The following is a 71,493-nucleotide window of genomic DNA, read 5'->3' on the forward strand; positions in this document are numbered from 1 at the left end:
ATGGGGTTAATTTCAGTTTTATAAAGGAGTTATGGATTGAGCTGAAAGATGACATTATGAGGTTTGTTTCTGAGTTTCACCGTAATGGGAAATTGGCCAAAGGTATTGACACTACTTTCATTGTTCTTATTCCGAAAGTGGATAACCCTCAGAGAATTAATGAGTTTCGGCCCATTTCATTGGTGGGGATTATGTATAAATTCATAGCAAAATTGTTAGCCAATAGGTTGAGGTTGGTTATTGGCAGTGTCATTTCCAAGACTCGGTCTGCCTTTATTAAGAATCGACAAATCCTTGATGGTATTCTTATAGCTAATGAAGTGGTTGATGAAGCCAGTAAGTTAAAGAAGAAAATCATGTTGTTTAAGGTGGACTTTGAAAAGGCGTACGACTCCCTTGATTGGGGATACCTAGATTCGATTATGGAGGGCATGCCATTTCCTGTCTTGTGGAGGAAGTCGATTAGAGAATGCGTATGCACTGCTACAACTTCTGTTCTTGTTAACGGTAGTCCTACGGAGGAATTTCCGCTTCAAAGGGGCCTTCATCAGGGGGATCCACTATCCCCTTTTTTGTTCCTTCTGGCAGCTGAGGGACTCCACATTTTGATGAAATCAATGGTTGAAAATCAATTGTTCATGGTGTATTCGATTGGGGCAGTCAATCCGGTGGTTGTTTCACATCTTCAATTTGCAGATGATACTTTATTGTTAGGTAACAAAAGTTGGGCAAATTTTCGGTCACTTCGGGCGACTCTTGTTATTTTTGAGTTGTTGTCAGGATTGAAGGTGAATGTTAATATAAAAGCTCGCTGGTGGGAATTAATATTTCTGATTTGCGGTTGTCTGATGCAGCCTCAGTGTTGAGTTGCAAAGTGGGTAAGGTTCCTTTCATTTATCGTAGGAAAATTACTTGGATAGGTTGGAATACTTTGTGCTCTTCAAAGGAGTCTAGAGGGTTGGAGTTAAGGAAGTGGAAGGAGTTTAATGTTGCATTGTTAGGTAAATGGTGTTGGAGGATGTTAGTGGATAGAGAAGGTTTGTGGTATCATGTTTTAGTCGCCCGTTATGGCAAAGTAGGAGGGAGGATGGAGGTTGGGGGTCGGAGGAGTTCTTCTTGGTGGAGGGAGGTAGGGAGGATTCATGATGGTGATGGCGTTGTAGGTGGTGGTTGATTCGGTGATACGTTGTTTTGGTCCCATAGATGGTGTGGTGGTGCGCCCCTTTGTGAGCGATTTTCGAGGTTGTTTGACTTGGAGGAGAACAAAATAGTTATAGTGGCTGATATGTTCTCCCTTGGTCTGGTGCAAGGTGGGGAGGGTTGGAGTTGGCGCCGTAGGTTGTGGGCGTGGGAGGAGGATTTATTAGAGGAGTGTAGGGCTTTACTGCTTGATGTTTCTCTGTTTCATAATGTTTCAGATACTTGGGTGTGGCTTCCTGACCCTATAGGAGGTTATTTAATTCGAGGTGCTTATGAGTTATTAACAGCTATTGACAATCCATATATGGATAGCACTTTGGACGTAGTTTGGCATCGCCATGTTCCTTTGACGGTCTCGCTTTTTGATTGGCGACTTATGTAACGCCCTCCTTGTTATTTAATTATTTTTTTGAGATAGAGTCGAATCATATGATTTATTTAATTATGTGATATGTTGATATTTTATTGAGTGACTTTATTTTATTATTTATAAGAGTATATTTAGTGGGAGAATATATTTAGTGGAAGAATACATTTAGTAGGAGAATATATTTAGTGGAAGAATATAATTATTTAGAATAATGAGGCTTTGGGGCAGAATTGGAAATAAGGGAAAATAAATAGGTTAAGGATTTATATATAAAGAGGAGAGTCAGAGTTAGAAAATACGGATTACGTGCAAACTGTTTTTGGGAGAAAGAGGAGAAACCTAAAGAAACAGGAGAAACCTAGAGAAGAGAAGTCTGTAAAATCCTTGCAATCAATCAATCTAAGGTAAGGGTGGGACTATCATTTAATAATCTTGAGTCTATGATTCTGAAAATTTCATTTAACATGTTGTAGGTTTAGTTTTTGAGAATTGAGAATTAAGGTTAAGAGTGATAATTGATGATTTATGTTATGTTGTTGTTGATATGTGGTTATTGATGATTGTTGTTGTTAATGTCATATTATGAATTGGGTATGAATTATGTTGAGATGTTGTTGTTGATTGTCATGATTTTGAATGAATGTGAAGTTTGAATAATATAGGTTGCTTTTCCTGATTTTTTTTTATCTCTGCCCCGAATTTTGAAATAGAAACTGGTATTGATCGGTACAGAATTGGTCTTAGGTGTAAACACGAAAGTTGTAGGTATGGATGTTAGTTTTCTAATGTCGTTGGTCTGACGTCAAAACGATTTATAGAACTTGAGTTATGGTCAAATTACTGCACGTAGGTCACAGTGAATTTTCATGGACTTTTTGCACAACTTTTTCGAATTTGAAATGAAAACTGGTATTGATCGGTACATAATTTGTAACATCCCAGACTGCTTTTAGGATTGCCGACTAACCCCACAAACCAACACGAGTCTTTTCAGCATGCTTTGTCCTCACTCACATACTTACCGGGAAACTTCCTAGTAGGTCACCCATCTTAGTACTACTCCAAGCCAAGCACGCTTAACTGTGGAGTTCTTATGGAATGGGCTACCGAAAAGAAGATGCATCTTGTTGATATAGGTAGTACCAAACAATTCTAATAAGCCTTCCTTCAACCATGTAGTCCCATACCTACACGGCCTCCGGATCCCTCTCATTCCGATGTGATTCGGTTCCTCTTATTAACGTGGGGTCATCCTTACGGATAGTGCCCGTTCCAACTGGCGGGAACCTTTCGTATCCAACTGGCGGGATATCGAAAGCCACGTTGTGGGTGTTACATGCCCACCAGCTTCCGCCTGGTTCGTCCCCGAACCACACCGTACTGGGAGAGGTCTGCTCTGATACCATTTTGTAACATCCCAGACTGTTTTTAGGATTGCCGACTAACCCCACAAACCAACACGAGTCTTTTTAGCATGCTTTGTCCTCACTCACATGCTTACCGGGAAACTTCCCGGTAGGTCACCCATCCTAGTACTACTCCAAGCCAAGCACGCTTAACTGTGGAGTTCTTATGGAATGGGCTACCGAAAAGAAGATGCATCTTGTTGATATAGGTAGTACCAAACAATTCTTATAAGCCTTCCCTCAACCATGTAGTCCCATACCTACACCGCCTCTGGATCCCTCTCATTCCGATGTGATTCGGTTCCTCTTATTAACGTGGGGTCATCCTTACGGATAGTGCCCGTTCCAACTGGCGGGAACCTTTCGTATCCAACTGGCGGGATATCGAAAGCCACGTTGTGGGTGTTACAGAATTGGTCATAGGCATAAACACGAAAGTTGTAGGTATGGATGTTAGTTTTCTAATGTCGTTAGTTTGATGTCAAAATGATTTATACAACTTGAGTTATGGTCAAATTACTGCACGTAGGTCATAGTGAATTTTTATGGACATTCTGCACAACTTTTTCGAATTTGAAACGAAAACTGGTATTGATCAGTACAGAATTAATCTTAGGTGTAAACACAAAAGTTGTAGGTATGGATGTTAGTTTTCTAATGTTGTTGGTCTGACGTCAAAACGATTTATAGAACTTGAGTTATGGTCAAATTACTGCACGTAGGTCACAGTGAATTTTTATGGACTTTCTGCACAACTTTTTCGAATTTGAAATGAAAACTGGTATTGATCGGTACAGAAATGAAAACTGGTATTGATCGGTACAGAATTTGTAACATCCCAGACTGCTTTTAGGATTGCCGACTAACCCCAAAAACTAGCACGAGTCTTTTCAGCATGCTTTGTCCTCACTCACATGCTTACCGGGAAACTTCCCGGTAGGTCACCCATCCTAGTACGAACTTGAGTTATGGTCAAATTACTGCACGTAGGTCACAGTGAATTTTTATGGACTTTCTGCACAACTTTTTCGAATTTGAAATGAAAACTGGTATTGATCGGTACAGAAATGAAAACTGGTATTGATCGGTACAGAATTTGTAACATCCCAGACTGCTTTTAGGATTGCCGACTAACCCCAAAAACTAGCACGAGTCTTTTCAGCATGCTTTGTCCTCACTCACATGCTTACCGGGAAACTTCCCGGTAGGTCACCCATCCTAGTACTACTCCAAGCCAAGCACGCTTAACTGTGGAGTTCTTATGAAATGGGCTACCGAAAAGAAGATGCATCTTGTTGATATAGTTAGTACCAAACAATTCTAATAAGCCTTCCTTCAACCATGTAGTCCCATACCTACACGGCCTCCGGATCCCTCTCATTCCGATGTGATTCGGTTCCTCTTATTAACGTGGGGTCATCCTTACGGATAGTGCCCGTTCCAACTGGCGGGAACCTTTCGTATCCAACTGGCGGGATATCGAAAGCCACGTTGTGGGTGTTACATGCCCACCATCTTCCGCCTGGTTCGTCCCCGAACCACACCGTACTGGGAGAGGTCTGCTCTAATACCATTTTGTAACATCCCAGACTGCTTTTAGGATTGCCGATTAACCCCACAAACCAACACGAGTCTTTTCAGCATGCTTTGTCCTCACTCACATGCTTACCGGGAAACTTCCCGGTAGGTCACCCATCCTAGTACTACTCCAAGCCAAGCACGCTTAACTGTGGAGTTCTTATGGAATGGGCTACCGAAAAGAAGATGCATCTTGTTGATATAGGTAGTACCAAACAATTCTTATAAGCCTTCCTTCAACCATGTAGTCCCATACCTACACCGCCTCCGGATCCCTCTCATTCCGATGTGATTCAGTTCCTCTTATTAACGTGGGGTCATCCTTACGGATAGTGCCCATTCCAACTGGCGGGAACCTTTCGTATCCAACTGGCGGGATATCGAAAGCCACGTTGTGGGTGTTACAGAATTGGTCATAGGCATAAACACGAAAGTTGTAGATATGGATGTTAGTTTTCTAATATTGTTAGTTTGATGTCAAAATGATTTTTACAACTTGAGTTATGGTCAAATTACTGCACGTAGGTCTGAATTTTTATGGACATTCTGCACAACTTTTTCGAATTTGAAACTAAAACTGGTATTGATCAGTACAGAATTAGTCTTAGGTGTAAACACAAAAGTTGTAGGTATGGATGTTAGTTTTCTAATGTTGTTGGTCTGACGTCAAAACGATTTATAGAACTTGAATTATGGTCAAATTACTGCACGTAGGTGACGGTGAATTTTTATGGACTTTCTGCACAACTTTTTCGAATTTGAAACGAAAACTGGTATTGATCGGTACAGAATTGGCCTTAGGTGTAAACATGAAAGTTTTAGATAATTTTGTTAGCTTTCCAGTGGCTTTGGTTTGACATCAAAATGACTTTTAGTTTTTGAGTTATGATGAAAATACTCAGAGGAGGTCTTAGCAAAATTGTACAGTGACAGCATTCTCCGTTTCACGTTTTTGCGTCTTTTTCACACGTCTCTGTTTTAAATTGGTCTTTAGTAGAAACATGAAAGTTGTTGATAATTGTGATATCTTTCAAGTATCCTTGGTTTGACATGGAAATATGTTATGATTAATTTATTATGTTTTACAAAATTGCATGATGAATTGTTGATGTTTAATACGATGTTATATGATGAATTGTTGATGTTTGATATAATATTAACGATGATTTGTGAAGTTATTATAAGATGATTTAATGTTGTTACTGATGATATATATAATCGTATATGCATTATGTGAATTATAAGTGATGTTTTGAGACGATGATTACATTTTGATATTGTTATATCTTGACATTATTGATGTGATGCCATGTTGTTGTTTACTATTGATTAAAGCTGCATGTGTCGGTCTAAGATGTGAGATATTGATCCAAATTATTGGAGTCATATAAGACATTCATGTTGTCTAAGTTGTAAGATGTTGAGTCCATGCACACTCATTTAAAGACGAGGGCTCATGCCCTAGGATATTTTGTTCAATAAAGACGAGGGCTCATGCCCTAGGAGCTTTTTCTCAATAGCGACGAGGACTCATGCCCTAGGAGTATATTTATGCTCAAAAAGCGACGAGGGCTTATGCCCTAGAATGGTACCACATGCATGAGTAAAATGATAGAGTTGCATAGACGAGTTAAGTTGCATTGTCGAGTCAAGTTGTTAAGTTGATTTATGAAGTTGATATTGATGTTGATTATGAAGTTGATTATGATGATGATAATGATGCTACATGACCATTGTTATGATATGTTGATGATATTTACGTTGTTAAATATAATTGTTGAATTATATGCTTAACATTATTGTTTGTGAATCTCACCCTTCTGCTTGGAAATGTTACTCTTCGTATGAGTAACTTGCAGGTGATCGAGAATAAGTAGTTGCTGATTGCTGTCGTGAGTGGCTATCTCTCACTGTGTCTTTAGGTGCATTGATACGTAACGAGATGGGAACTTTTGTGGCTATTTTCTATTCCTTACGTACTACTTATGATTTTAGATGACTATGATTTAGTTTTTGGATTATTACGAGATGTTTTGATGAGGCCTTCGTGCCAAGATCAATTATGTTGTTGAATAAAAATCCGCTGCGAAGTTTTTGAATATTTATGTTGACCAATTTATGAAGGATGAATTGTTATTTATTCCATTTATGATTTTTTGAAAAGAAGTATGACATTCTGTTTATGTTGAATGACTCTGATTTATATGTGAAATTTTTATGTTGGGAAAACGGGGTGTTACAATTGGTATCAGAGCAGGTCGGTCCGTCCGGCCAAGTAAATGAGTCATTTTGTCGTGTGACGGTTAAATACTGTCGTTGTGTTTTCTAATTAATGGTTATGTTTTATTATGTGATCATGTTTAACTGACTAACTTTAATGTGGTTTGTGTATTGTTTGAAGTTTCTATTTTGTTATATATAGTTTAAGATATTTAGGAAATAATTAAATTCATTTTCTCCTCTGCATTGAATTTCGAGGAAGAAATTCTTTTAAGTTGGGGAGAGTTGTAACGCCCTCCTTGTTATTTAATTATTTTTCTTGCGATAGAGTCGAATTATATGATTTATTTAATTATGTGATATGTTGATATTTTATTGAGTGGCTTTATTTTATTATTTATTAGATTATATTTAGTGGGAGAATATATTTAGTGGAAGAATACATTTAGTGGTAGAATATATTTAGTGGGAGAATATATTTAGTGGAAGAATATATTTATTTAGAATAATGAGGCTTTGAGACAGAATTGGAAATAAGGGAAAATAAGTAGGTTAAGGATTTATATATAAAGAGGAGAGTCAGAGTTAGAAAATAAGGATTACGTGCAAACTGTTTTTGGGAGAAAGACGAGAAACCTAGAGAAAGAGAAGAAACTTAGAGAAGAGAAGTCTGTAGAATCCTTGCAATCAATCAATCTAAGGTAAGGGTGGGACTATCATTCAATAATCTTGAGTCTATGATTCTGAAAATTTCATTTAACATGTTGTAGGTTTAGTTTTTGAGAATTGGAGAATTAGGGTTAAGAGTGATAATTGATGATTTATGTTATGTTGTTGTTGATTTGTGGTTATTGATGATTGTTGTTGTTAATGTCATATTATGAATTGGGTATGAATTCTGTTGAGTTGTTGTTGATTGTGATGATTTTGAATGAATGTGAAGTTTGAATAATATAAGTTGCTTTTCCTGATTTTTTCTTATCTCTGCCCCAAATTTTGAAATAGAAACTGGTATGGATTGATACAGAATTGGTCTTAGGTGTAAACACGAAAGTTGTAGGTATGGATGTTAGTTTTCTAATATCGTTGGTCTGACGTCAAAACGATTTATAGAACTTGAGTTATGGTCAAATTATTGCACGTAGGTCACAGTGAATTTTTATGGACTTTCTGCACAACTGTTTTGAATTTGAAACGAAAACTGGTATTGATCAGTACAAAATTAGTCTTAGGTGTAAACATAAAAGTTGTAGGTATGAATGTTAGTTTTCTAATGACGTTGGTCTGACGTCAAAACGATTTATAGAACTTGAGTTATGGTCAAATTACTGCACGTAGGTCACAGTGAATTTTTATGGACTTTCTGTACAACTTTTCCGAATTTGAAACGAAAACTGGTATTGATCGGTACAGAATTGGCGTTAGGTGTAAACATGAAAGTTTTAGATAATTTTGTTAGTTTTCCAGTGGCTTGGTTTGACGTGAAAATGGCTTTTAGTTTTTGAGTTATGATGAAAATACTCCGAGGAGGTCTTAGCAGAATTGTACGGTGACAACATTCTTTGTTTCATGTTTTTGCGTCTTTTTCACGCGTCTCTATTTTAAATTGGTCTTTGGTAAAAACATGAAAGTTGTTGATAATTGTGATATCCTTCTAGTATCCTTGGTTTGACATCGAAATATGTTATGTATAATTTATTATGTTTTTACAAAATTGCATGATGAATTGTTGATGTTTGAATACGATGTTATATGATGAATTGTTGATGTTTGAATATAATTTTAACGATGATCTGTGAAGTTGTTATAAGATGATTTAATGTTGTTACTGATGATATATATATAATCGTATATGCAGTATGTGAATTATAAGTGATGTTTTGAGACGATGATTACATTTTGATATTGTTATATCTTGAGATTATTGATGTGCTGCCATGTTGCTGTTTACTATTAATTAAAGCTGCATGTGTCGGTCTAAGATGTGAGATGTTGATCCAAATTATTGGAGTCATATAAGACGTTCATGTTGTCTAAGTTGTAAGATGTTGGGTCCATGCATACTCATTTAAAGACGAGGGCTCATGCCCTATGAGCTTTTGCTCAATAAACACGAGCGCTCATGCCCTAGGAGCTTTTGCTCAATAGCGACGATGGCTCATGCCCTAGGAGTATATTTATGCTCAAAAAGTGACGAGTGCTTATGCCCTAGAATGGTACCACATGCATGAGTAAAATGATAGGGTTGAATAGTCGAGTTAAGTTGCATTGTCGAGTCAAGTTGTTAAGTTGATTTATGAAGTTGATATTGATGTTGATTATGAAGTTGATTATGATGATGATAATGATGCTACATGACCATTGTTATGATATGTTGATGATGTTTACGTTGTTAAATATAATTGTTGAATTATATGCTTAACATTATTGTTTGTGAATCTCACCCCTTCTGCTTGGAAATGTTGCTCTTCGTATGAGTAACTTGCAGGTGATCGAGAATAAGTAGCTGTTGATTGCTGTCGTGAGTGGCTATCTCTCACTGTGTCTTTAGGTGCTCTGATACGTAACGGGATGGGAACGTTTGTGGCTATTTTCTATTCCTTACGTACTGCTTATGATTTTACATGACTATGATTTAGTTTTTGGATTATTACGAGATGTTTTGATGAGGCCTTCGTGCCAAGACTAATTATGTTGTTGAAATAAAATCCGCTGCGAAGTTTTTGAATATTTATGTTGACAAATTTATGAAGGATGAATTGTTATTTATTCCATTTATGATTTTTTGAAAAGAAGTGTGACATTCCGTTTATGTTGAATGACTCTGATTTATATGTGAAATTTTTATGTTGGGAAAACGGGATGTCAACTTATTCGTGATCGTTTACCTACTAAAGCAAATTTGGCAGCTCGTGGTATAATTTAGACAGATGCGACTCTTTGTGTGTCAGGGTGCAGTCATGTTGAAACAGCCGACCATTTGTTTTTATCTTGCACTTCGTTTGCACCGATATGGGAGCAGGTGCGCCTCTGGATTGGGTTTGTGGGGGCGGATTCCAACAACATTGCAGATCACTTGATGCAATTTACTTATATGACAGGTGTTGTCAAAGCTAAGCGTTCGTTTCTACAGTTAATCTGGCTACTTTGTACCTGGGTGTTGTGGAACGAACGTAACAGCTGATTGTTTAATAATGTTGTAACCGATGTTCCTAGGTTACTTGATAAGATTAAATTGTTATCGTTAGCGTGGCTGAAAGCTAAAAAAGCTATATTGGTTTTTGGTACTCATAGGTGGTGGTCAAGTCCTTTGGCTTGTCTGGGCATTGGCTAACCACCGTTGGTTTTTTTCTCCTTTTGACATTGTTCCCTTTTGTATATTTGTAGTGGTCTCCTAGGCACACCTTGTGCTTGGGAACTGCTATCGGTGTGGTAATATAATTTTATTTTGGCTTGTTCAAAAAAAACAAATAAATTAAATTTTGCAAAATGACCATTATGCACATAAAATTAAGGAGATCATGAGTTTTAATAAGGACGATTATGAAATTTTGTTGTACTTCAGTTTTTATATATTGTTAGTAGATGTTCCCTTTTGTATATTTGTAGTGGTCTTCTAGGCACACCTTGTGCTTGGGAACTACTATCGGTGTGGTAATATAATTCTATTTTGGTATGTTTGTTCAAAAAAAAAAAATTAAATTTTGCAAAATGACCATTATGCACATAAAATTAAGGAGATCATAAGTTTTAATAAAGACGATTATGAAATTTTGTTGTACTTCAATTTTTATATATTGTTAGTAGATTTAAGGGAACACTACCAAAAAAAATTAGATTTTAAGGGGAAAAAAAATCTACCCTGACCTTATGAAAAAGACAGTTATTTTTTAAATAATTAGAAACCAGAAGGGTTGGCGCCTTGGAAATTAAGCTCTCTGAGTACGCTTTCAATATTTTATAATTCTTCACATCATTTCTTCTCGCTCTCTCTTTCTCTCTATGGCTTTTCCTCTCACTGAATCATCTCTTATCTCGAAGCTTGAAATCTCTGATTCCGCAGGAATTTACGCCCTAGTGTCCGATTACCTCCGTCCCTTCTCAGATATTAATGCTTCCTCTTCCAACCATGATCATACCCTAATTCGACAATTAGCGAAAAGTTTTATTTCATTCATCAACACCTCCCTATCAATTCTCCCGAAACGTCTTCCAGAAATTTCAAAATCCAATGAGGTTTTAATCCTCGAGTTATTCAAAACTTATTTTCTGTGCTTGGATTGTTTAGAAGCAGTGTTCCCTCATTTGGATTCCAAGCCCTGAGTGATCCATTTCCGAAGACTTTGATTGGTTCGTTGTTTTGAGTTATGTGATCGGTTCCACGAGGCTGAAGCTGAAGGATTAAAGCTTTTGGAGAGGCTGCTCCCGGGAGTGAAAAGGAGGAAGATTCTTCCTGAAATTGGGAAAAATTGTGGAGATGATAGAGATTAATTCATGTTATTAGTTGTTGAGATTGTTGTGACCTTAGTGAGGTGTGCATCAAAGGCTTCTTCTCATAAAGAAGATGACTACTTCAAAAGGGTGCTTCAATTGATGGATGAAGTAAAACCATGGCTTAGGTAGGTTAATGTTTTGTTGCTTCCATTGCCACTTTATTTTATGTGTTGATGCTCGCCGCAATCGTCTCTTTTGTATGCTATGCATTAAAGGTAGGTTATTCAACGACATGCTTATAAAACAAACTTAATGTTTCAGGGGATTGGATTCCAATTTGTATGAAAAGTTTCATAAGTTGTTGGTATATCACTTGGGTAAATGTGCTTTAAATTTACTCGAGAAGAAGACATTATTCTCTGATAAAGATTTGGTGATCACTTTTTGCCGACCGAGATTGATTCAGTATGCAAAGTCTTCAATCAAAGATCAATTGTTCAAGGTAAACTAATTATTATTTACTTTTGGTGATGCGAATCGATAAATATTTCACTAGCGATGTTGATGAAATATTGAATGCAGATTTCCCAAAACATGTGCTCTTTACTTTTCAAGTGGGAGGAGAATAAATTCTTATATTGAAATAAATTCTTATAGCGATGTTGATGAAATATTGAAATATTGAATCGATAAATATTTCACTAGCGATGTCATGGATATATTGGACTGTGTTGCTCCTAAAAGCAAGGTAAGGTTGTATATGATGAAAATTACAAGGCTAGAATCAGGTGATTCTTGTTCAGTTTTGTTAAAAAAATCGATATATCGTCGCCATACCACTATCATGTATCGGAATTTGCGGTAGCCGATATGATATGTTAACTTCACTAAACTGCAAATAGTGGCGTTTTTCACACATCGGTTATAGCGGCAAGGGAAAAATAACATAATAATGTGAATCTTTATTTTATATACAATTATTTATATTTCAACCGCTTTGCGACTTCCTCTATTTACCTGCTACACTATCCACTATTTCTCATATCGGATTTCTGGCAATCCTCTATTTTCTACGATCCGCTATTATTAACGCTGATTTGAATCAAAATTTACAAATCTAGTGACGCTGTTTGTTCTTAATTTGATTCAATTGAATGCCATTAAGTTCAACTTGTATGAACATTAGTACAAGTAATCATATAAAGTTAATTGGCCTAGATATTTTGGCCAATATGGCCTATCACCATTTGAGCTTCCACCTAATGTTTAAAATTTTATTGTTCTTGGACTACTCTTAGAAGAAGTACAATCTGATTTTGTTCATTTGATGACTTTTTGTATAAAACCACTTTTCAGTTACTGATTTAGTCTGTTTTCCATCTCGTAGTTACAAGGTTAATTCGATGAATATAACTAGTACAAACCCGTAAAAAGAGTGGGGTATGTGGTCTATATACACATATTGATAGTAGGATGTTATAAATTATACGAGGTAAGAAGAGTCAATTATATTTATCCTTGCAGGTTGAAGACAAAAATGCTGGACAAGAGTTTGTTAAACTTGTATATCATTGTGCCGTTAAATGTCAAACTGCAAATGCAAGTTTTTGTTATACGTTTGCAGCATATCTGAACAAAACAGCAGAATATTATAAACAGGTTTTTTTCCTTTAATGATTTTTTTCATAGTTTTTATTCATGCAGTTGTGCCAACCATTTGTATTCCACTTTAATCGAAGTAATTTGCCACTTTGGCAGTTTATGAGACCCCTTAATTCAATATTAAGGCTCTATGCTGCTGGGTTGCTCTTTGTTAGCTGTAATTTGAGGTCAAGAGCCGAAGATCTTGTATCCCCTGGCATTGAGAAATTTGAATGTTTGTTGGTAGCTTTACTTGAAAATAAGAAAATACTACAAAGTTCACCACCTTTGCTCGGTTCCTTGCATCTTTGCAGCAGAAGTAGTTTTATGTCATCCAATGTTGTAGACCAACAATTTTATGGCCACACATGCACACAATTATCTTCTGATTGTGACAATTCCACAACATACCTATCCTTTTACATACAAGCATTGGACTTTCTATGCCAACCACTTGCTAAAACAATAAATTCGAAAAGGAAACAGTTAGTAATCAGAAAGGACGATGCTTCTGCTATGACCATGCTTTCAATTGTTGAAGACGTATTTCATGCATTTTGCCAGTTTATTCTTCACAGTCCGAGGTATATTCAGTGAACATCTAAATTATTTTGGTGAAGTAAAGTTTTTTCATAATTGGCCTAATTGTCTTTCTATTTATTGTATGTCGGCTATTCTGTTCACTTTATGCAAAAAAGCTGTTTCCATTCCTCGTGTCACTTGTCTTATATATCTATTCACTCTCTTTAATATTATGATTTTCACTTTCACATTACTCTTGAGTAGTTTCGTAGAACATATTGTTTTACCATATTGGTTATTTATAAGATATGGCAACAAGTTTTTCAAATAAGTTTTTCTTAAGAGGGGAGAGGTGTATACTTTAACACAAGGGAGGAGGCTATGTAGTGTAAAATGAGTATCTCTAACGGGAGGGGAGTGTAATTTACTCTAAATTGGAGACCCAAAATCATTGGTTAAGAAAAAAGAAATTGAAAAATAAGCATACTTAAACGAAGCATACTTAAATCCAATCATGCAAGACTGATGCATTCTTTCAGTTGATTACGACTTTTCAAAATTGAATAAATTCAAATATTTACATTGTGGTTGAACAATAAGAATGTGAAGGAGTTGTATCTAAAATTAAATATTAAGTAACTTTTGTTCTTGTATGACGTATCACTGCAAGCTTTAAAGGTTCTAACTTTGTGCTGCAAAACATCATGGCTCTATATTACCAAACTGCACAGATGCGTAGTTTTTGTAAATCCAATATTGCTTTCCCATAAATCATTATTCGTTCTCCAAAATTGGAATTTTTTAGGAGATATTAGATGCAAATATAGGTTTGGAGGGATAAAATTGTAACTTGATCTATACATTCACAACCGTAATCTTATGAAGTTTTTCTCGACCAAGGAGCTGAACTAATGATGCTTCTTGTTGGATGATAGATTAGAATTTCAGATGGTTTCCAAGTATATTGAAACATCATCCAATCAGTCTTATATTTTTTCTTTCTCCTTAATTTGCAGATATGAGAAAGATTTTTCCGTTTGAGCTATTTCACTTGGGTGTTGATGAAGTTCATACAGGTCAGTATGAGTGGTTTCTTACAAAAAAAAAAAAAAAACAATTTGATCTTAAAGCTTAAGCTGTTAAATATGGGATTGAAAATATTTTTTATTTTTTTATCATTAAGACAACTTAAAAGTTGATCTCTAAAGTGATAAATGCAACATGAGAGCTATGAATAAATCTTAATGTTGTTGGATAAATCTACTACCAACTTTGTTCCTTGTTTTAAATCTTAAGAGCTTGTTTGGTTTGATGAAATGTTCTTGTTTTTTTGTAATAAATCTTGTATTATTAGTGGGAATTGGAAATGAAGCCATTGATATTAATGCTAATTAATGAGAAATTATGTTTTATTTTGACAGATTGTTGGAGCAATACTTCTCATGTAAAGGAATGATACTGATATTAATCTGTTATACTAATCTGTTATATTACATTTTATTATGACATTTTATGATTTTAAGTAAAACTTTGTATGCTTAATGAGTAATGACTTGGTCACAATTTTGACTATTTATTGCAGGCTTCAGACACACAACATGACCACTAAGGATGCCTATGAATACTTTGTACTGAAGACTCAAGACATGGCCCTTTCGAAAAAGTGGACTCCAGTTAACTGGTATGATCAGTATATATATGACAATCTGAATAAAGAAACTGATTTATGCCCTTATTTTGTCCTTGATGGTCCTTTCAAATGCCACTTATAGTTTGCATATGTATTAGACAGTATGTAGCACTGATACTTTAGATTGAAAGTGTGACTGACACGTGTTAGTGACTTACACCAACATGATATAGGACTTGTGATTACGTGACCAACACGATATGACACTTGCGATTACGTATCGGTAGTTGTGTCTGTATTGATGCTTCATAGGGTCATAGTATAATAGCTGAGCATATCAAGAACTATATTTAATTATTCTGTTTTCTAAACATTCAATACATTTCCATATTTTCTTTTGTTAACATATTTGCATGTGACATTTTCTTTTGTAACTTCACAGGGAAGAAACCTTCAATACATTTCCATCAAAGCTTCATCCCGAAACAATAGTGCATAACTGGTGAGTTCCTATTTCTACAAGTAGTTTTATTGTGGTACGAAATTCGAATATCAAAGTTCCATAATAATGTATTTAAGGTAAATAATGTAGGTTGGTCTCTGGTGTTTGTGCAAAGGCTGTTGCGAAAGGTTTCAGATGCATTTTTAGTAACCAAGGTTTCTGGTATCTTGACCATCTAGATGTACCTTGGGATGAGGTTTATACCGCTGATCCACTAGAATTTATACACAAAGAATCAGAAGAAAAGCTTATACTTGGAGGAGAAGTTTGCATGTGGGGTGAGACTGCTGATGCATCTAATGTTCAGCAAACAATTTGGCCTCGAGTTGCCGCTGCTGCAGGTAAGCATATCTTACCTACGCCATAATTTCACTGTTCTTGTATTTTACTACTCCGTCTCTATTTATAAGTACCTTTAACACTTTTCATATATTGTAAGAAAAATTGGAAGTCTATTTAATGTGTCAATTTTATGTATCATTTTGTGTTTTATTCTATATATAAGCGTTTCATTTTTCCTTTTCCTCTTCCAAGATACGTAGTAATATTAAATAAGGGTGTATTTGAAAAAAAATAACAGATTAATTATATCTAAAAAAAAATGAAAGGAAGCTTGTATTTAGGGGCAATTTTTTTAAGAGATGCTTATAATTAGAGACAGAGATAGTATTTATAGTTTTAGCATACTTTTGCTCAAGTTCTAGAGCATGATAAATGTGTTGTTTATAAATCTAGCACTCGCTTTTCTTATATAGATATGCCTCTTAAGTTTATTATTCCTTTGTTTATAAACAACTTAATTCAAAGATTGGAGAAGTGTGAAATTAAGAAATTCAAGCCTCTGAATCTGGATCCTCTTTGGATAAACAAACAACTCAATTAAGTGCTTATATCATAAGCACTTATCATATAAGCGCTTATGAATAAGCTATCCCTATAACAAAAAATAAAGTCAAATTGTTTTCATGTATGTCATAAGCTGTTTTAATAAACTATCCTTGAGAGCTTATGAAAATAAGCTGAAAACATATAACTACTCATTGTCTCTGACAGAACGCATGTGGAGTGAGAGAGATTTTACTTCTGCAAGAAATGCTACCTTAACGGCATTGCCGCAGTTGCAACATTTCCGATGTCTGTTAAATAGACGAGGGGTTCCAGCTGCTCCTGTCACAAACTATTATGCTAGAAGGGCACCTGATGGTACAGGCTCATGCTATGATCAATAATTTATATCATGTTTTATTTATATTTGTAAAGCCTGTTGTGAAAGTAACTTTGCCTGGTTAATGAGCTAGAATTTTCATTCTGGTGCTCAAATGCTCAGTAGCTATGGTAATTGTATATCAGATATCTCCAATGATGGTAACAGTCATGTTGTAATGTTAATGTAATATCTGTAAGAAATAAATTCAAAGGCTCTAATGTCTGAAGTTTTTTTTTCTTTCTTTTCGGTAGCCATGCTATTACCGCGCCGAGAAATTTGGCTAGCCAATTTTAGTGGGGTCTCCCCAGCCAACCACATTTTTTCTATCAACAAGTCTCAACCTGAGACCTTGCTTAAGAAATCCGAGTTTAATCACATAAAATGATATCATCTATCTTTTGATCCAATTGCATGAATTTAGGACACCGTAAATAATGATAAGGCTGAAAAATACTTAAGTCGTTATTTTATTACTTGTGTGATATGGTAAACTTGTAAAAATTTTCAGTATTCGTATGTGACAAATTACACAGGTAAATTGATTTTGCTGTAATCTAGTTAGACACACACTGACATAACATTTTCCTCTGTTCTCTCCCCTGCTACCCGAGCCGCCGTAACCTCCATAACCACTCACCTTTCCTCCTCTAATCCAAACACATTTTCCGTCATGTAGCCTCACGCATGTGGTGAACGAGTTTCTCGTGGCTTCACCACCCTTGTTCCATGTTCCGTCGGGTAGTCCAACGCCGTCTTTGCTCTCGCCGGTGGTACTTTTTGGATCTGCAACCACTACATATCATTACCACAACTTTTGAATCTGCGACCACCCCTCGTTTTGTTCTCTAATATGTGGGTCTTGGTTCTCCTCGTCAGAGCTGTTGGGTCTCCGATGACCTCTGTGCCGCCGTCGACTTGGGTCGTTTTGTGGTGGATTTGTCTTTCCCGATCTGCTTTTTGGTCATGCTTCTTGGTTTTTCTCTTTGATGTTACTGTGTTGTTGCAGTTTCGCTGGCGGGTGTCTTCTCTTGTGGTTATCCGACGGATTGTTTGCTGTTATTTTCATTTTATGTTGTTTTCTGTTGTTTCGGGAAGATCAAGATTGGTGGTGGTCTTGTTCTGACTATCTGGTTTAGTTGAAATTTTGAATCTGGTTTGTCCGGATTTAAGATTTGGTTTTGGTTATGTTCATTTGTGCGATGTTTGGTTGGATACCATCCCTCGATCTGGATTCAACAAGACTTGTTTCGCCTGACGTTGCTCGAAAGGGCTAGGTGCGTAGACGATCCGTGTTGACGGTAGTTGTTGATGTTGTACCTTCAGGACTTTATATGCTATGGTTGCTTTATGCGTCGTCAGTGGACTGCTTTGTATTTATGTCGTTTGTTCATCCCTCGATCTGAACTACGACTGGATTGGTTGGCCCAAAAGGGTGTTTATTGCTTGCTGATATTTGATGGGAGTTGCTGGATCTTGGGTCGTTTCTGCGTTGGTAGACGAGCCATACGCTATTTAAAAGCTCTGAATACACACTCTACGTTTTTTTGCAATTCGGTTTCGCGCTCATACGTGGATTCCCTGGATTGTCCGTGACAGTGATTGTCTAGGGTTGTTGTTCGTTGTATACCACTTTGTACTGAAATTGTTGTATTTTGATTTTGTGGTTTACTGGTCAGGTCATTGACCCCCAGTCTTGTACTTCCTTTTCTATTTTAATTTAATTCCTTTTATGTCTAAAAAAAAAATTACGCAAACACCATTTTTCAAAAATTCATAACACTTTGGTTCTTCATGCAAACACCATGAACCGTTTGTCCATTTCGACCATTTTGACGAGGTAAATTCAATGTTCAACTCATATCAACATGACAGCGCATACAAAATGAGTAAAATACCCCTAAAGGATCGGAAAGTACAACGTACATAGCAAAATCACTTTTTTGAAAAACTAATTGGTACAAACAATAGATATGCTCACCGTAACACTATCCATAATATTTTTTTGAACAAAACACTATCCATAATATAAAACGAGGAATGCTAGTAACAAATATTTTAATAGTAGATATGCTAGCAACACACAATTTCCTCTAGGTCAATGTGTATCAATTGTCATACGTTAGATGCATATGTGATTCTTCTTCTCTTGTTACATTTCATCATGGATATTCCTTTGTTGCTCAATTTCCTTCAATATAATCCAAATGCTCCCATTCCTTCTCCGTGGAGACAGATATACGATGTTGAGGTATCTCTTTTTCTCATATATCAGATTTTTGAAAACAAAATCTCATATATCATATTTAGTTTTTTATTTTTCACACGTTTATATGGTTAAAATCCAACTAATCAATGTATTTTATTTGTTTATTTTTTTTCGTCATCATAGACATGGCTAATTTTCTACAAGCACAATGAGAGTGGTTTCTTGATATATCATTTTAGGCCGTTGGTCAATATTCGAAGGGAAATTTTATGGGACAGTTCTTCTTATTATGCAACTATAGATGTTCCTGATATCCATCGAATGATAACAAATATTCAACATTCAAATAGCATTTCAAGTGTTTATCTTTTTCACATTACTTGTTGTGCTGATATCATTATTCACTGTATTATGGAGTAACAATTGCATAACAAGCATCGAAACACTGGTTGCTCCAGAATACAGTGAATAATGATATCAGCACAACAAGTAATGTGAAAAATATAAACACTTAAAAGATCATTTGAATGTTGGATATTTATTATCATTTGACGTATATTAGAAACATCTATAATTGCAGAATAAGAAGAATTGTCCCATAAAATTCTCGTTGTGCTTGTAGAAAAATAACCCGTTCTATGATAATGAAAAATTCAAAAAATAAATAAATAAAATACATTGATTAGTTGGATTTTAACCATGTAAAACATGTGAAAAATAAAAAACTAAGTATGAGATATATGAGTTTTGTTTTCACAAATCTGATATATGAGAGATATACTTAAACATCGTATATCTGTCTCCAAGGAATGAGAGCATCTAGGTTATCTTGAAGGAAATTAAACAACTAAGGAACATCCATGATGAAATGTAACAATAGAAGAAAAATCACGTATACATCTAAGATATGACAATTGATACAGATTGACCTAAAAGGAAATTGTGTGTTGCTAGCATATCTAATATTCAGAGTAAATTTTACCATGGATAATTTGGGTATTTCAACCTTAAAACAGGGGCAATTTCATAAATTCACCACATCCCATTCTTCCTCTTGTCTCTACATGTGCTTTTCTTTCTCCATTCTTCCACCATCCTCCTCCCTACCACCATTATCTCCCACCATCCTCATCACAACCAACATGACTATCAACAACGACCACCACTATATCTGAGAATGAATGGGAATCATATAAACACCAATAATCTTAAAGAATGATAGATGAATACAAGATCTGGAATGAAAGAAAGAAAACGACACAAGGTGGTGGTGCGCGGTGGTGGAGGTCCAGATCTAAAAGGAAGATGAAAGGGTGGCCGCTAATGATGACTGTGGTGGTTGTGAGAAGAAGATTAAAGAAGGATCAGGGTAACATTCAGGGTGATGAGAAGAAGAAAGAAAAATCGCCTATGACATGGCACGAAATCACATGTGATGGTTCCGTCATAAAGAAGGATTTGAAGGTGCCGGTGTACAATCAGTCAGGGTTGAGGAGGAGTAGGAGGACATGTTATTTTGGTCCTCAACCAAAAGTAGGTGCCCCAGGGACTGTAGCGGGCAACCCGATTGACTTGTGTGACGATGAAGATGAATGAATGTAATGGCTTGTAATGCCTAATTGTTTTGGATTTTTTTTATGTTTTTTTAATATGTCGCGCACATTTTGCTACATTATGGTGCTTTTGAATAAAAATCTTGTTTTGAATAATTTCAATTAAAGTCCCGTTTTGAATAATTGCGTATTCGAATAAAAACTAATTAAATTTAACGTGAATTCGAATAATTAAAATTGCGACAGCGTGAATTCGAATAAAAATTGCGAGAGCGTGAATTCGAATAAAAATTGCGTATTGAATAAATTCGAATAAAAAGGTACATTACATTACATTACATTACATTCGGGAATGCACCTTCCAACTACAACAATTATCTTACCTTTGAATGAGGTAAATTCAAACTTGCTAAACAGCAAGACTCCAACATTCGACCGACATTCCCATTGTTCTATTCAAAAGATTAAATTATTGTTAAGTTTGGTTTAAATGACGGTATTCAAGTGTCAAAAGAATGAGGTCCATTCCTTGAAACTTCAATACCTTCATTTAAACCAGCCTAACAAGAATTTAATCTTTTGAAAGGAACAATGGGAATGCCGGTCGAATGTTGGAGTCCTGCCATTCAAAGGAACACAATTGTTGTAGTTGGAAGGTGCATTCCCTACCTAATCACGATCTTCTGGCAGAATCAGACTCTTGATAATATCTTCAGTTGATCTCAGCAACGTTACCCGCATATTGATCCACTGGAGCATGATGTGCTCCCAAAACATGCTCGCCACGTTTTCGTCGTTCTTTAATTACACCCAAGTGAATGATACTCTCCCCACGTCGAGCGTTGGACGTTTATACCGAACGTATTCCACCCTCCTTGTGTCTCCGGGGTTGAATTCATTCAGTTCATTCCTGAGACCTCTTAACGTTACACCAAGGCACTGAACCTTCAACCTCTGAGGTTCTCCGCCGTTGAATTGTGCATGAACGTCGATCCACCCGGCCATTATTTTAAATCTACACAATAAGAAATTGAAAACAATCAATGAAAAACTCATTCAAACATTTCATCAAACACTTGAAGTGTAAATTATACATAAACCCTAAAAATCATAAAAATAACCCTAAAATGTTTTACCCTAAAAAAAACATTAAAATAATGTAATATATAACAAAATTATTCAACGTATATCTACTCTTGAAATAAATCATATACTCTTACATGTAAATCTACTTAAAAACTAGAATAAAAAAATAAATATAAAACACCAAAATAAAAAATAACCCTAAAATTCTAAACTATAACATAAACATCATGCAAACATTTTCACTAAATTAATCAACTAACATCTACTCTAAAAATGAATTATAACATGTAAATCTACAAAAAAAAAAAAAAAACTAAACTAATTTAAATCTACTCAAAACCTAAAAAAAAAAAAATATTACAACTAAAATGTAATAGCTTTATGATTACTTACTTGTGATTTTGTTGAATAAATTTGGTAGGATTTGGTTGGGTTTTTTAGAGAGATTTTGAGAGATATTTGAATTTTTTTGGTAAAATGACAGTAATAATGGATGAGAGAGCTTCTGACAGATTTGTAGCTGAAACGCAACGGCAATTAACTGCCGAGGTTTTCCTCAGTAGTTAACTGCAGCTAGTACCAGTCAAATTCGGCGGTTAACTGCCAAGGGGCAATTGAGTAATTTACATGTGTTTTTCAGTCCTATCAAATGTGTATACAACAATTTTCTTTGGACAATGACATAGTTCAAAAACAAAATATGCCGGTTGTCCTCACTGATGATAGTACAGAATCCAACAGTTTCTGAGAAGAAAATGGATCCATCCTTTAAAAAACCATGACCAATTGATGTTTTAGTTGTCCAAGTTGTGTTCTTTTTGTTCATGTTATATTTTATCTCTTAATGGAATTAATTTATGTGGTAATTTATGTTTGCACTATATACATTTCATTCAATAAAAAAAGTGTGTTTACATTTAAATTGAGGAAAACAAACCATGTTTTTTTTTGTCTTAGATGAAGTGGTAAACCACTGAAATTAAACTCACACACAACTGTGAGGTCCTGGGTTAGAACCCGGGTCATGACGTCCGTCCTTGCAATTTCGGCATTTGTCGGTTGAGCTTAGGGGTGGAAATAGGCTAGGTCGGGCCGGGCTTTGTAAGGCCTAAGCCTGGCCTACTTCAAAAATTATAGGTCTGAGCCAGGCTTATTACCTGTCATAGGCTCATTTTCGAGGCATGGCCTGGCCTATTTAAAGGTTCGATGAAGCCTGAAAGCCTATTTAAAAGCCTATTTTACACTAAAGTCTAGCAACACATGTAAGCCTACTACTAAATAGGCCAAAATTTACGAAGGCCTAAAGGACATGAATATATCTGCAACTAAATAATGAAATCTTATGAAGGCCTAATCACACCAATATATGTGCTACTGAATAACCAATCATATGAAGGCTTGAGTTTATGAGAAAAAACTTCAACGATATCAATAATGAAAGATATATTATACATAAAAAGCTTAATAGGCCGGCCCGACGGGTTTAATAGGCTTTTTTGTAAGCCTTAGCCTGACCTATTTAATTAAGGGAATTACTTTTCCCACCCTATGGCCTTCTCCTGCGCCCTGTAAAATTTCCAAAAACGTCCTGGTGCATTCCGGATTTTAAAATTCGGATTCATGTTTACTATTTCGGATTTTATAATCCGGACAATTCTTATGTATAATCAGCCATCAGACTCTCACATTTCAACAGTTTTGAGTTTTGCTTTTAAAAATAACAAAAACTAAGTAAAAAAAAATGCTAAAAACCTGTCAAATATAATCATAAAAATATAAAAATAGCACCAAAAAATTCTAAAAATCAAATAAAACAAATGCAAATTTTTTTCGGATTTTTCTGAGAATATGAAAAATTTTAAAAAATGAAAAATGGGTCTAAACGATGGAATTTTGGATTTTGAGGGGCGGAATCCCATAAGAAGTCCCTTCTAGGGGAGTCATGGTCCTTGAATTTTTTCTGATTTTCTGGGGAAGTTTCGGAGCAATCCGATCAAGAAGCCCGAACACCCGATTTTTGACTAAGAACAGGTAACAACGACCCAAAACAGAAGGATGAGAGTTAGGAAGATTAATATTGTCCCTAAAATGGCTATCCATGTTACAAACATGTTTAGGATTCGTGCTGATACATTTCGGATTATATAATCCGAACTGTTTTACCTTGAAAAAGGGTGTTTAGGGGGTTTCCGGATTATGTAATCCGGAAACATCATGTAACGCGCCCTATTTTTTGAAGTTTCTGGATTACAAAATCCAGAAAAATCCGTTACTCATTTTTTCATCCTTTAACAAAAGAAAACACCATTCCGGATTATAAAATCCGAAATCTCAAGGGCATTTTTGGAAAAAATAGGGCGCGCGAGGGAACCCACAGGGTGGAAAAAGTAAATCCCTTTAATTATAAATAGGCTTTATAAAAAGCTTGAGTCTGACCTTGTTAATAAATGAGCTGGGCTGAGCTAGACTTTAAATAGACTAGGCCATAGACCCCTGTCGGACGGCCTGACCTGTTCCCACCTCTAGTTGAGCTAGGACTTCTAGACACAAATCATGTGTTTTATGGCTAAATTATGTCACGTATATCATGCATATGTCACGTATTAACACAACACATATCATGCATGGGCTTAAAATTTTGTGGCATGTGCACATATATCATGCATGTCACGTATTAATTAAATTGTTCCGAGGGAGACATAGGAAATAGGTAATAATGTAAAACTTTGGGTTTGGGACTCTTAACAAAACTATCATGTCCCTTACTCTATTATTTTGTTGATAAAGCCATTACTTTAATTGTACCCAAAAAAAAAAAAAAAAAGCCATTACTTTAAAGGCTTATTGATTTCGAAAGTTTTTACAACAAAAGAAGTGTATGCGGTGCATTTCCAATTTTATTCATTGGTGATATGGTGGTGGATTTAATAGAGTTAGAATCCTCTTTGAAATTTGCTCAAAAAAAAAAAAAAAAAAGATTCCTCTTTGAAATATCATGGACAAATTTAATAGTGTGTTATAAAGTCTTGGACTAATATAATGGGTTACTCTTAAAAAGTATAAAATATAAAAAAAAAAACCCCAATAAAAAGCCAAATGTTTCCAATTTTGAAACTAACTTTCCATTCAAAATTATGTTTATTGAAATTTTGACAGAGTAACCTCAGTGTTTTAAACATTTCCAAGATCATAACCTGCTTATAAACTTTTATTATCAACCAAAATTTGAAAGAGACACAATTATATACTTTTTAACACTCAAAATACAACATTCCTAGAGCCTCCAACCAAGGAGGCTGCCAAAAGAGTAACATTGCTTAGACTTTGAGTTTGCTAACAAGTTACTGCTCAACTGCTTGTAAGGCTGAAAAAATAGAAGATGAAGAAGTAAGTCACAACAAAGACTTAGTGAGGAGACAACAACAACCACCAACTAGAAGGAAAACACACTAGGGCACGAATGATTATTTTCTTAAATCTTATCTCATTTTAAAAATCTAGTAACCGAGTAAAAATATAATTTTTTTTTATGGTGGTCGGGGTTTGAACCCCAGACCTTGCATAATTTTTTTGGACGTGTAAAAATATGATAAATCCACAATCAAGTGTACACATGAAAAATCACAAATTTGTATACTTATCCAATTGAATAAGACTATTTCAAAATAACCAACTTGAAATAAACTATAGAAATCATATACAATTTAATAAGATCAAAATAAGCAATTTTAAAAAAAAATAAAAAAATTCTACTTTAGTGAAAATGAATTACAATGATAATTACCGAGAGCTAACTCCATCTCGTTGATAGCTCTTTCCTGCTAAGAGTGGCCTCCCTTAGCGGTAACTCCATCTAACATATAACTCTTTTATCTCGACTAAAAAAACACATAAAACCTATCGATCAGGGAATCCACATCTCGTTGATAGTCCTCTCCTTCTAATAATGACCTTTCCATAAGGGTGGCTGCATCTAACATATTAACTTTACCTAACTGAAATGACATAACTAGGAGTACCTAGGTCGTCGTCATTATAACTGTGATTTTCAAAATACATCACTACAACCATATTTCAAAACACTTCAAAAATTATGTCAAAATACATACAATCCAAACTGAATTGAAAATATTCTACTTTATAAATCACAGGTATATATCTCAAAACCATATTAATATCAAAAATTTCCAAAGATGTATATATCTCGAAAACCATATTTCAAACATCTAAAAACTTATTCTTTCAAAAAAAAAAAAACATCTCAAAACTTATGTCATATTATATGCAACCAAATCTCAATTTCAAATCCTTTACTCGATAAATCATAGATAAATTCAAATGGTGATCCTATTAATATCTATGACTTTAACAGAGAAAATATATGGGGATCATAAGTATCAATGACAAGAACAATATTCAAAGGGTGTGTTCCCCATTTTAATAAACACTTTAACATATAGAAAATAATCAAAATATCAATAATATTAATAGTGAAAATATAAGATAATAATCGTTATCAACTCACAGTTAAGAAGAATCAACTAAGTTTACTTTCCAACACTCCTAAAGAAGCATGTGAAGCGTTCAACGTCTTATCTCATAGAGCCTAAATGAACAACTTTCGCAAGTGGGTACTCTTCTTTAATTTTTACTCAAAGCTTAAACATTAACCTCAAAATTCTACCAAATAGCACTTGGACTATAAGATAGATTTGCTTTGATGCATAATTTTTTTGTGGGTGTTTAATTTGAAGAAGAAATTTTATGGTTTGAAAGAAAATGAAGATTGTAAAAAAAAATAAAAAAAAAAATAAGAAAAAGGGAGAAGGAAATGGGATGGAGGCTAGGGATGGAGATGAGCTATGCTGGACCGGACTTTGTAAGGCCTAAGTCTGACCAACTTCAAAAATGATAAGTCTGAGTGTGGCCTATTATCCGTCATAGACATATTTTTAAGGTCTGGCTTAACCTTTTTAAAGGTTTGATGAAGTCTGAAAGCCTATTTAAAAGTCTATTTTACATTAAGGTCTAGCAACACCTATCAGCCTACTACTATCACTACAAAAAACGCGCTCAATTGCGGCGGTTTTTTAGGGGAGGTTTTAGAAAACTCCCGCAGAATGGTTGAATAAGTGACGCACAAGTTTATTGTGGTGACAAATACTAATCAATTTACGGCGGTTTTGAAACCCCCTCAAAATTGAAGGGATTTTTTCGCTTTTTCACTTATCCCGCTTGATTTTCACGGATGGCGCACTTATGTTTTTCACTTCCCTCTAATTTATTTTATTTCATTAAAACAAAAGAAAATAAACATATCAATATCACTCTCTCTCTATCTCTCCAAAACCTTCTCACTTCCAGTTCATGAAATCTCTTCTCACTCACTATATGGAAAACCAAAATCCCATCTTATCTCATCGACCTCATCTCATTCTCTCTGCAACCTCTCACTCTCATGAAGGAACCCTTCTCACTCTCACCCTTTCAAAAACCCTACGTCGCTGTCACGAAGGAAACCCTCTCATCGCTCCATCACCCTCTCCCTCATAAAGGTATTTTTATTCTTTTCCATAGATCAATTTGTTCTATCAATTGTCCTGTCTTTGAATTGTTTAATGAGATTGATGATTTTAGGGTTTGATGTGGTTGATTTCAATGAAAAATGGGGATTAGGAACAGTCAAAATTTGGATGTTAAGTCATTCTTCTCACTCGAAACTCATCTATAAAGGTAAGTGAATCACAATACCCATCTTTGAATATTGATTTGTTTGCTGCTAGATTCTAATTTTGGGTTTTAGCGTTTTAGATTTGGGATTTGTTATTCATGTGCTCCTTCAATTTGGGTTTTAGGGTTTCTAATTTGGGGTTTTTGATTTATATAAGAGACTGAGTTCCAACTACTTACTCTAGTCTAATGTTCTTATTTTATTCTAGTTCCATACTATACTTTGTCCTGTAGGAAATTATACCAGAGATGCTTTGGCAAAGTCCATATATATGCTTGCTTACTCTTTAGATGCTTTGGCAAAGTTCCATACTATCATTTATTTAGACATTGTTAATGAAAGTTCTGATCTTTGATCTGGATTTAGTAGCTATTTTTTGTTTATATTTTATTTGTTTTTACTATTTGAATTCAATCTTTGAGTAATTGGATTCACCTGAAGGCTTATTTGATTTTCTTTTGGATTCATTATGAATTCATTCAAGATTGTACTCTTTAGTTGAACATGGTTATGGCTATGGTTTTTGTTAACTTGTAAACTTCATTGTGGTCTTTGGAATAGCAGCAATATGATTAGCTTGTTATAGTTTTCTTAAACTAACTAAAGCATAAATTTGTAGTATGAAAAGAATTTGCATGAGCTCCTTTTCTTTTTGTTTTCATTTTTCAATGTTCTTCTCCATGTGATGACTCTTTGACAGCTTGACTTGTTGCTTATTGGATGTTAATTTTATGATTATGATCAGGTATCTAATCAGTACAGTAGGGGATATGTATAAATCAAATCAAAGGAAGCATGTATTTTTTAAGGATCTCGTATAGACGTGTCACACATTCAAAACCCTGTTCGTGGACTTTCTTAGTAGTCATCTCTCTAAAGTTATTAAGGATAAATTGCTGGATATTGGTTCTGAGTATGAAAGGTAAGCACTAATCAAGCATTTGCCACAATTTTCATGTTCACACCAGAATCTACATGTTCACACCAGAATCTAAATGATTTCCCACAATTTTCATTTGCCAAATTGCAAGTTCACACCAGAATCTACATCAATCAGACTATCAGAACTTAGATTGGTTCCTTGGAACCAAATACACGACTTAAAGGCTTAAATTAGTCTCTGTTTTGGTGTTTATTGGATGCTTTTCTGCTATGCTTACAAAAATTATAGTTTTGCAGCTTCAGTGTGGTTTAAGTTTGGTGTGAGGTCCCTAGTTTTGGGTGGTTACGAGTGCCTTGTTCTCCCCTGTGATTTGGGTGGTTAGGAGTGCCTTGTATTTTTCTTAGTTTCTTTCTGTTTCTGATTCTGATTGGGTGTTAGGAGTTCCTTTTAGTTCTCAAAATTACTTTTCATAGTTACTTTGTGTTGGACAAATCCTTAGAAACCAGTGTGAAAGGTTAGCAATCACAATCATATTTCTTTTCAAGTATGTTTCCAATTATTTCTTTACAATCATATTTGTGTTTCTTTACAATCTTTTTTTGGTTCACAGAATCTTGCTTCAATCACGCTCACTCGGTCCGCAGTCCACTTTAGTTTGCTTTGTCAAAATCCATCTTGAAAGGTTAGCAATCACAATACCCATCTTTTATTTATTTTGTCATAATATAGTTCATTTTGCATTTCAGCTCTTATATTTTCTCATTTTTATGAATATGCAGTCATGGTTAAAATAAAGAAAATCGATGCAAACCAACTCGTGGAGAATTGTATCTTGAAACCCAGAAATCAAATAATGCATCATTTGTAAATGATGCAGCAAAGGCTGCAATGGTAAAGTTAAATTTGAATAAACAATTGGTTTATGGTTGTATGTTTGGATTTGAAGCATTCTAGTTTCGCAGCAACACATCAAACGTTATTTGTTTAAGTTAAAACATGAGGTATGAACACCATAGTAACTGAAGGCTCTAAACAAGTATTGAATGCTTACTTATATCTTGAAATATAATAATACTAGCCTAGGAGAATCCAATCATTTTCTTATATTTGTTGAGTGTTTTCAGCTGTATATTCAAGACGACATTGATTGGGCCTAAGCTGAATCCAATCATTTTCTTATATTTGTTGAGTGTTTTCTTTTAGAGAATGTACATATCTTCTGAGTTATAATATATATTCCGACATATGCGTTAGACATTCTTTGGTACTCTACACTTGTTATTTCAAGCGAAGACATGTTTTAGAATTGAGAACTATTGTTTAGCAGGGTTCTATGAAGTATTTTAATATGGTCTATCAAGTATTTTAATGTGGAACATGATTATCATATGGTTCGTAATTGTGTTTGTTTACTGCTGTAATTTTGTTTTGTTTTTGATGAAGTTTCGTCAAGTATTTTAACTAATGAAGTGTTTTCTTTTTTAATTTCAGTCGAGCTTAATTCATCTTTGAACGCAAGAAGATCGTTTGGTGGAGGCAACATCTGATGTTTTTAGAGTATAATTAAGATTATATGTTAGAGTTTTATAGTTTATATTAAACATCAAATCACACTTGGTTAGATGTTCAAGTAGTTATTTGGGAAGTTGAACAAGAGTAATATTAGTTGCAAGTTTAGTTCTGATGATATCCCTTTTAGAGGAAGACATCTTTTATGCTATTATAAATTATGTGTTGTATTGTTACATTTGATATTTCATTATATATGAATATTTTTAACTACATATGTGTTATAATGGTTATATATTTATTTTGGAATTTTGAGTGTAATGATATAATTTATTAGATATTTACAATTCCAATAAATTAGAAGAAAAAAGAATAAAAAAATAAAGAACCACGAAAGTATAAAAACACTCAGTTAAATTAAAAAAAAAATATTATCGTATTTGAGGAGGTTAATAACCCCCACAAAATGGTTGACATACTGCGGGGGTTTTTTGGATGCAATACCAGCGGTTGGCCAAAACTCCCGCAAATAATTTGTGGGATTAGAATAAGCGGGGGTTTTGAAAACTGCCGCAAAACATGTTGTGGAGGTTAAAAACCGCCGCAAAATAGTGAAAAAACCGCCGCAATCCATGCGCGTTTTTTGTAGTGTATATAGGCCAAAACTTATGAAGGCATAAAGCACACAAATATGTCTGCTACTAAATAACGAAATCCTACGAATGTCTAATCACACTAATATATCTGCTACTAAATAATCAAATCATATGAAGGCTTGAGTTTATGAAAAAAAAACAACAATATCAATAATGGAAGATATATTATACATAAAAAGCATAGTAGGTCGACCTAACATACTTAATTGGCTTTTTTGTAATCCTTAGGTTGATCTATTTAAGTAAATAGACTTTATAAAAAGCTTCATCCTGACCTTTTTATTAAATGAGCTGAGCCGAGCTAGACTTTAAATAAGCTAGGTCATAGCCCTTGTCAGACGGCCTGGCCTGTTCCCACCCCTAGATGGAGGATGCTAGAGAGCATATAATGAAAGAGGAATACGGGAGAGAGAGTGAGATAAATAAGGTGGGTTGGGGGTGGCTTATATTATTTGTTTGGCTAAAATATGTCATTGGTCCCTGTACTTTGTAAAAGTTTTGCTATTGGTAGTTCTGATAAGTCCAAGTTAAAAAAAACAAAATTATCGGTGTGCCATGTGGATCAATCATTCTACGCCACGTGGCACATTAAAAGATAAAAAAAATTCCAACTTTTTTATTATTATTTTATTCATTATTTTTTAATTTAAAAATATTATTAGTCCCTGCACTTTCACACTTTCAGTATTTTTTGATATTGGTCCTTAAATCTTTAAAAAAAAGACTTTCAAAGATATTAGTAGTTTTCTCTCAAAAAAAAAAAGATATTAGTAGTTTGTATCCACACAAACCAAATCATTTAAAAAAAAAGATTCAAGGATAACAAGCATGCCCTAAATTTCTTAAAAAAACAAACATGACGTGAATTGAATTGGATATGATTAAATTTTAAAACGAAATTGAATGGAAGATGTAAAACAACAAGATTTTTAAAACGAAATTGAATGGAAGATGTAAAACAACAAGATCTGAGAAAAGATTTGCATAATTTTCCACTTAAATCGATCCAATCCAACAACCACTTCAACTCAAGACCTATAAATAGTGTACTTGTTGATACAAATATTTGCACAATATTAATAGATCAATCAAAAACACAAAATGGCACACGATGATGCAAGATCAAAGGATGAAGTCTCGGTCCTTGTGAGTTTAGCTCAGTTGGTATAGACAATGCATAATATATGTAAGGTCCGGTGTTCAAACCCCAGCCACCACCAAAAAAAAAGGATGAAGTCTCGCTTGTTACGTATTACAACATTAGAACCCAGCTACATGATCCACTGTCCGCTCCTCTCCTCCCTCGTTAACTATCACTCGGTTGGAAATAAACTCTTTCTTTATTTCCTTTTGTTTATGTAAATGGATTTGAATCTATTAATAAAACCTAAAAAGTTTTTGTTATTTTAATTTTTTGGCTTGTATGAAGTTGATAAAGAGAGCAGTGAAGGAGTTGAATGAGAAAAGTGGCTCGACTGAGGAAGATATCTCCGAGTTCATTAGAAGGGAATATGATAAAAATTTACCATTTGATCATGCATCTATTCTTCGTATTCATCTTAAGAAGCGTTGCATGAGTGGAGAACTTTTATGTACGGAGAATGGGAAATATGTTTTTGTTGATTGTGAAAGTGAAGTGGAAGAAGAAGACGATGAAGAGGCGGAGGAATGTGAAGAGGAGGATGAAGAGGAAAAGGAAGATGAGGATGAAGAGGAAAAACAAGAAGAAATTTGAAAACTGGACGATAATGATCATGCTAGATTGTTATTATCTTTTTTAGGAGTGATTTTATAGCACTGTGGTGTTAAAACTACTTGAATGCATCCTTAAGCTTCTTTATGAATGAACATTTATTACACATTACAAAAATTTAGTTATATTTTTCTAAACACGACTTTTGGGGACTATATTCAAAAGCTTGTAGTAATCTTTTCATTTCACAAGGAGTAACAGTTACACATTTTGTTTCATAAAAATAAAAAAAAAGGCATCACATTTTGTAGAATTTGTCTCTAGATAAATGAATTACTGAACCACGACCTTCTTTTTTGTCAAAAAGTAAAAAACAAAGTCCCTCTTTTCTTAAAACATGAATGCAGAGATAACACCAATATGATAAAGAATATACACTATAACAATGTAAATTATTTTCACACTATCATCAAATAAAAAACCACATTTCCGCCATGTCATTTTTTAAGTTAATTTAAAATAATAAATAACTGTTTAATATCACTCACAATTTGTTTGTCTTCTTCCTCACATGATTTGTTCATCTTCATCCCCAGCCCATCACACTTATATATGCATCTATCCTCCTCATTGTGTGTGGATTCTACGGAATTTTCTCTCTGCTACTGTGCAATAACGGTTCCTTCATGTGTTACATTGAAATGATCAATAATATTCGGTGATGAAATTTACAGTGATGCATATAGATGGAAAATATATTTAAAAAAAATTGTATTGGGACATGACAAAATATTGTGTTGTGTGGTAATATGGCATGTGTGTGAAACATGTTTTATACCGGTAGTGCGGATCCAATAAAACATGTTTTACACACATGTCATATTACCACACAAAACAATATTGGGGTTAGATTCTAGTATTGGGAAACATCTTGGTAGTAAAATCATTGAGTCTCTTGGCCACGGAAAGAGGTTCAGGAAGATGGTAGAAATTAGGTTTGTTCTTAGAGAGCTTGTTGAAGCTAATTTCTTGTAACTCTTTTGTATCTCTCTTTGTAAATAACTCATTGACAGTGAAGTGGAGAGATCTCTCTCCTCCAGGTGAACAAATTCTTGGTGTGTTGTTCTCTATACTCTATTCTCTTTATCTTGTTTGATATTTGGTTTGATTGTGGTTTGTGCTTTGCAATTAGTTGTTAGATATGATCTAGATTTTTTGTTGTTGCTTGTGGTCATTTTAGTTATTGATTGTCATTGATACTTGTCACACACATCTAAATTTATTGGTGTGATTTTGAGTTGCCGAATTCACCACAATATTTAATATAATTTATAATATTACATCTAAGCACATTAGTAATTGATGTAGATCGAAATGTTTAAATTATAGAAAATTTTACAAACTATATTGTTTAACAAACAATACAAAATATAATTTAAAAGTAATAAAAATAATAATTTATATTTACTCAAGTGTCTCGGCATGTAGTTCTAAACAAAAATTTTGATGGCCTATAATTTACTGGTCTTTTTAGCTAAATAAACTTTAAAAAAAGTTTTGACTTTGTCAATTTAACATAAAATATGATTTAACATGATGTTGGTTGAGTCATATGTTTCTATCGGTCGGTTTGATATGTTTTTGTCCCTACTTGACTAATAAAGGATTTTACTTTGGTAAAGAACAAAATATCAAAACAAAAATAATCTTTCTATCAATATTTGTTTTTGTCAAAGTGATGCATGCATCGAGATGGTTGCTCTTTTAAAAATGAGTTGCATATATTGCTGAAATATGTAGTCGTTGTACAAGAGATAAATAACTCTTAAAAACAAACAAGAGATAAATAACCCTTAAAAACAATAAGTAATTCATAAAAACTGTTTAACCACATCAAGGTAACAACACTTTAGATAATCCATAAATATCTAACTCTCGAAAAATTTCTAGTAAATGATAAAGCAATTCAACATCAATCCTAATATTATGACAACAAAATTTTATTCTGAAGGAAATCCAGGGTTGAAGTTGTTCCTGTAATTATTGTCAACAAAGTTCGCATTAAAACTCCGCATCCCATCTCCATTAATATTGCCGCCAAAGTTGTTTTGATGAAAAGTCATCATATCAACACCACCATTGCTTGGATTTTCATGTGGAGGTTTCCACATGTTGCTACATGTATCATCATCAAAACCTCCAAAGTTTCTGTGAACTTCAAAATTTCTTTGATGAGACAAAACATCAACATTACCAACACCATGATTTGTATGTGGTGGTATCAACATGTTGCTACCAGTGTTGTTATTAAAATCTTCAAAGTTAAATTGGTCTCCAAAATTTTCTTGAGGAAGCAATGTATCACCACCACTAAAATTTGCATGTTGTATCCACATGCTGCTATCTATGTTGTCATCAAAACCTCCAAAGTTTTCTTGATCATCAAAATTTTCTTGAGGAGGCAACAAATCAACATTCTCATTCAGATTTGCATGTGGTAGTATCCTTGTATTGCTACCTGTAATGTCATCAAAACCTTGAAAGTTGCTTTGACCTCCAAAATATCCTTGAGGAGGCAACACACCTACACCACCACTAGGATTTTCATGTGATTGTATCCCAATATTGCTATCTATATTGTTAATAAAATGCCCCCGATTTCCATGAGGAAGAAACATATCATGAACACTACCACTATGATTTTCATGTGATGATATCTCCATGATACTATCAAAATCTTGCAAATTATCTTGAAAAAACGCTGCATAAAAACCACCACTAGAATTTTCAGGTGATGGTATTCCCATGCCACCATCAAAGTTGTTATCAAAATTGCCAAAATCGGCTTGATTAGCCAAGTTATCACAACCACCACCACTAAGATCTGTTAGTGGAGGTATCTCCATGCTGCTTCCATGGTTGTTATTGAAACCACTGGTCATTTGATCAACTTTCTCGACCAAATCTAACAAGGGTTGTTGGTTCAAAACATGTCCATACATGTTAACCCCAGAATGTACCCCATCACCATCTTCTAAAGTAAAAGATATTGGTGCCAACGTTGGAGGAGGATTATTAAGAGGCAAGATCTCCTTTTCTAAATGCCTAGACATCTTTCTAGTGATCTTAATTTTTTCAAGTGTAAAAGCAATCAAACGATTCAGCACATCATGATCAAAATCATCTAAAGACTTACCTTCGTTTTCAATTTGATGCATATAAGCTCCCATTAAAGTCTCTTCATTTTCTTTTTCGATCTTTGCAAGGCTTGCTTCAAGTTTTTTGCCCTTATCCTTCAAAAAAGTCAATTGGTCAGTCTTATTTTTCGATTGTACATCCAATGACATTGACTCATACTTGGTTATTAGGTCTTCAGCCACCGTAGGAGATGGCCATATTGATGGTTTTGTATCACCTGGCCCAAACACAACCGCACATGCCTCAATTCCACATAAGATTGTCACCTGCTCCATTTTGGTGAACAACCCTTTCAATCTTTTCTTATAACGCGCCTTTCTTTGAGTATTATTCTCAATCAATTTGGATGTGATCTTCTTTTTTCTGATTCTAGTCATGACTTCTCTTAAGAGAGTATTTTCTTTTCTCTCTCTCTTTTTTCACTCTCTCTTTCTCTTTCTATATATCATAGTATTCTCAACATAAAATAAGACATGTATATATAAATAAGATTTGTAACCGAAGTAAATGAAAGAAATTGAAGAAAAATATTATAAAAAAGAAATTAATGGTCTGTAAATGGAATGATTTAATCACTCTCTGTGTAATTAATACATATTTTGCTTACTATGACCTACCATCAAAATTTATTTGAATAAAAAAATAAAATTAAACTATTATTAATTTCTTTGGTCAATTTCTATATAATAAATAAACATAAAAATAAAGTAATATTAATTTTTCAAATATTTTGATATATTTTAATATAATTTTCTTTATTATTATATTAAATATTAACCCCAACATTAAATTTTTTAAATAAAATATTTAATAAGTAATTTCTTTGGTCAATTTCTATATAATAAATAAACATAAAAATAAAGTAATATTAATTTTTCAAATATTTTGACATATTTAATATAATTTTCTTTATTATTATATTAAATATTAACCCCAACATTAAATTTTTTAATTAAAATATTTAATAAGACTTGAATAAAATAGATTTTCTTTTAACTTTAAGAATTTATCATATTAATTGTCAAAAAAAATTTGTATCATATTGTTGACTTTGGCCTCCATTCCTAATCTTTGATTCTTTTAGGGTCGGTTTGGTGCACATGAGTTGATATACATGATATGTGATAAAACAAGATAATACTTTGATAGAATATAGACAAGATAAACAATTACCCTACTATGTTACTGATACGCACATGATACTAAACGTGATAATTTTTTTTTTTTGTATCATATCATGAATTCTTTCTAAATAAAATTATCATATCATTCATGTTCTGGTACACACCTCATAATAGTATAATATACACGCTCTGGACACTATTATAAGCAAAAATTAACATTTTAGGTTCATTTATTGCTGATAATAGTGACCGGAGGATGTATATATTATATATATTTAAATGATAACCTTTCAAGAAAAATATATTTAAATGATAAAATTAGTCTTATGTAACGATTAGATTTTTTTCATATTATTTTGTAATATTTTTATAATTTTTATAATTAAAAAAATTACATAAGTAATTAAATAGTTTTATATTAATCTTAAAAAAGTCAACATGACTACAAAATAAACAATATATTTTTTGTAAATCTTGAGTAACTAAATAATTCTATTTTATATAAATACATGAATGATATCTGTATATATTATATGTAAATGACAAAACTATCTTTTAAAAAAAAATTATAGGGTTAAATATGTTTTTAGTCCCTATAAATATGTCAACTTTTCGTTTTAGTGCCTCTAAAAAATTTCTTCAACTTTTAGTCCCTAAAATATTTTCCATCTTCACTTTTGGTCCCTCCTTTAAAGCAAACTCATATGTAGAATTCATATTTTTGAATAAAAGTTTATATAAAAAAGTCATAATATTATAAGACTGTAGGAAAGTATTGAGAGCGCGGCTGACTCTCAACAAAGGGGACAGGCCTTTATCTGCGCGTGAACTCAGAGATAAAATGGGGAAGATTTGGAAGACAACAGCAGGTTGGAAAATGGTGCCGCTTGGTAAGGGTTTCTACGATTTTCATTTTGAATCGATGGATGACTATAAGAAAATTTGGGCAGCAGGTACGGTTAATCTCAAGCCTGGTTTGTTGAGGTTCTCACAATGGACCAAAGACTTCAAGCTCTTGGTGCAAAAACAAACTCATGTTTCGCTTTGGATCCGTTTGGTAGAATTACCGCAAGAATACTGGAGAGAAAGAACCTTGAAGGAAATTCCAAGCGCCGTTGGAACACCTATTGATATTGATGGGCCGACTAGAAATCGCACCTTTGGACATTATGCTCGCATTTTAGTGGACATCAATTTATCGAGGAAAGCATATGACGAGGTTCTTGTTGAGCGTGATGGCTTTGCGTTCATGGTGGAGATACAATATGAAAGAAGGCCTTTGTTTTGCCATCATTGCTATTCCATAGGTCATAGCATCTCAACTTGTAGGTGGCTAAACCCCACAGCCGCTAAGGAAAAAATGGATCGTGGGAAACAACCGACGAAGGAAAATTCAGGGGCGCCCACTAAACATCTTGGGGGGGTGCAGCTTCTACCTCGGCCTTGGGAGGTACTGAAAAATGGGTTCCTTGTACTTCCACTGTTACTACCACTACCAGGACGACGGTCCCAGTTCCGCAACCATTTACTTCAGTTCCGACACCTGTCAGCATTATTCATCAATCAATTCCGGTCTCTCTACCTGCAGTGCCGATTTCAGTTCCAACATCTGTCAGCACTTCCACTCAATCAATTTCGGTTTATTTATCTGCAGTGCTGGTTTCAGCTCTCTCATCAAGCTCTTTCAGTTTGCCGCTTCATAATGTTTTTGATCACATTGAACGTAACACGACTGATGAGTTAGCATTGAATATGCCGGTGTTGGAAAAGGTTGTTTCCCCTGTAGCGCACGTTGACGTGCATTCTGTAGAAGTGGAGAAGACTCATCAGACATCGCGGGAGGAGTTGGAGAACCCCACGGTGACTGTTGTCTCTAACCCGCTTCTGGATAGTGTGAAAAACAATCATGTGAATCAGAGGGAGCTGGAGAAGAGTCCCATTGATTCCAATGAGCGTGATTCACACTCATCCCCTCTTAGGCGTGAGGACTTACGGCCTGACGGGGTGGAGCAGATGCATCAGACATTGCGGGAGGAGTCGGTGATCCCCGTGATAGATGATAATTCTGAGCCGCTTCAAGATGGTGTGGAACATGATCATGTGAGCCCGAGGGAGCTGGAGAAGAGTCCCAAGGGTGCTCGTGAAAGTGTTTCAAGACCATTCAATGTTGAGCATGTTGGCATGCATGAGGATTTGGCTTCTTTACCGTTGCATCATGATATTACTCCATCGGATCATTCAAATTCATCTCTTAATATTGCGGATGTTGCTGTTGGTTCGCAACCTATTGAGCACTCTTATACTGAAGCTTATAACGTGGTTGATGGAGCTTTAACTTCGGTCCAGGAGCAGATTGAAAGTTTTCCTCAGAAGCAGGAGGTTCATCCTAGCAAAAATATTCAACATGGAGTAGAATTGTGGAACAGGGTCCGTGAGTATGATGCCAGATCAGCTGCAGAAGCCTCTGTGGGGTTATTGCCTGTCCTTATGATAGGGCCAAACCGCAAGTTCACGGCCTATCGAAGTAATAATAGTAAGTAAAGTATCGTTCCGCTAGGGAGTTGTTCAACTTAATTAACTTTTTAAAGAATGATTAGAAGAGGAGAAAGTTTGTAAAAGGAGGTTTGATTGCTGAAAGTGATTAACAATAATAATAAAGAGTCTTGGGATTATTGGTTTGTCATAATAACAAACCCTTCACTTGACAAGACTTAAACATCTAATTTCATGGTTTACACACTAATTTCTAAAGACCGGTTTCCCTTAGCCCCTCACCTTTCCGATGAAAGTCCGGTGAGAGTTTAATTCTAGCAACCAAGCCTATTTCGCTGACTTGATTACTAGAAGATGCATAGAGGATTAAAACTACTCTTGTCTCAATAATTGCAAAGACTATTTCACTGTTTTGCAATTATTGTCTAGATTCACTTGTTCCAACATCAAAACTCCGCTCTCGCTTTATGAATTGATGTTTGGGATGATGGATTAACGATTATCAAACCCTCCGCTTTCGCTTCCACAGTTCGATAATTGTTAATCCACGTTAAGACGGTGAATCTAGATTAGAAATTAGGGTTACATAAAATTAGGGTTTAAGCTTGGCTTGTTTAGGATTATGTCATTAGACTCCCCAACAATCCCAAGACGAAGAAGTCTACTCACTCATGTTCATCGTAGACATGGGGGAAGAAGAGAGAAAATAACGGTAAAGTAAAATTGCGAGAAAGAAAGTAAAGAAATAAAGACTTTTATTGAAAATAGAAATATTCTAAGCCAAAGTAAGGTGAATGTTTATGGTGGAGAGCTACTCTATTTATAGCTTTACAATCGACTTAGAAACTAAGCAACTAAAAGGATAAAACGGTAAAGCTGCAACAGGGTAACTTGGGCTTGAAGAAAAGCAACAAAAGTGGACTCTGGGGACGGGCACGGCCGTGCCACATGTTGGCACGGGCCGTGCCAAGCTTCTGGTAAGGGGGATTTGTATTTTTGCCCCGTATCTTCGTATTCTTGCGTTGTATTTGCTCCAGTCCTCTTTCTTTCGCTCCAAGGCACCTTCAACCATATATTCATTCCTAAAATAAAATAAAAAGTGATGAGTCATAGATAGTATAATTTATTGCCTTATTTAGTTTAGTTTTATTTTAGATTTGATTTAGTTTTATTGCATTTTATTTTATATTAGAATATTTTACTTCAAATTATGTTTTATTTTATTTTAGGAATAAATATATGGTGGAAGGTGTCTTGGAGCAAAAGAAAGAGGACTGGAGCAAATACAGCGCAAGAATACGAAGATACGGGACAAAAATATGTTCCCACCAAGTCAGAAGCTTGGCACGGCCAGTGCCAACATGTGGCACGGCCGTGCCACCTCCCAGAGCCTCTTTTGCTGCTTTTTCTTCGGGCCCAAGTTACCCTGTTGCAGCTTTACTGTTTTACCCTTTTAGTTGCTTAGTTTCTAAGTCGATTGTAAAGCTATAAATAGAGTAGCTCTCCACCATAAACAATCATCTTTTACTTTGTTTATTTCAATTGCTATTTCAATAAAGTCTTTATTTCGTTTTACTTTCTTCTTTGCAATTTACTTTTATCGCATTCTCTCTTCTTCCCCCATGTCTACGATGAACATGAGTGAGTAGACTTCTTTGTCTTGGGATCGTTGGATAAGTCTAATGACGTAATCCGGATCAAGCCAAGTCTTAAACCCTAATTAATTGTTACCCTAATTCCTAATCTAAATTCACCGTTTTAACATGAATTAATTATTATCAAACTGTGGAAGCGAACGCGGAGGGTTTGATAATGGTTAATTCATCATCATAGATATCAATTCATAAAGCGAACGCGGAGCTTTGATATCCGAACAAGTGAATTTAGACAAGGTTTGCGAAACATGAGAATAGTCTAGCAAACCTTGGGACATATAAAGTTTCGATCTTCAAGGGTCCCAAAGGCAATCACCCATGAGAATAGGTGTGATTGTTGGAGGGATACACTCACTGACTTCGAGAGGAGCTGTGATATGCTAAAGAGAAACTTGTCCTTAGTAATTAGGATTAACGTTTAATTATAAGTTTAAGGCTTGCTTGTGAAAAGATTCGTTATTATGATGAACCAATGATCCCAAGGCTTTTTAATATTATTGTTATTTACCTTCAAAAACTGCACTCTCCAAACTTCTTATTTCTTTCCCTTCTAATCAATTATAAAAAAGCTAATTGGATTGATCAACTCCCTAGCGGAACGATAACTCTACTTACTACTATTACTTCGATAGGCCGTGCACTTGCGGTTTGGCCCTATCAAGTTTTTTGGCGCCGTTGCCGGGGAGTTAACTAATTTAATTAGCTTTTTCTTAGTGATTAGAATTCTCTCTTCTTCTTTCTCTTTTTCTTTTTATTTTTAACTTTTTATTTTTTTGTTATCGTTAACTTCTTGGGTTCTCAACCTTGTATGTGAAGAACTAGAAATCAAGCGGTATTCATACCCGAGATCGAAAGGTTCTTACATAGAAGGAGGAGAGCAGCACAAAATAACACCGACATGGCCAATCGCACTCTCAAAGAGTATGCAACGCCGTCTACGGCTGAGCCACAAGCTGTTATTGTGTACCCAACGGTTGAGGATGACAACTTTGAAATCAAGCCTGCCCTACTTAACTTGGTGCAGCAAAACCAATTCTCGGGATCCCCCACTGAGGATCCCAATCTTCACATCTCTGTTTTCCTACGAATTAGTGGAACCATGAAGGAGAACCAAGAAGCCGTAAGACTTCATCTCTTTCCCTTTTCCTTAAGGGATAGAGCTAGCGCTTGGTTCCATTCCCTCGAAGTCGGTTCCATTACTTCATGGGATCAGATGAGGCAAGCATTCCTTGCCCGTTTCTTTCCACCATCTAAAACCGCTAAACTTAGAGACCAAATCACGCGGTTTAATCAAAAAGATGGGGAATCTCTCTATGAGGCGTGGGAGCGTTTCAAAGAAATGCTAAGACTTTGTCCCCACCATGGCCTAGAGAAGTGGCTTATAGTCCACACTTTTTATAATGGCTTGTCTTATACCACTAAGATGTCTGTTGATGCAGCTGCAGGTGGAGCACTTATGAACAAGAATTACACGGAGGCGTATGCCTTGATTGAAGACATGGCTCAGAATCATTACAAATGGACCGACGAGAGAGCCATCTCTAGTTCTTCACCCTCCAAAAAGGAGGCAGGTATACACGAAGTCTCTAACTATGATCACCTTGCTTCTAAAATTGATACACTAACTGAAAAACTTGAAAAATTCAATGTTAGTGCTATCAATTCTGCATCTACTCCTTCTTGTGAAATATGTGGTATAGCTGGTCATGCTGGTGTTGATTGCCAACTAGGTAGTGCTATTAATGGTGTTGAGCAAATGAATTATGCTCAATACAACCAAGGGATGCGACAAAATCAAAATTTTTATAAAAACCAAAATCCCTATGGACAAGTAGCACCACCCGGTTATGCAAACAACCAAAGATTCACTCAAAAATCCAATTTGGAAATTTTGTTGGAAAATTCTATTGCCAACCAAAACAAACAACTTCAAGAACTCAAAAACCAAACTGGATTTCTGAATGATTCTCTTTCCAAGCTCAATACCAAGGTTGATTCTATTGCTACTCACTCTAAAATGCTTGAAACTCAAATCGCTCAAATAGCCCAACAAGTGGCTACATCTTCCCAAACACCGGGAGTCTTTCCTGGTCAAACCGAAGCCAACCCCAAAGCCCAAGTTAATGTCATATCTTTTAGGGGTAGTAAGTTAGGCGAAACTTTTGCTAAGGTTAAAAACATTGGGAAAGAAAATGTCAAGCCCTTAGGTGATAAAGTTGTGATAGAAGAAGCTAAACCACTTGAAGAAAACAAAACTCCACCCCCCTTAAATCCCGAAAAGCTTAAATTAGAGGGTAAGTTTGAAAAATTTGTTAACATACTTAGGAAGATTTGCATTAAACTTCCCTTACCTGAAGCTTTGTCTAGGATGCCTCTATATGCCAAGTTTTTAAAGGAAATTTTTTCAAAGAAAAAGGCTATAGAGCATAATGAGACAATAGCCTTGGCTAAGGAAACTAGTGCAATCATCCAAGAAGCACCCCCTAAGCTTAGAGATCCAGGTAGCTTTGCCATACCATGTGAAATTGGGAATGAAACCATAAACAAAGCCTTATGTGACTTAGGAGCTAGTGTTAGTTTGCTGCCTTTGTCTCTTTTTAAAAGGATAGGGATAGGAGAATTGAAACCTACCGAAATGGAACTAAAGATAGCTGATCGTTCTACCATGAAACTTGTAGGATTTATCGAGGACATACCTATTAAGATAGAGGGGATATACATCCCCACTGATTTTGTAGTCGTTGACATTGAAGAGGACGACGACGTCCCTATAATCCTAGGTAGACCTTTCCTCGCAACTGCGGGAGCTCTCATTGATGTGAAACTTGGTAGGATAGTCTTTCAGGTGAGTGATAAAATGGTAGGATACGAGTTGGAAAATGTTATGAAGGGTCCCGCTCTTTACTCTTGTTGCATGCTTAACGATCATGTTGTGAAAGAACGTTTTATAGCGTCATCTACACAATATGATATCTTTGATCCATTCTAAGGACTCTTTCTAACCGTCAAGCTAATGACATTAAAAGAGCGCTTCGTGGGAGGCAACCCACGCATTTAATCGCTTTTGTTTTGTTTTTCTTTGTTTCAAGTTGTTTTGTAGGTAATTGTCCAAGTGTGATTCGAAAAAAATCAAGAAATTGAAAAATTCTGAAGCCCCCAGGACCAGAAAGGTGGCACGGCCCGTGCTAGCATTGGCACGGCCGTGCCAAGTTTTTAAGAAAAAAAAAGGGCATATGAAGTCAGAATGATGGCACGGCCCGTGCCAAGGGTGGCACGGCCGTGCCCGACCTCTTGCACCCTATATCACAAATTTTTTCTCTTCTTCTCCCTCATTCTCAAACCACAAACCTCTCTCTACCTTCAAACTTCTCTCTAAACCTCCATAACCTTCAAACCTTCAAACCACCATATCTCCCTCAATTCTTAACCAAATCACTCCATTCTTTCACCAATCAACCACAAACTTCACCCAAAACAAAAACCACCAATCAAAAACATCTTTCATCCATCCAAACCCATAATTCACCAAAACCCTAATCCTTCAAAACCTAACCCAAACACCACAAAAACTTAACCAATCTCCATATCGAAACCAACAAAACTTCCTTAAACATCATCCCCAACCCTAAACCAATCCTTTCCACCAAAAAATTTCCCAAACCCTAAACCTTCAAAACCAATTCTACCAAAGGTCAATGGCTTCAAGAAGAAGTGGTAAAGAACCAGCAAGCTCTCAAGGAGGACCTCCCCCAAAGAAGCAAGCCCAAGTGAAGAATCATGGGATCCAGTTCAAAAACAACAAGCAAAGGGACAGGTATAAAAATCTTATCTCTAAACATCTGCACCCTTCTCGTTATCCTGATTCCCATACTTTAGATATGCTAGAGCTGTTTGATGATGTTTCTAGGTTGATAGGAAAGTTAGGTTGGACTGAATTGCTGACACCTATGAGGGGTTATGAAAATTTCACTTATGAATTCTTGAGCTCAATAGATTTTACTAAAGATAAGATGAATTTTGATAACCCTAACCATAGAGTTGTTTTCCGGTTAATGAATATTGATTATGACATGTCACTTCAGCACTTTTGTGATGCCTTAGGCTTTGCAAATGAGGGATATATTCATGATCATTGGGATCCCAGCCTTAAACCGAATAACTATGACCCAGCTGCCTTTTGGAAACAAATCACCGGTCTTAACAAATACGTCCCTAGGGCGAACAAAGCTAGCAATATTCACAACCCCGTACTTAGGTACCTTCAGAGGGTAATGGCTTGCACTATTTGGGGTAGAACCGAGCTAGGAAACACTAGAACCGATGAATTGTTCATGCTTTGGGCAATGCTCCACAACCACCCCGTCAATACCTGTTTTTATTTGATTGATCACCTAGACTTTGTCGGTACTAGACCGGCCGATAGAGGAGACATAGTGGTGGGTGGCATCATTACATATATAGCTAGGTGTTTTGGAGTGGGTGAAGATGAGGAGATCAAACCAATTGAGGGAAACAATAGGCTTAACATAGAGACCCTTATTGCTATGAATTTCATCAAACATCGTCCACCCCTCCATTACCAACTTAAGCTAAACGTGCCAATCATGTTTTTATTGCCTAACCCATCTCGGACTACCACCGAGGTGGAAGAAAATTGGTTGTATGTTAATGATGTGCAGGTTCTTGGTGAGCAAGATGATGATGCGGGAGAAGGTGCTAACTTGCACCGTGATGAAGGAGAAGGTGCTCACTTGCACCATGAAGAGGGGCACCATGGCCATGAAACCGGTGAGCTTCATGAAAATCAAAGATGGACATGGATTCACAATGAAATCGAGAGGATGAGCACCGAGCAACAACGGCAAGGTGTTGAGATCTCCGGCCTTCGCAATGAAGTTCAAAGGGGCAACCGTGTCACTGATGAAAATAATGAGATGCTCCGTCGGATGATGCAACACCTCCAACTTCAAGGTCCTCCTTACGGACCTCAATAAACAAATGTGAGCTTTCCTCTTCCTCTCTTCCCTTCTTCTTCTCCCTATCTCTCTCATTCTTCTACTCATCTCCTTCTTTCATCTTCTTCTACTCCTTCTTCTTCTTCTTCTTTTAATTTCTTTTTCTTTTGAATCATTGAGGACAATGCTTCCCCTAAGTGTGGGGGGGGGGGGGGGGGGCTAATAAAGTGTCTAGAGTCGTAGTGTCCAAACTCCCTTGAACTTTATTCTTTTGTTTTGTTTTTGTAGCAAGAGGCATGACTAAGTAGCTTGTTTTTAATGTAAATATGGCATGAAAATTTTTGTTTTGTCTCTTCTCTAAAGGTTGTTTCTTGTACATAAAAGTAGTTTCTTGTGTTTCTTATGTTCTTGCTATGCCCATATCCTGTTTTAATGTGAAAATTCTCCAATGAGAAAAGCACCCGGTTGCAATCCTTGAGTAATTGTATGAATAGGTATTTTAAGGAACACGTTCTATCTTTAGTGTTAACTTAGACCCTTTAAAGTCTTAAGAGTAAAAGTAGTATAAGTTTGTGTGGGAAAATTAATCAAATTGTTCTTAATTGTTATATTCTTATTAATTTGTTAAATGTTAAATGGGGCGGGAGAATGGCACCAACATGTGGGGGAAAGGACAATCCCTAACTTCCTAATTGTGGTGGTGACTCCCTAATTTGAACCTAAAGTGAAACAAATCCATCAATGCTAGGGGGAAAGGACAATTACATCCAAAAAGACTTCCTACGCGGAGATGAAACAAACAATAATTTTGCAGCACTACTTAGGGTGATTTTGAATCTAGGGGGAAAGGACAATTACATCCGAGAAGACTCCCTACGAGGATAGATAGCCCCTAAGCATCTGCAGCCCCTTGTGCTTAATTGTTATATCTAATTTAATTTTAACTCGAATTCCCATCACTCTTATATGAAATGAAGAAAGGACTTTTCTCGGTTACTTTAGCACTAAGGATAGAACCTATTCCTCATAATATCTGTCTTATACAGGAGCAAGAAAAGGGTTGGACTGCACACACACACTCACTTGAGACTTGATGTTGGGTAGAATAGGTTCATGAGAAGTATTTGAAATTGTAATTAATGTACTTGAGGCAAGGCCTTTCTCTAGAGACTTATGTTCTTAATATTTCCATAAATCAATCTTTGTTGCTGCTATGTTTGCTACCTTTTGCTTGAGGACAAGCAAAGATTCAAGTGTGGGGGAGTTTGATGAGTCATAGATAGTATAATTTATTGCCTTATTTAGTTTAGTTTTATTTTAGATTTGATTTAGTTTTATTGCATTTTATTTTATATTAGAATATTTTACTTCAAATTATGTTTTATTTTATTTTAGGAATAAATATATGGTGGAAGGTGTCTTGGAGCAAAAGAAAGAGGACTGGAGCAAATACAGCGCAAGAATACGAAGATACGGGACAAAAATATGTTCCCACCAAGTCAGAAGCTTGGCACGGCCAGTGCCAACATGTGGCACGGCCGTGCCACCTCCCAGAGCCTCTTTTGCTGCTTTTTCTTCGGGCCCAAGTTACCCTGTTGCAGCTTTACTGTTTTACCCTTTTAGTTGCTTAGTTTCTAAGTCGATTGTAAAGCTATAAATAGAGTAGCTCTCCACCATAAACAATCATCTTTTACTTTGTTTATTTCAATTGCTATTTCAATAAAGTCTTTATTTCGTTTTACTTTCTTCTTTGCAATTTACTTTTATCGCATTCTCTCTTCTTCCCCCATGTCTACGATGAACATGAGTGAGTAGACTTCTTTGTCTTGGGATCGTTGGATAAGTCTAATGACGTAATCCGGATCAAGCCAAGTCTTAAACCCTAATTAATTGTTACCCTAATTCCTAATCTAAATTCACCGTTTTAACATGAATTAATTATTATCAAACTGTGGAAGCGAACGCGGAGGGTTTGATAATGGTTAATTCATCATCATAGATATCAATTCATAAAGCGAATGCGGAGCTTTGATATCCGAACAAGTGAATTTAGACAAGGTTTGCGAAACATGAGAATAGTCTAGCAAACCTTGGGACATATAAAGTTTCGATCTTCAAGGGTCCCAAAGGCAATCACCCATGAGAATAGGTGTGATTGTTGGAGGGATACACTCACTGACTTCGAGAGGAGCTGTGATATGCTAAAGAGAAACTTGTCCTTAGTAATTAGGATTAACGTTTAATTATAAGTTTAAGGCTTGCTTGTGAAAAGATTCGTTATTATGATGAACCAATGATCCCAAGGCTTTTTAATATTATTGTTATTTACCTTCAAAAACTGCACTCTCCAAACTTCTTATTTCTTTCCCTTCTAATCAATTATAAAAAAGCTAATTGGATTGATCAACTCCCTAGCGGAACGATAACTCTACTTACTACTATTACTTCGATAGGCCGTGCACTTGCGGTTTGGCCCAATCAAAAAGCAATTTAAAGTAAAATATTCTAAAAGGAAATAAAATGCAATAAAATAAAACTAAATCTTTAATAAAACTAAACTAAATAATGCATTAAATTAGACTAATCTATGACTCATCAAACTCCCCCACACTTGAATATTTGCTTGTCCTCAAGCAAAAGGCAACAGACATAGCAGCAACAAAAGATTATTCATGGCAATATTAAGAACCCATGTCTCAAAAGAAAGGTTTTGCTTCAAGTACACTAATTACAATTTCAAATACTTCTCATGAACCTATTCTACCCAACATCAAGTCTCAAGTGAGTGTGTGTGTGTGTGTGTGTGTGCAGTCCAACCCTTTTCTTGCTCCTGTATAAGATAGATATTATGAGGAACAGGTTCTATCCTTAGTGCTAAAGTAACCGAGAAAAGTCCTTTCTTCATTTCATATAAGAGTGATGGAAATTTAAATTAAAATTAAATTTAGATTTAACAATTAAGCACAAGGGGCTGCAGATGCTTAGGGGCTATCTATCCTCATAGGAAGTCTTCTCGGATGTAATTGTCCTTTCCCCCTAGATTCAAAATCACCCTAAGCAGTGCTGCAAAATTATTTGTTTCATCTCCGCGTAGGAAGTCTTTTTGGATGTAATTGTCCTTTCCCCCTAGCATTGATGAATTTGTTTCACTTTAAGTTCAAATTTAGGGAGTCACCACCACAATTAGGAAGTTAGGGATTGTCCTTTCCCCCACATGTTGGTGCCATTCTCCCGCCCCATTATAACTTTAACAATTTAAGAAAATAGCAATTAAGAACATTGATTAATTTCCCACACAAACTTATACTACTTTTACTCTTAAGACTTTAAAGGGTCTAAGTTAACATTAAAGATAGAACGTGTTCCTTAAAATACCTATTCATACATTTGCTCAAGGATTGCAACCGGGTGCTTTTCTCATTGGAGAATTTTCACAATAAAACAAGACATGGGTATAGCAAGAACATAAGAAACACAATAAACTACTTTCATGTACAAGAAGCAACCTAAAGAAGAGACAAAACAAAAAATTTCATGCCATTTTTTACATTAAAAACAAGCTACTAGTCATGCCTTTCACTATAAAAACAAAACAAAAAGAATAAAGTTCAAGGGAGTTTGGGAACACTACGACTCTAGACACTTTATTAGCCCCCCCCCCCCCCCCCCCCCCCCCACACACACACGCACACACACTTAGGGGAAGCATTGTCCTCAATGATTCAAAAGAAAAAGAAATTAAAAGAGAAGAAGAAGAAGTAGAAGAAGTAGAAAAGGGTGCAGAAAGCTCAAAATGTGCTATAAATAGCAAAAAAATGTTGAATTTTGGAATCTGCAAGCTGGCACGGCCGTGCCAACCTCAGCACGGGCCGTGCCAACATTCTGTGGCTGGCCTCCTTTTTTTTTTTTTTTGCTTAAAAATGATGGCACGGCCGTGCCATCCTCAGCACGGGCCGTGCCAATATTCTGGTAAGGAGACTTCAAAAATTTTCAATTTCTTGATTTCTTGTCAAATCACACTTGGACAATTACCTACAAAACAACTTAAAACAAAGAAAAACAAAACAAAAGCAGTTATATGCGTGGGTTGCCTCCCACGAAGCGCTCTTTTACCGTCATTAGCTTGACGAAAAGAAAAACAACTTTAAGGCGGGTCAATAAGTCTCCAAGCAGCCACTACTTCAGTCCCTTCTCCTACATTGTAAACTTTTAGCCTTTGTCCGTTAACTTTGAATGGTCCGGTTTTTTCAGAAAAGATTTCAATAGCCCCATAGGGATAGACCTTGCGAACTTGAAATGGACCAGACCACCTAGACCTTAGTTTTCCCGGAAAGAGCTTCATCCTAGAGTTAAAGAGCAGCACAAGGTCACCAATTTTGAAGTCATTTTTGATGATATGCTTATCATGCCATTTTTTAGTTCTTTCTTTATAAATGCGAGCATTCTCATAGGCATCTATCCTAAGTTCTTCTAACTCACTTAGTTGAAGTTTCCTTTTTTGACCGGCTAAATTTGGGTCCAAGTTAAGGTTCCTAATTGCCCAATAAGCCTTGTGCTCGAGTTCAACCGGGAGGTGACAAGATTTCCCATAAATTAGCTTAAAAGGAGTCATTCCAATGGGAGTTTTGTAAGCCGTTCGATAGGCCCAAAGAGCATCATCAAGCTTACTTGACCAATCTTTCCTAGAGATATAAACTGTCTTTTCAAGAATGGCCTTTATTTGTCTATTTGAGACCTCAACTTGTCCACTAGTTTGCGGGTGATAGGGTGTTGCAACTTTATGTTTCACTCCATATTTTTGTAAAAGTTTTTCAAAATGTTTAGAAATGAAGTGAGACCCTCCATCGCTTATGACAACCCTTGGCACCCCAAACCTTCGAAAGATAACTTTTTTGAACAATTTCATAACTACATGTGCATCATTGGTGGGGGAAGCAATGGCCTCAACCCATTTGGACACATAGTCAACAGCCACTAATATGTATTGATTACCAAAAGAGGAAGGAAATGGCCCCATGAAATCAATACCCCATACATCGAAAATTTCCACTTCAAGGATATTTTTCAAGGGCATTTCATTCCTTTTAGTAATATTACCGGTGCGTTGACAATTGTCACATTTAGAAACAAAGAGATGCACGTCCTTAAAGAGTGATGGCCACCAGAAACCAGATTGAAGAATTTTGAAAGAAGTTTTTTGACTACTGGCGTGGCCACCATAGGAGGAGGAATGACAATGGTGAAGAATACTACTTACCTCGCTTTCAGGGATGCATCTTCGAAAAACCCCATCTGAACCTCTTTTGAAGAGGTAAGGCTCATCCCAATAGTAGTGCTTGAGATCATGGAAGAATTTTTTCTTTTGCTGGTAGTTCAAGTTAGGCGGTAGTACTCCTGCTGCAAGAAAATTAACAAAATCTGCATACCAAGGTGCGTTAGTTTGCGCCAATAAGAAGAATTGGTCATCCGGAAAAGAATCATCCAAAGGCAACTCGTCCTCATTGGGTTCCCTTAGGCGGGACAGGTGATCAGCCAAAACATTTTCAGTGCCCTTTTTATCTTTTATTTCAATATCGAATTCTTGGAGGAGCAAAATCCATCGGATCAACCTCGGTTTGGCATCATTTTTGTTTAACAAATATTTTATTGCCGAGTGATCTGTGTAAATAATGATTTTTGATCCTACCAAGTATGGCCTGAACTTGTCAATAGCATAGACTACTGTTAACATTTCCTTCTCAGTTGTAGCATAATTTACCTGTGCCCCATCAAGGGTCTTACTTGCATAATAAATGGCGTGCATTTTATTGTCTTTTCTTTGTCCCAACACAGCCCCAACTGCATAGTCACTTGCATCACACATTATTTCGAAAGGTAAGTTCCAATCCGGTGGTTGTATGATTGGGGCAGTGACCAAGGCTTCTTTTAACCTGCAAAATGCTTTTAGGCATGCATCATCAAACACAAAATCTGCATCCTTAAGGAGCAAGCTTGTTAGTGGCTTAGTGATTGAAGAAAAATCTTTAATGAAACGGCGGTAAAATCCCGCGTGTCCTAGGAAGCTTCTAACTTCTTTGACCGAGGTAGGAGGAGACATTTTTTCAATAATTTCAATTTTTGCTTTATCTACCTCTATACCTCGTTCAGAGACTAAGTGTCCTAGGACAATTCCTTCTCTTACCATGAAGTGACATTTTTCCCAATTCAACACTAAGTTCACCTGTTCACATCTTTCCAAAACTTTTTCCAGGTTAGTCAAACAATTATCAAAACTAGATCCATGCACAGAAAAATGATCCATAAAAACTTCCATTATATCTTCAGCAAAATCAGAAAAAATAGACATCATGCATCTTTGAAAGGTAGCGGGGGCATTACAAAGACCAAAGGGCATTCTCCTATAGGCAAAGGTACCAAAGGGACATGTGAAAGTAGTTTTCTCTTGGTCATTAGGGTGAATAGGTATTTGGAAGAATCCAGAATAGCCATCTAAGTAACAAAAGTGTGAATGCTTAGCTAACCTTTCTAACATTTGGTCTATAAAGGGGAGTGGGAAGTGATCTTTACGGGTTGCTTTATTAAGCTTCCTATAGTCAATGCACATCCTCCAACCGGTGACGGTTCTAGTTGCAATGGATTTATTTTTATCATTTTTAATAACTGTGAGACCACCTTTTTTAGGTACTACTTGAACCGGGCTAACCCATTTAGAATCAGAAATTGGATAGATAACACCTGCATATAGGAGCTTTAAGACTTCCTTTTTCACAACTTCTTTCATGTTAGGATTTAATCTTCTTTGGTGTTCAACGGAGGGCTTATAGTCCTCCTCAAGCAATATCCTATGTGTACACAATGAGGGGTTTATTCCCTTAATGTCATCAATAGTATAACCTATGGCTTTAGGGTATTTCTTGAGAACATAAAGCAATTTTTCAGTTTCTACCTTATTCAAGCTTGCATTCACAATAACAGGGTAGGTTGAGTTAGGGCCCAAGAATTCATACCTCAAGCTTGGTGGGAGTGGCTTGAGCTCCACCTTTGGTGCCTCTTTCGATAGAGGGGCTGCTTCTTCCCTTTTTAATTCTTCCATTCCCAAACCTTGCATGGGAAGGTTTTCATTCAATAACTCCTCGTAGGCCTTGGCATCTCCTTCTAGTTTTGTACCTGCATCACTAACCAAGCACACCTCCAAACCATCATGTGTAGTTGATGCTAAGGAGCACTCTTTCACACAACAGTCAATTATATCTAACATACAACAAGAATCTTTAATGGAGGGATTTTTCATTAGTTTAGCAAGTTCAAATTCAACAGTATCTTCACCAACATTAAATTCCAACTTCCCATGTTTAACATCAATTATAGCCCCAGCGGTAGCAAGGAAGGGCTTTCCCAAAAGTATTGGTACTTGGTTATCCTCCTCTATTTCCATCACAACAAAGTCCGTAGGGACATAGATTTCCCCTACCTTGACAGGGACATCCTCTATGATTCCAGCTGGATACTTAAGGGAACGGTCCGCTAATTGTAGTGTCATCCTAGTTGACTTAAGTTCCCCCAACCCCAATCTTTCGTAAAGAGATAAAGGCATCAAACTGACACTAGCTCCTAATTCACACATTGCCCTCTTTACTATTTCAGACCCTATGACACAAGGTATGGAGAAACTTCTTGGATCCTTAAGCTTGGGTGGCAACTTATTTTGGATGATGGCACTACATTCCTCTGTAAGGTTCACCGTTTCACTTTCCTCAATTTTTCTCTTTTTTGAAAGAATTTCTTTTAAAAATTTAGCATAGGTAGGCATTTGAGTTAGGACATCGGTGAAGGGAACATCAATGTAGATTTTATTCATCATTTGAATGAACTTTTTAAATTGCTCACCAAGCTTAGACTTGGCAAATCTTTGAGGGAAAGGAATTTTTCGTTTGAAGGGAGGTGGTGTAACTTCCTCACTTTGTGGTTTCTCACTCTCTTCTTTAGTCATCTCACCTTGTGGTTCACTAGTCTCTTCCTCACTAGGCTTGACTCTTAAGGGGTCTTCTAATTGCTTACCACTCCTAAGTGTAACGGCGTTCATTCTAGGTTGGCAAAATTGAACAACTAGAGAGAGCTGAGCTTCTAAGACTTTGTTGTGAGAGGAAATAGAGTCTACTTTTGATGTAAGTGTAACAAAAGAGTCATTCAAAAGTCTAGTTTGATTTGCAAGCTCCTTGAGCTGCTCGGATTGGTTAAGAAGATAATTTTCCATTAAAAGTTCAAGATTAGACTTTTGAATAACCTTTTGATCATTAGCATAACTTGTTGGTGTTGTTCCTTGAACCAAGGGATTTTCATTAGGGCTTTGGTCAAAACTTACCCCTTGGTTGTTTTGAATAAAGTTTATTTGCTCAACACTACCTAGTTTGCATTCACTACATGTTTTACAAGGAGATGTAGAAGTAGAAGTAGTATCACTAACATTAAGTTTTTCAAATTTGTGGGTTAGTGCATCAATCCTAGAAGCAAGGTGGTCATAGTTAGAGACTTCGTACATACCTGCCCTCTTTTTGGAGGGTGAAGACTTTGTAGTGAATTCTTCATCAGTCCATAGAAAGAGATTTCGAGCCATGTCTTCAATCAAGGCATAAGCTGTTTCGAAGTCCTTGTTCATTAGAGCACCACCTGCAGCTGTATCAACAAAGATTTTAGTAGCATGAGATAAACCATTGTAAAAAGTGTGGATGATCAACCATTCCTCTAGTCCATGGAGGGGGCAAAGTTTAAGCATATCCTTAAAACGTCCCCATGAATCATGAAGAGATTCCCCCTCTTTTTGAGTGAATTGGAAAAGCTTTGCCCTTAGTTGGCCGATTTTAGATGGGGGAAGGAAACAGATGAGAAATTCACGCTTCAATTGGTCCCATGAGGTGATGGAACCAACTCTTAGGGAATGGAACCAATTAAGAGCCTTGTTTTTTAGAGAAAAAGGGAAGAGATGCAGTCTTAAAGTTTCTTGGTTTTTCTTATATGTTACGGTGAGCCGCCAAAAAGTTGAGATATGGAGATTGGGATCCTCATCGGGGGATCCCGAAAAATAATTTTGCTGCACCATCTTAAGTTGGGCAGGCTTAATTTCAAAGTCTTCATCTTCAACCGTTGGATACACAATAATAGCATATGGCTCTTCCGTTGAAGGAGTCACGTATTCTTTAAGAGCACGTCTTTCAGCCATGTTGGTATTATCTTTATGCTTTCCAAGAAGTTAATGATGAAGGAAAAATAAAAAGTTAAAAATAAAAAGAAAAAGAAGAAGAAGAGAGAATTCTAATCACTAAGAAAAAGTTAATCAAATTAGTTAACTCCCCGGCAACGGCGCCAAAAACTTGATAGGGCCAAACCGCAAGTGCACGGCCTATCGAAGTAATAGTAGTAAGTAAAGTATCATTCCGCTAGGGAGTTGTTCAACTTAATTAACTTTTTAAAGAATGATTATAAGAGGAGAAAGTTTGTAAAAGGAGGTTTGATTGCTGAAAGTGATTAACAATAATAATAAAGAGCCTTGGGATTATTGGTTTGTCATAATAACAAACCCTTCACTAGACAAGACTTAAACATCTAATTTCATGGTTTACACACTAATTTCTAAAGACCGGTTTCCCTTAGCCCCTCACCTTTCCGATGAAAGTCCGGTGAGAGTTTACTTCTAGCAACCAAGCCTATTTCGCTGACTTGATTACTAGAAGATGCATAGAGGATTGAAACTACTCTTGTCTCAATAATTGCAAAGACTATTTCACTGTTTTGCAATTATTGTCTAGATTCACTTGTTCCAACATCAAAACTCCGCTCTCACTTTATGAATTGATGTTTGGGATGATGGATTAACGATTATCAAACCCTCCGCTTTCGCTTCCACAGTTTGATAATTGTTAATCCACGTTAAGACGATGAATCAAGATTAGAAATTAGGGTTACATAAAATTAGGGTTTAAGCTTGGATTGTTTAGGATTATGTCATTAGACTCCCCAACAATCCCAAGACGAAGAAGTCTACTCACTCATGTTCATCGTAGACATGGGGGAAGAAGAGAGAAAATAACGGTAAAGTAAAATTGCTAGAAAGAAAGTAAAGGATAAAACGGTAAAGCTGCAACAGGGTAACTTGGGCTTGAAGAAAAGCAGCAAAAGTGGACTCAGGGGACGGGCACGGCCGTGCCACATGTTGGCACGGGCCATGCCAAGCTTCTGGTAAGGGGGATTTGTATTTTTGCCCCGTATCTTCGTATTCTTGCGTTTTATTTGCTCCAGTCCTCTTTCTTTCGCTCCAAGGCACCTTCCACCATATATTCATTCCTAAAATAAAATAAAAATCAATTTAAAGTAAAATATTCTAAAAGGAAATAAAATGCAATAAAATAAAACTAAATCTTTAATAAAACTAAACTAAATAATGGATTAAATTAGACTAATCTATGACTCATCACCTTACAAGGAACCAGAAGCATAAACTTAAGGTGCAAAATGTGTCACATGTGTTACAAAAGCAGCCTACTAAATCCCGTGCACGGGGTGATTCTCAACCGGATGTTTAATGAATATTCTTTATTGGAATATTAGAGGCATAGGTAATTCTGAGACTCGCACTGCTTTGAAAAATTTCTATTTGAATCACAAACCTATGCTTATTTTTATTGCGGAACCGAAGATTGATTTTGTAAATATTCCTTCTTGGTATTGGCCGACAATTGGTGTTACTAAATATGCTGTGAATAATAGAGGTGATTTATTGCCTAATCTTTGGGCCCTTTGGGGTAATGATGTTCTTGCTACAGTAATTTTTGTGTCTGATCAATATATAGCTTTGGAAATCTCTTGTTATCAGTCTACCATTTTCTTAGCTGCGGTTTATGCTAGCACTTACTACATTGCTCATAGACAATTATGGGCTGACCTTACTCATCTTCAAGGATGTTTTCCTGGGTCGTGGTTATTTATTGGTGATTTCAACGCTGTTTTGGGAGCTCATGAAAGACGGGGCAGGCTTCCTCCTCCATCTTTGTCTTGTGAAGATTTTTTGAATTGGACGAATGCAAACATTTTGACTCATCTGCCAACTTTGGGGTCGTTTTTAACTTGGACTAATGGCAAATTTGGTTCTGCAAATGTGGCTCTCCGGCTTGATAGAGCAATATGTAATGAAGATTGGATTAATTTTTGGAGAACTTCAACTTGTTCAGCATTGGTCCGCCATCAATCGGATCACCATCCTCTTCTCTTATCAGCTATTTTTTCCTCTGTAAGCCGCGCTACTCCCTTCAAATTTTTTAAGGTTTGGTCTTCGCATAGTGAATGTCGGCAACTGGTTTTGGACTGCTGGTCTAAACGTGTTCGTGGTGCTGGTATGGTTCGGTTTCAATCAAAATTACGTAATTTGAAAAATGCATTTAAGATTTGGAATAGAACGGTGTTTGGTGATGTTGACAGACAAGTAAAGTTAGCTTTGGATGAAGTAAACCGTATTCAACTGCTTATTGATTCAGAAGGGTTTTCTGATCAGCTCTACTTGCAAGATCTTAAAGCGCAGTTATTGTTAACTAAGGCTTTAAATTTTCAGGAACAACTATGGCGAGAAAAAGCACGAGATCAAAACTTCATTAGTGGTGACCGTAACACGGCTTATTTTCATCGAGTTTCTAAAATCCGAGCAGCAACAAAGTCAATTAATTTTTTACAAGATGGAGACAATATTATCACTGACCCCACGGCTATCGAATTGCACATTGTTTCTTATTTTCAGGCTATTTTTGGCTCGGAGAATAATTGTACTCTTAATACTTTGGTTGATGAGACAATTCCTTCACTGGTGACTGATGAAGATAATCTTTTGTTATTGCGGCTTCCTTTGAGCACATAAATTAAAGATGCGGTTTTTGCTCTTAATGGTGATGGGGCACCGGGTCCAGATGGGTTTGGAGGTCATTTTTATCAAACCTATTGGGATATTGTGGGTCCTGATGTGGTGCAGTCAGTCCAGGATTTTTTTCAAACCGGTTTGCTGCCCAATAATTTTAATTCGAATTTAATTGTGCTTATTCCGAAAGTGCCGGGAGCAAAAGGTATGGGAGATTACTGTCCTATTGCGCTTGCAAATTTTCAATTCAAAATTGTTACTAAAATTTTGGCGGATCGCCTTGCTTGTATTACTTCTCGGATTATCTCTATTGAGCAGAGGGGTTTTGTCAGAGACCGTAACATTTCAGATTGTATTATTCTTGCTTCTGAAGCGATCAACTCCCTTGATAAAAATCAGTATGGTGGAAATATTGCCCTCAAAGTCGACATATCAAAGGCTTTTGATACGTTGGATTGGAATTTTTTGGTCATGGTCCTTCACAACTTCGGATTTTGCACAACTTTTATTGATTGGATTCTGGCCATTCTAAAATCCGCTCGTTTATCTATTTTGGTCAATGGTAAGGCGGTGGGGTTTTTTACTTGCTCTCATGGGGTTCGTCAGGGAGATCCCCTTTCCCCTTTGTTATTTTGTCTAGCTGAAGAGGTTCTCAGCCGAGCTCTCTCTGGTTCCGTGGACAGGGGTCGTCTTACTCCTATGTCTTATTGTCGAGGTACCTCTTTTCCGACACATGTGTTATATGCTGACAATATTATGATATTTTGCGCAGGCTTGAAAAGTAACATTCGGGAGCTCAATTGTATTTTTAAGAAATATGCAGCGATTTCTGGGCAGATTGTGAATAAGGCGAAAAGTCGATTTTTTACGGGGGCTATGACTATGCCTCGGATAAATATGATTGGAAATATTCTGGGTTTCAGCGTTGGAACAATTCCTTTCTTGTATCTTGGTTGTCCTATTTTCCAAGGGAAACCAAAGGTAATTCACTTTAGAATGATCACTGATAAAATTCGAAGCAAGTTAGCCACTTGGAAGGGTACCGTGCTTTCAATTATGGGCAGGGTTCAGCTTGTGAAGTCTATTATCCATGGAATGCTTGTTTACTTTTTCCATGTTTATTTTTGGCCTAAAAGGTTGCTGCGTTTACTTGACTCTTGGTTAAAGAATTTTATATGGAGCGGTGATGTCCTATCGAAAAAGGTTTGCACGGTTTCGTGGAAGTTAATGTGTAGACCTTGGTCCGAAGGGGGGCTGGATTTAAAGCCTACTCGTTTGATTAATGAGGCATTGATTCTAAAGTTGGCTTGGGATATGTTGGCAAACGACACTCAATGGACTCGTCTTTTCAAGAAGCGTTATTTTTCAAAGGGAAAGCCGATTTCACATCATGTCAAATCCTCGGTTTGGTCGGGTATTAAAACGCAAATTGTCACCGCTTTGGATAATTCTTTGTGGATTATTGGCATGGGAGAGAGGATCCAATTTTGGACGGATAATTGGCTCGGTGAGCCTTTGGTAGATTTACTCAATATTGCACCGGCCTTACATGGTAATCTTAAAGGAACGGTATCGGAAGTTATTGTTAATGGTGGCTGGTTGTTGCCTGCGGATATAACAGATTATGGGGACATAAATGATCGTCTTGCTACAATTATTTTACCTTCAGGTCCGCTCCCAGACATGTTGGTTTGGACTCATGCTTCGGATGGTATTCTTTCGTCGAAACTAGCTCTATCTTTTCTTCGTTCGAGTACGCCGTTGGTACCTTGGGCGGACCAAATTTGGAGCCCCTCTATTCCGCCTTCTCATTCTTGTATCTATTGGAGATTTCATCATGGGAAAATGCCAACGGATGAGAACCTTAGGAGTCGGGGCTGCATTGTAGTTTCGGTTTGCAGCCTTTGTTTGCTAGCAGCCGAAACTTCTGATCACATATTCCTTCGGTGTCCGTTTGCTTCGCAGCTTTGGAATTGGATTGGTAGTAAGCTTTGTTGTGTTATTGATTGCTCATCGGTGGACACTATTCTTTCTTGTAGACCAGCCAGGTGTTCCTCTCAAGTTTCCGACATCTTCTTGGCAGCAATTCTGCACACGCTACACACAATATGGTGGGCTAGGAACTCTATTCGTTTTTCAAATGTGAGGCATACTCTTCATGCAGCCAAAGTTCGCATTCATTCCTTGATTGCCATGTCCGGGAATGTCTCGAAAGGTAAGTGTATTCCCTCTGACATTCCTTTTCTAGACTCCTTTGCTGTTTCTCCTCAATGTAGGAGATGCAAGGATCCTATCTTGGTTTTGTGGAAGGCTCCGACCTCTCCGTGGCTTAAAGTTAATACGGATGGCTCGGTAATTGGTGGTTTTGCTGCTTGTGGGGGGCTGTTCTGTGATTATCTAGGCACTTTTCGAGGTGGTTTTTATTGTAATGTCGGTGCTCACTCGGTCTTCTTTGCGGAAGTGTATGGGATCATTGCTGCTCTTGAATTTGCTTCGAGGAAGGGATGGACACACATCTGGTTAGAGAGCGACTCGACTAGTGCTCTTTTGATTTTCATGAACTCTTCGTTAGTTCCAATTTTGTTACGCAATAGATGGCATAACGTTCGCAATCTTGGGATTCAGGTTCTTTCTTCCCATATTTACCGTGAAGGTAATAGTTGTGCAGATAAGTTGGCGGCTTTGGGTCACTCCATTGTTGGTGAGATTTGGATAGATAATCTTCTTGCTGAGGTTATGCTTGATTTTTATAGAGACAGATGTGGGTTTCCCATCTATAGATTTCCTTAGTTTTTGCTTCGGCTGTATACTTTGACGTTCTGTTTTATTTTTGTTGTTGTTTCCTTTTGGTGGGTTTTGGTTTGGTCCCCCCACCCTTTGTACATATTTTTCCCCCTTTTTTAATAAAGCTTTAGAGATTGACGGCATAGGATGGAGGGGTCTCGGGGTGCCAACCTAGTTGGGATGTCGACGATGTCTCCTGATGCTTGTTCTTTTTCCTTGTTTATCAAAAAAAAAAAAAAGAATCTCTCCCAGAAAAAAAATAGAATTTTTTAACAAAACATGAATTTAATATGAATTTTTATATTTTTTACGGTTAAAAAGTCATATTTAATTTGTGTTTTGTTAAAAAAATATAATTTTTTTTATAGAATATTTTACACAATTCTGCATAAATTCCTCTGCAAAAAATTGTCGCAAAATTTGATTTCTACATGAAGATTTTGATAATTTTATTTTTAACTTTTGTCATTTTAAAAAATTCATATTTAATTCGTTTCGTGTTAAAAAATTCTAAATTTTAGCCAATGAACCTTTCATAGTGTTCTAAACTTGTCTAAAAAACCTTGTTGTAACAGGGACTAAAATTAGAAGTAATTTTTTTTGTAGGGACTAAAAAACCTATTAAATTTAAGTAAGGACCAAAATTAGAAGTAATTTTTTTTGTAGGGACTAAAAAACCTATTAAATTTAAGTAAGGACCAAAATTAGAAGTTCCCAATTTTGTAGGGACCAAAAACATAATTAACCCAAAATTAAATAAAAAATAGGGACCAAAATTAGTGATTGAAAATTTTATAGGGACTAAAAGTTGAAGGAAAATTTTAGAGGGATTAAAACGAAAAGTTGATATATTTATAGGGACCAAAAACATATTTAACCCAAAATTACATTTAATATGTTTTTTACAGGAAAAGAAAATTATATTTAATATGCTAAAACATTTAAATTAATATTAATATTTTTGTATTTTTTAAAAAGAGATTGATTTCTCCATTTCCCCCTTCCTTACTCGACACAATGGTCCTTTTGATTTTAAGTATTTTGATTTAGTATGGTCTAATTTGATGTAATAATCAACATGACGTGATCTGTATGAATGCACATGTATTTTATGAAGGCCTTATTAAACGATCTTGGTCATATTTTACGTACTTTTGGTTGAACTATATATTACCAGGGTTTCTTCCTCTTAGAACCAGATGTTTAAAACCACAAAAATTATTGAAAAAGGAATGTAAAATCTATTTTTTTTATAAGCTTCATTTAGCAGCATCTCATTTGAAGCTCTAACATTATTTCTAGATTACGATAATTCTTTTAAAAAGTTGTAAGAAACACATGCATTACTCTTGGTTATAGTTTTTTTTTCTTTAATTTTTTTCTTCTTAAAAAGAACTAAAACAAACAAATTTCATTTGGGTGACATTAGTGATATTGTTCTTATCTCTCTCCAAATTAATCATTCTCTCTCATCTAATCTAAATAATTTATTTTAATCATTCATCTATTATTCTCTCTCATCTAAAATATACTAATATCATCAATGTCATAAAAAACTATGTCAACTCTGTTGGAATAAAATGTGTTTAACATTGCCACCTTAAGTTTTGATGATAACAAAGTATTAAAAGTTTAATTGGATATGGTAATATTTGTTCAAGTGTGCAGGATCATAGACTAAAATTTATAAGTCCTTAAACAAGGAATTGGTTCTGGAAGAACAATTGAGAGTAATGGAATTTACAAGAGAAGCTTTGTTGCAAGTCTGAATCTGAAGAAAATCAGAGTCTAAAGACCATCAGAAGCTGGCTACCAGAGTCTGAAGTTCGTCAGAGTCTGAAGTGAAGAACCTAAAGTTAGTTATATTTATTATTTGAAGACACAAGCTTGCAAAAGGAATGGAAGCCTGAAGCAACGGTTATTTCATAGGAATTAGAAGGCATTGGATGCTTATCCACTGAAGAAGCTCAGAGAAATGACAATAGTACAATTGTACAACCACTACTCCACTACTCCACTATTGTCTGCGCATAGTACTGCTACGTATGTGTCTCTGTTGGTTAATTCTCTATACAAGGAATGGATTTCAAATTATTCCCTCCTATGAGAATAACCAAATCAAGCAACAGACCATTGGTGATTGATCAAGCTTCTGCAATGACACTTTTGATGTGCTGACAATTCTCAACGTCTCTTTCACACCTCTATATAAAGGAGTGAAGACTTGAAGATTATGAGAGACTCTACAACATTTAAACTGTGCCAAAACTCTGCTGAAATTGTTGTCCATCAAACACTTAGTATTTCTTAACAACTTTCATATCTTAGATATTCTAGAGTTTTAAGAGTCTGATTTGATTTGTATTGTGAACACCACTGATTGTATATCAAGTGTTCAAACTCAAACATATTTCTTTGTAATTTGTTTGTTTAGAAGTGTCTTGATTTTGTGCTTGAGCATAGGAAATCTCTTGCTTGTGTGCTTGAGTACTTGAAGTCTCTTGCTTATGTGCTTGAGCATTTGTAATCAGATTTGGATTATAGTGAAATCTCCTTTGAAGTGCAAGGGGAACTGGACTACTTCTGGATTGTGGAAGGAACCAGTATAATTGCTTTGCGTCTTTCTCTTCTCTCTCTCTCTCTCTCTCTCTCTCTCTCTCTCTCTCTCTCTCTCTCGCTCTCTATCTATCTCTATCTCTATCTATCTTTCCCTTATCCGCTGCATTAGACTCCGAACATTGTTCCAGACTCTGAACTCTATCAGACTCTGGACTATGGACTTAGTTTAAAAAGAAGAAAAAGCTAACAGAATTCAACCCCCCTTCTTGTGTTTTTCTCACCTTCAGTTGGTAACAGAGCTCTGGTTCTATTGTCTTATCACTTAACAGTGTGACATAAAAGATCTGAGAAAAACATGTCTACTGGTGGAAGTGATTATGTTGTTTCTGGTGCTGATGTATCATATGATTATGATACTAATGATAAGTCATCTGGTTCAAGCAAGCCTTCAATGTTCAATGGAGATCCTGATACTTTTTCTTGGTGGAAAACCAAGATGTATTGTCATATCATGGGCTTAGATGAAAAACTTTGGGATGTCCTTGAAGATGGTGCTGGAGATTTGGAGTTAGATGAAGAAGGTGTTGTTGTAGATAGGAAGAAACACAATGCTGCTTAGAAGAAGATGTACAAGAAACATCACAAGATCAGAGGTATTCTTGCTGCTGCTCTACCTCACAAAGAGTACTTGAAAATGAGTGATAAATCTATTGCAATAACAATGTTTGCTTCTTTATGTTCAAACTATGAAGGTAACAAGAAAGTCAAAGAGGCTAAAACTACTCTGTTGGTTCAGCAATATGAACTGTTCAGAATGAAGGAGGATGAAGACATTGAGACTATGTACTCAAGGTTTTAGAATCTGGTCTCTGGACTTCAAATTCTGAAGAACAGCTATGTAACTTTTGATCATGTGAAGAAAATTCTATGGAGCTTACCTGCTAAGTGGAGACCTAAAGTGACAGTTATTGAGGTTCAGCTGGAGAAGAATCTCCAGCTGGAGGTTCAGAAGAAGATCTAGAAGTTGAAGAGATGGCTATGCTCTCCAATAGACTTCAGTATTTGGCTACGAAGAACAAGAAGTTCTTAAGTAGAGGCAGTGGTTACAAAGGTTCAAGAAAAGAATATCATAAAGGATGCTTCAGCTGCAAGAAAATTGGTCACTGATGGGGTAAATCCACAAGTGCACGGTTTACCGAAGTAGTAATAAAGAGTATCGTTCTGACAGGGAGTTATGAATTTAATTAACTTCTTTTAGAAGAGAGTTTCAGTTGAAAAGTTGGGATTTTTAACGGTTTGAAAATAAAAGTAAAAAGCGTCTTGGGATTATTCGTTCGTCATGGTGACAAATCGTTCACAAACCATACCCTAAACCTAGAACTTTATGTTGGATCTATTTTCTAAAGACAAGTTTCTCTTTAGCCTATCACGTCTCCTTTCAGATTCAGTGAGTGTGTTTCTCTAGCAACCACGCCTATTCTCATGGTTGATTGCTATTGAAATCCTTGAAGCACGAAACTTTATTGTCTCAAGGTTTGCTAGACTATTCTCATGTTTCGCAATCCTTGTCTAATTTCACTTGTTCCAATATTAAAACTTCATCTTTTGATACTTCGCTTGATATTTGTGATCATGAATTAACAAGTATTTACCCTCCACTTTCGTTTTATTAATTTGATAGTTGTTAATTCATTATAAAAACGGTGAAATAGATTAGAAAATAGTTTACTTAGAATTAGGGTTCGAGGCTTGGTTTGATAGGGATTAGATCATTAGACTCATCCAACAATCCCAAGACAAGAAGAGTCTACTCACACATGTTCATTGTAAATGATGTAGTAAATCTGCAAGTGCTCGGTTTACCGATGTAGTAATAAAAGATATTATTCGGACAGGGAGTTATGAATTCAATTAACTTTCAACACTGGTTAGAAGAAAGTTTGAGTTGAGAAGTTTTGATTTTTAATTGAAAGAAAATAACAATAATAAAAAGTGTCTTGGGATTATTGGTTCGTCATGGTGACAAATCTTTCACAAACCAAACCCTAAACCTAGAACTTTATGTTGGACCTATTTTCTAAAGACAAGTTTCTCTTTAGCCTATCACATCTCCTTTCGGTCTCAGTGAGTGTGTTTCTCTAGCAACCACGCGTATTTTCATGGTTGATTGCTATTGAAATCCTTGAAGCTCGAAACTTTATTATCTCGAGGTTTGCTAGATCATTTTCATGTTTCACAATCCTTGAATAAATTCACTTGTTCCAATATTAAAACTTCATCTTTCGATCCATCACTTAATATTTGTGATGAACCAATAACAATTATTAAACTTCATCTTTCAATCCATCGATTAATATTGTTATTAATTATAAGAACGGTGAAATAGATTAGAAAATAGATTTACATAAAATTAGGGTTCAAGGCTTGGTTTGATTAGGATTAGGTCATTAGACTCATCCAACAATCCCAAGACAAGAAGAGTCTACTCACTCATGTTCATTGTAGACATAGAAGAGAAGAAGAAGAAGAAAAACATAAAATAAAATAAAGAAGAACTTTTATTAAAAGAAACAATTGTAACTTCTTATTTCCAAGAACAAAAGATGGTTTTACAAACTAGATGGTTGCTCTATTTATAGTCTAACATTGACTTGAGCCCCAAGAATTAAATCACTAAAGTGTTGCACAAGAAACCATGGGCTCTAGGTCAGAAATACTAAAATAGGCAGCTTGTCGAAGAAGCAAAAGCAGCAAAAGGGAAGGGGGGGGGGGGGGTACCTATGCAATATTTTGGTACAAGATCTTCAATTTCTTTGCACAAGATATTTTTGTATAAGATCTTCATATTTTTGGCACGAATCAGCTCCAATTCTCCTTTCTTTTGCTCTAAGACTAAATCTTTTGAATATTTGTTCCTGAAATAAAGTAACTTGCAATTGAAGTAAAATATTTCTAAAAAGGAAATAAAATTAAATAAAACAGATTCAAATATAAATAAAATGGACTCAAATATTATATTAAAAACACTAATTAGTGACTCATCAAACTCCCCCATGTACACTTGACTCTTTGCTTGTCCTCAAGCAAAAGGCATAAACATTAGCGGCATAAACATGATTAACATATGACAACACAATTAAAAACTTATGTCTCTTCTAAGGCTTCATTTCAAGTGTACACTAATCATAACTTCAAGCATTCCTTATGAACTTATTCAACCCAACAACAAGTTTCAAGTGAGTGTGTGTGTGTAGTCCAACCCTTTTCTTGCTCCTGTATAAGATAGATATTATGAGAAAGTAGGTTCTAACCTTAACACTAAACTAACCGAGAAAAGTCCTTTCTTCATTTCATATAAGAGAGATGGGAATTATATGATTGTTGGATCATTTGACACTTTAAGAAGGAATTACAGAAGCTATTGGTGATTGTCAGAGAAACACCACCTTCACGTGGGAAGTCAGTGGGGCCTACCCTTTTCCCCTCAGAGTCAGTGACGTCCCCTTATAAGTATATTTGCTTCTGACCCTCTTGATAATCAACCTGTTTTTAGGCATTTTGATCATTTTAATGTCTTTGTGACCAACCAGTTTCGGGCACTTGGTCACTTTCTTTATTTTTCAAGTCTTTTCTCCCCACACAAACTTATACTACTTTTACTCTAAAGACTTTTAAGGGTTCAATTTACCATTAAAGTTAGAACGTGCTCCTTAAAGTACCTACTCATACACTTGCTCAAAGGCTGCAACTTTGTGTTTTTCTCATAGAGAATTTTCACAATAAAACAAGATGTGGGTATAGAAAGAACACTTAAAACACAAGAAATCACTTCCATGTACAAGAAACAACCAATTGGGAAGAGACAACAAAAGAAATTTATGTCATAATTTACAATAAAAACAAACCGCTTTCCATGCCTTCCACAACAAAACATAACATAAGAATCAAAGTTCAAGGGAGTTTGGAAACACTACGATACTTAATTAAAATAAGACACTTTATTGGCTCCCCCCCCCCCCCCCCCCCACACACACACACTTGGGAGAAGCATTGTCCTCAATGATTTGAAAAAGAAAAGAAGAAGAGGAAGAAGAAGAGAAGAGGATAGAAGAGAAGAGAAGAAAAAGGAAGAGGAAAGCTCACAATTTATTGAGGTCCATAAGGTGGACCTTGGAGGTGAAGATGTTGCATCATGTTTCGGAGCATTTGGTTGTTTTCTTCGGTCATGTGATTGCCCCTTTAGATATCATTCCTTAGCCCGGCCATTTCAACACCTTGTCTTTGTTGCTCGGTGCTTATTCTCTTTGAATTTCGGTTTGCATCCATGCCCACCGTTCATCATTATAGTGCCCACCGGCTTCTTGTTCATGGTGCAAGCCATAATCCTTTGAAGGTACCTACTCCTTTGCTTGTCATCTTTAAATTTGATGCCATGGTTCCAGACTGTTGTTTTCTTTCTCCCTGCACCACTTCTTGAGGTTTCAATCTCCTTTCCTTTCCTCTTGGATGCCATTGACCTAGTTGACTTGGTTTGGGCTTGGGTGAAGGTTAGGGTTTGGCAAGGTTTTGCTTGGGAAAGGTTGGTTTAGTGATGGGGTTGGGTTGTAAGTAAGAAATTTGAGTTTAATGATGGATATTGGTGAAGAAATTTTGATTTTTGGGTTAGGTTTAAAGGGATTACGGATTTGGTGAATTTTTTATTTGGATGGATGAATGTTGGTTTTTATGGTTGGATTATGTTTGGAATGATGATTGGAGATGATTTGGGTTAGAAATAGTTTGATTTGGTTGAGTTTTGGTGGAGTTATAGAGGTTTGAAGGTTTTTGGTTGTGGGGGTTTTAGAGAGAAGTTTGAAAGAAGAAAGTGGTTGTCGTGATTGAATGGGGAAGAAGAAGAAATTTTTTTAAGGTATAGTGTGCTGATGGTCGCGCACGACCGTGCCACCCCTGGGCACGGGCCATGCGCATGTTTCTGCCAATTTTGGTGATTTTGGAGCTGGAGACAGGCACGGGCCGTGCCAATCTTTCTAGTCATGGGGGTCAACTTTTTTATCTTTTTCGCATCGTATTCAGACAAAACCTACAAAACAAATGAAAATAACACAAAATAAACAAATACAAAGCAATTAAATCTGTGGGTTGCCTCCCACGAAGCGCTCGTTTAAAGTCATTAGCTTGACGGTTAGAAGATTTATGTTTCTCAATCTGGGTTATGTTGACCATTGTGTGTAGATAATGCTAAAGAACATTCTTTCACACGATGATCAATCACATCCATCATACATCATGAATCAAAAATAGAGGGACCCTTCATCAATTTGTCAATTATAAAATCTACCTTCTCATCACCTACATATAAAACTATCTTACCATACTTAACATTAATAACAGCACCCGCAGTAGTGAGGAATGGCCTTCCTAGAAGGATTGGAATTTCAGAATCCTCTTTGATGTCTACTACCACAAAATCAGCCGGGATATAAAATTTTGCCACCTTAATGGGGATATCCTCAAGAACTCCGGCCGGATAGATAATGGAATGATCGGCTAACTGCAAGGTCATCTTAGTGGGTTTCAAATCACCTATACCAATCCTCTTCAAGAGGGACAAGGGAAACAAGCTAACATTAGCCCCTAGATCACACATGGCTTTATCAATGGATTCCTTCCCAATCACACAAGGGATGGAAAAACTACCGGGATCTTTGAGCTTTGGAGGCAATTTCTTTTGTATGACAACACTACATTCTCTTGTTAGAGATATTGTCTCATTATCCTTTATTTTTATTTTCTTTGATAAAAACATGTTTCAAATTTTTTGCATAAAGAGGCATCTGAGTCAAAGCTTCAATAAAAGGAACATTGATGTATATTTTTTTCAGCATGTCTACAAACTTTTTAAACTGTGCATACATGTTAGATTTAATAAGCCTTTGTGGAAAAGGAATTCTTGGCTTATAAGGTGTTGGGACAATTGGATTTTCATTCTCTCCTTTGGCTTTCTCACTTTGTGACTTTTCACTCTCTATCTCACCCTCAATTATCTTGGATTTCACAATGGAATCCTCAAATTGCTTACCATCCCTAAGTGTAATAGCATTTATCTAGCTTTTGGGGTTGGTTTCAGTTTGGCTCGGAAAGACTCCGGGGGTTAGAGAGGAAGTAGCTACTTGTTGGGCTACTTGAGAGATTTGAGTCTCTAGCATTTTAGTGTGAGTGGCAATGGAGTCCACTTTTGATGTAAGCTTGACAAGAGAGTCATTCAAAAATCCAGTTTGATTTTTAAGTTCTTGAAATTGCTTGGATTGTTCCAAAACATATTTTTGAGGGACTCCTTGGTTATTTGCATAACTGGGTGGTGTTGTTTTCTATTCAAAAGGATCTTGAGGAGTTTTATTATAAAAAAAATTTGTTTGGCCTCATTTCTTGATTATATTGGGGACTTTCAACAGCACTACCTAGTTGGCATTCAACGCCAGTATGACCGGCTATTCCACAAACTTCACATGGTGGTAAAACAAAAGCAGGTGTGACAACACTTACACTTAATTCATCAAATTTTTGAAAAAGTGTATCCACCATAGCATTCAAATGATCAAGGGAAGAAGCTTCATACATACCTGCCTCTTTTTTAGAGGGTGAAGGAGCAACAACAGTGATGGCTTTCTCACTTGCCCACTGATAGTGGTTTTGGGTCATGTCCTCGATCAAAGCATATGCTCCTGTGTAAGTTTTATTCATCAAAGCTCCACCTACACATGCATCAACATACGTTTTTGTGGAATATAAAAGACCATGTATGGATAATTAGCCATTTCTATAAACCATGATGGGCAAAGCCTAAGCATTTCTTTGAAACGCTCCCATGCATCGTAAAGAGATTCTCCATCTCTTTGAGTGAATCGTATTATTTCATCCCTCAATTGAGCAGTTTTAGAATGGGGAAATAATTGGGCAATGAATGCTTGCCTCATTTGGTCCCATTAAGTAATGGAACCATTTTGCAATGAATGAAACCATGCATTAGCTCTATCCCTCAAAGAGAAAGGAAAGAGGTGCAGCCTTACGGCCTCTTGGTTTGCTTTCAAAGTTCCACTGAATCTTAGAAACATAGAAATATGAAGATTTGGATCCTCGGTGGGTGTTCCGGAAAATTGATTTTGTTGCACTAAGTAAATAAGTGCAGGCTTTATTTCAAAATTGTTACCCTCAATCGTTGGGTACACAAAAATAGCATGTGGCACATCCGTAGAAGGGTTTGCATACTCCTTAAGAGTGCGTTCCTCAGCCATATCGGTATTATTTCGTGTTTCCCAAGAAGTTAACGGTAAGAAGAAAGAAATAGAAAAAGAAAAAGAAAGAAAAATAATAATAATAAAGAAAAAAAAAGATTTTTTTCTTCAGTCTAACCGTTATTAAAAAGTTAATCAAATTTCCTAACTCCCCGGCAACGGCGCCAAAAATTTGATGTACTAAATCCGCAAGTGCACGGTTTAGCGATGTAGTAATAAACGATATCGTTCTGACAGGGAGTTATGAATTCAATTAACTTTCTACAATGGTTAGAAGAAAGTTTGAGTTGAGAAGTTTGGATTTTTAGTTGAAAGAAAATAACAATAATAAAAAGTGTCTTGGGATTATTCGTTCGTCAAGGTGACAAATCTTTCACAAACCAAACCCTAAACCTAGAACTTTATGTTGGACCTATTTTCTAAAGACAAGTTTCTCTTTAGCCTATCACAACTCCTTTCGGTCTCAGTGAGTGTGTTTCTCTAGCAACCACGCCTATTTTCATGGTTGATTGCTATTGAAATCCTTGAAGCTAGAAACTTTATTGTCTCAAGGTTTGCTAGACTTTTGTCATGTTTCGCAATCCTTGTCTAAATTCACTTGTTCCAATACTAAAACTTCATCTTTAGATCAATCGCTTAATATTTGTGATGAATCAATAAAAATTATTGAACTTCATCTTTCGATCCATCGATTAATATTTGTTATTGATTATAAGAATGGTGAAATAGATTAGAAAATAGATTTACATAAAATTAGGGTTCGAGGCTTGGCTTGATTAGGATTAGGTCATTAGACTCATCCAACAATCCCAAGACAAGAAGAGTCTACTCACTCATGTTCATTGTAGAAATAGAAGAGAAGAAGAAGAAAAACAAAAAATAAAATAAAGAATAACTTTTATTAAAAGAAACAATTGTCACTTCTTATTTCCAAGAACAAAAGATGGTCTTACAAACTAGATGGCTGCTTTATTTAGAGTCTAACATTGACTTGAGCCCCAAGAATTAAATCACTAAAGTGTTGCACAAGAAACCATGGGCTCTAGGTCAGAAATACTAAAATATGCAGCTTGTCGAAGAAGCAAAAGCAGCAAAAGGGCAAAAGGGGGGTGCGCCTATGCTATATTTTGGTACAAGATCTTCAATTTCTTTGCACAAGATATTTTTGTAAAATATCTTCATATTTTTGGCACGAATCAGCTCCAATTCTCCTTTCTTTTGCTCCAAGACTAAATCTTTTGAATATTTGTTCCTGAAATAAAATTACTTGCAATTGAAGTAAAATAATAATAAAAAGGAAATTAAATTAAATAAAACGGATTCAAATATGAATAAAACGGACTCAAATATTGTATTAAAAACACTAATTATTGACTCATCAGTAGACATAGAAGAGAAGAAGAAGAAGAAGAAGAAGAAGAAGAAGAAGAAGAAGAAGAACATGAAAGAAAATAAATAAAAAGAGAACTTTTATCCAAAGAAACAATCGTCCCTTATTAATTTCCAAGAA

The 71,493-nt window shown here is 35.9% G+C and overlaps 6 protein-coding genes, 1 long non-coding RNA gene, 3 other non-coding genes and 1 pseudogene across 13 annotated transcripts; 7 read left to right on the forward strand and 4 right to left on the reverse strand.

Annotated features, from left to right (window-relative positions):
* Nucleotides 1-14,923: 14,923 nt before the first annotated feature.
* On the forward strand, nt 14,924-16,936 carry LOC146904951 (beta-hexosaminidase 1-like). Its single transcript, XM_085724685.1, has 4 exons — nt 14,924-15,052; nt 15,444-15,503; nt 15,594-15,844; nt 16,557-16,936. The coding sequence occupies exons 1-4, from the start codon at nt 14,970-14,972 to the stop codon at nt 16,730-16,732; spliced, it is 570 nt and encodes a 189-aa protein (XP_085580811.1). The 5' UTR covers nt 14,924-14,969; the 3' UTR covers nt 16,733-16,936.
* A 9,675-nt stretch (nt 16,937-26,611) lies between these two features.
* LOC146904952 (uncharacterized) lies at nt 26,612-29,951 on the forward strand. Of its 4 annotated transcripts, none has more exons than XR_015018183.1 (6): nt 26,612-27,110; nt 27,193-27,288; nt 28,032-28,683; nt 28,780-28,851; nt 28,949-29,060; nt 29,661-29,951. It is a non-coding gene; the product is annotated as an uncharacterized LOC146904952 (long non-coding RNA). The 4 variants fall into 4 exon arrangements; XR_015018181.1 differs by having other exon boundaries at nt 28,032-28,208; XR_015018182.1 differs by having other exon boundaries at nt 28,032-28,851; nt 28,949-29,170.
* Nucleotides 29,952-33,883: 3,932 nt separating this feature from the next.
* Nucleotides 33,884-35,638, reverse strand: LOC146904953 (uncharacterized). Its single transcript, XM_085726974.1, has one exon. The coding sequence runs from the start codon at nt 35,600-35,602 to the stop codon at nt 34,028-34,030; it is 1,575 nt and encodes a 524-aa protein (XP_085583100.1). The 5' UTR covers nt 35,603-35,638; the 3' UTR covers nt 33,884-34,027.
* Nucleotides 35,639-37,190: 1,552 nt separating this feature from the next.
* Nucleotides 37,191-38,890, forward strand: LOC146904954 (uncharacterized). The gene is made up of 2 exons (XM_085728403.1): nt 37,191-37,674; nt 37,779-38,890. Exons 1-2 carry the CDS (start codon nt 37,191-37,193, stop codon nt 38,888-38,890), a joined length of 1,596 nt encoding a protein of 531 aa, XP_085584529.1.
* Nucleotides 38,891-41,758: 2,868 nt separating this feature from the next.
* Nucleotides 41,759-41,865, reverse strand: LOC146904955 (small nucleolar RNA R71). The gene has a single exon (XR_015020753.1). It is a non-coding gene; the product is annotated as a small nucleolar RNA R71 (small nucleolar RNA).
* Nucleotides 41,866-54,196: 12,331 nt separating this feature from the next.
* LOC146904956 (small nucleolar RNA R71) lies at nt 54,197-54,303 on the forward strand. Its single transcript, XR_015020965.1, has one exon. It is a non-coding gene; the product is annotated as a small nucleolar RNA R71 (small nucleolar RNA).
* A 1,725-nt stretch (nt 54,304-56,028) lies between these two features.
* On the forward strand, nt 56,029-57,351 carry LOC146904957 (uncharacterized). The gene has a single exon (XM_085728405.1). It carries the CDS (start codon nt 56,029-56,031, stop codon nt 57,349-57,351), a length of 1,323 nt encoding a protein of 440 aa, XP_085584531.1.
* A 5,965-nt stretch (nt 57,352-63,316) lies between these two features.
* On the forward strand, nt 63,317-63,712 carry LOC146904958 (uncharacterized). Its single transcript, XM_085728406.1, has 2 exons — nt 63,317-63,543; nt 63,586-63,712. Exons 1-2 carry the CDS (start codon nt 63,317-63,319, stop codon nt 63,710-63,712), a joined length of 354 nt encoding a protein of 117 aa, XP_085584532.1.
* A 4,179-nt stretch (nt 63,713-67,891) lies between these two features.
* LOC146904959 (uncharacterized) lies at nt 67,892-68,525 on the reverse strand (annotated as a pseudogene).
* Nucleotides 68,526-69,087: 562 nt separating this feature from the next.
* On the reverse strand, nt 69,088-69,983 carry LOC146904960 (uncharacterized). Its single transcript, XM_085728407.1, has 2 exons — nt 69,689-69,983; nt 69,088-69,443 (listed from the first exon to the last, which is right to left on the reverse strand). Exons 1-2 carry the CDS (start codon nt 69,981-69,983, stop codon nt 69,088-69,090), a joined length of 651 nt encoding a protein of 216 aa, XP_085584533.1.
* Nucleotides 69,516-69,617, forward strand: LOC146904961 (small nucleolar RNA R71). Its single transcript, XR_015020911.1, has one exon. It is a non-coding gene; the product is annotated as a small nucleolar RNA R71 (small nucleolar RNA).
* Nucleotides 69,984-71,493: the final 1,510 nt, after the last annotated feature.

The sequence above is a fragment of the Medicago sativa genome, chromosome 7 (genome assembly GCF_051527215.1).
Source record: "Medicago sativa cultivar Bolivia chromosome 7, Bolivia_mono, whole genome shotgun sequence".
Classification (NCBI taxonomy): domain Eukaryota; kingdom Viridiplantae; phylum Streptophyta; class Magnoliopsida; order Fabales; family Fabaceae; genus Medicago; species Medicago sativa.

Excerpts from the sequence above, each read along its gene's own strand:
- LOC146904958 (XM_085728406.1), top strand. The coding sequence starts at position 63,317 with ATGTACAAGAAACATCACAAGATCAGAGGTATTCTTGCTGCTGCTCTA. Across the intron at positions 63,544-63,585 it reads ATTGAGACTATGTACTCAAG|CTATGTAACTTTTGATCATG; the intron begins GTTTTAGAATCT and ends TCTGAAGAACAG.
- LOC146904953 (XM_085726974.1), bottom strand. The coding sequence starts at position 35,602 with ATGACTAGAATCAGAAAAAAGAAGATCACATCCAAATTGATTGAGAAT.
- LOC146904954 (XM_085728403.1), top strand. The coding sequence starts at position 37,191 with ATGGGGAAGATTTGGAAGACAACAGCAGGTTGGAAAATGGTGCCGCTT. Across the intron at positions 37,675-37,778 it reads AGGTCATAGCATCTCAACTT|CTTCTACCTCGGCCTTGGGA; the intron begins GTAGGTGGCTAA and ends GGGGGGGTGCAG.
- LOC146904957 (XM_085728405.1), top strand. The coding sequence starts at position 56,029 with ATGAATATTCTTTATTGGAATATTAGAGGCATAGGTAATTCTGAGACT.
- LOC146904960 (XM_085728407.1), bottom strand. The coding sequence starts at position 69,983 with ATGGCTGAGGAACGCACTCTTAAGGAGTATGCAAACCCTTCTACGGAT. Across the intron at positions 69,444-69,688 it reads GTTTCATTCATTGCAAAATG|GTGGAGCTTTGATGAATAAA; the intron begins GTTCCATTACTT and ends ATGCATGTGTAG.
- LOC146904951 (XM_085724685.1), top strand. The coding sequence starts at position 14,970 with ATGACCACTAAGGATGCCTATGAATACTTTGTACTGAAGACTCAAGAC. Across the intron at positions 15,053-15,443 it reads AAGTGGACTCCAGTTAACTG|GGAAGAAACCTTCAATACAT; the intron begins GTATGATCAGTA and ends GTAACTTCACAG. Across the intron at positions 15,845-16,556 it reads TCGAGTTGCCGCTGCTGCAG|AACGCATGTGGAGTGAGAGA; the intron begins GTAAGCATATCT and ends TGTCTCTGACAG.